At 38.6% G+C, this 72,089-nt stretch overlaps 2 protein-coding genes and 1 non-coding gene across 3 annotated transcripts; 2 read left to right on the top strand and 1 right to left on the bottom strand.

Annotated features, from left to right (window-relative positions):
* Nucleotides 1-3,134: 3,134 nt before the first annotated feature.
* On the top strand, nt 3,135-27,155 carry LOC130934481 (uncharacterized). The gene is made up of 5 exons (XM_057864046.1): nt 3,135-3,183; nt 5,090-5,232; nt 5,324-5,447; nt 26,594-26,710; nt 27,076-27,155. Exons 1-5 carry the CDS (start codon nt 3,135-3,137, stop codon nt 27,153-27,155), a joined length of 513 nt encoding a protein of 170 aa, XP_057720029.1.
* Nucleotides 22,504-22,611, top strand: LOC130938461 (small nucleolar RNA R71). The gene has a single exon (XR_009069625.1). It is a non-coding gene; the product is annotated as a small nucleolar RNA R71 (small nucleolar RNA).
* An 11,043-nt stretch (nt 27,156-38,198) lies between the features above and the next one.
* Nucleotides 38,199-40,531, bottom strand: LOC130934482 (uncharacterized). Its single transcript, XM_057864047.1, has 5 exons — nt 40,209-40,531; nt 39,943-40,142; nt 38,783-39,300; nt 38,310-38,682; nt 38,199-38,224 (listed from the first exon to the last, which is right to left on the bottom strand). The coding sequence occupies exons 1-5, from the start codon at nt 40,529-40,531 to the stop codon at nt 38,199-38,201; spliced, it is 1,440 nt and encodes a 479-aa protein (XP_057720030.1).
* Nucleotides 40,532-72,089: the final 31,558 nt, after the last annotated feature.

A 72,089-nucleotide genomic window follows, 5' to 3' on the forward strand; every position in this document is an offset into this window, starting at 1 on the left:
CTTGTAACCTAAGAAGGTACTATAGCTAGGGATGATAAAAGATCTTGGATAAGGCACACTCTTTTTCCTTAAAAAGGTTTTTTAACGAGGTGCCCCGCCAAGACCTACAAATCACCCGACTTAGGACATTAACTCTTCATGTATATTTGCATTTTCTTTTAATAAAATTTATTCAGATTCTCTACAAACGCTCAAGTCATATTATTCTGAAAACATTTATCGCCCGATTGTAAAGCTACAGATCGAATGAAAGTGAAAACCAAATTCACTGCGCGATCACGATAAAAACGAGGGCTAAAAACCTAAATTCTACAAAATCGGCAAAGATGAAAATAGAATAATGCAAGAAGTTATAGAAAGTGATCCATAGAAAGGACCTGACGAGGTCCTAATAAAATGGATTGCTATAAAATAACTTAAAGACTGGCCGACACAAAAAGTCAGACCAGCCACAACAACCCAAGTTATAAGTAAAGCCCTGGAAAGAGGTCTGGCCAACCCTATAAAAGAGGATTACTATAACTTCGAAGAGCCCGACATGAGGAAGTCGGACTCCTACAAAAAAGTTACAAAAGATAATCCCTGAAAGAGACCTGAACAAGGTTCAAGAAAGAGGATTATCAAGTAACTCGACATGGCCCGATGTGACAAAGTCGGCCCGGAAAGATAAAGTTACAAAAAGATAAATCCCTGAAAGAGAACTGAACAAGGTCCAAGAAAGAGGATTATCAAGTAACTCGACAGGGCCTGACGTGACAAAGTCGGCCCGGAAAGATAAAGTTACAAAAGATAAATCCCTGAAAGAGACCTAAACAAGGTCCAAGAAAGAGGATTATCAAGTAACTCGACAGGGCTCCGTGACAAAGTCGGCCCGGAAAGATAAAGTTACAAAAGATAAATCCCTGAAAGAGACCTGAACAAGGTCCAAAAAAGAGGATTATCAAGTAACTCGACAGGGCCCGACGTGACATAGTCGGCCCGGAAAGATAAAGTTACAAAAGATAAATCCCTGAAAGAGACCTGAACAAGGTCCAAGAAAGAAGATTATCAAGTAACTCGACAAAGCCCGACATGACGAAGTCGGTCCAAGATACAAAGCTACAAAGGTAATCCCTGAAAGAGCCCTGAACAAAGTCCAAGAAAGAGGATTACCGAGTAAATTGACAGGAACCGACACGATAAAGCTAACCTTGGAAGAGACCTTAAGTAAGGTCCAAAAAAGAAGCGCTACAAACAAAAACCAAGTTGAAAAATCGGCAATCTCAGTATCACGATAAACAACAGTTTACGATTGATGAGAGCAGCGTCAGGCCAAAGAATTAAGTTGACAAAAACCTACGAAAGTGCCAAGATGAGTGCAAAGCAGACAGGATATAAAAACTACTAAGTTATGATAATAGCAAGCTTCAGAGGCCACCCAAATCAGCCCAGGAAGCTCGAAAGCCACTTTGTTTTTCAAAACAAAGTTGCTAAACAAGCAACAGAAGTATCAACAGTCAAACAAAACACCATTTATAAAGTAAAAGAGTTCAAAGCCCACAGGCCGGGCTATACACAAATACATCAGAAATAATCAAGGAGAGTCCAAAGGTTTCCCAGTAGTAGCATCCCGGGGTGAAGGAGGACGAGTCTGAAGAGGCACTGCATCTACTGTCCCATCATCCCGGTTCAGGATCGGACTTAGACTGAACGACTTCAGCTGCCTGAGAAGAAGAGGGCGGCACAATGGAGACTTTGGTAGAAGGAACAGGAGGAGGCTCAACATCATCGTCATCAGGGTCCTCGGGAACGATTTTACCATCCTTCACAACATTATCCAAGCTAAACAAGGCAAGGTCAGCCTCTGGGGCAATAACCCGAACCTGTTCCTTCAGGTTCTCATAGGCAGCAGTTACGCTGCCCACAAGATGACCCTGGAGCTCGGAATAATCAACCCAGACCGACTCTAGCTCCCCCCGAAGATGCATCACTTCTCGGTAGGACGTGACATAGCTTTCTTTGTGCTTCAAAGCCACATCCTCAGCCAATCGCACAGAGGCCACCAGGGCAAGAGAGCTGGCATTCTCCCCTTCCAGCTCCTTCTTCAGTTTAGTCACCTCCGCTTCAAACTCCTCCTTGAGACCCTTCATCCGATCAAATTCTCGCTTAACTTCCTCCATAAAAGCTTTGGTAGCATGCAGAGGTAGATTTTGGGCAGTACGATACAAAGCAGCTCCCATATGAGCCATCTTGACACTACTCCGAGTTATAAAATCCAAGTGATGAAGGAGAGATACATCATCCATTGAAAGAGCACCATAAGGTGCGATCTGCTGGTCCACAAAACCAATAGGATCAAAATCTGGGGCATCTAGATTGAAAGGTTCAACAGTTCAAGGTCTTTTTGGAGGAGGAGCGGCTGAAGAAGAAACCACAGCAGTAGTAGAAGATTGAGGGGGATCCACTAAACGGACCCGAGGTGTAGGGATCATTCTCCTCGAGCCAGGAGAGCTCGGCACGGATGGCTTCAAAGGAGATTGGGAAGTTCCTTCCCCATCAGCCCAGGCCGAGATGTTTTAAGCCGCAGTAGCTTTCCTCGCCTTCTTGAAGGCCTTCATTGCATCATTATTCTTGGCCATCTCTGCAAAATGAAAAACAATAATTTATCACGCCAGGAAGTAAGTAGGAGAAAAACAAGATAACAAGATATATCAAGGCAGTACCCAAAGCAGTTCGAATAAGGGACGGATCTCCCAAAGACTTTTTAGTATCCAAGTGAGGAGGTTCTCCCCAAATATCCTCCAAAACACTCACAAAGGACTGCTCGACCTCGCTCAACATCTCCCAAGTATATCGGGATACCACTACGTTTTTCTGCCACTCTAAGGGAAAGCAGAGCTCATTATTTTCATCCAGAAAGAAAGGTCGGGCTCCTTCAACAGCCCGGACCTTAAAGAAGTAGTTCTTAAAATCCCGGAAAGATTCATCATACATGAAAAAAATCATGTGCCCCTAGGCAGACCTAAAAGAAATCCAAGAAGCTTTCTTCTTGGTAGTCCCAGGTTTGGTCAACACAAAAAGATATAGAAAAAGAGTTTGAGAAGGCGTAACACCAAATTCTTGACAAACAAGCTGAAAAATCTTGATGAAGCCCCATGAATTCGGATGGAGCTGCGAAGGGGCTACATTACAAGACCATAACAGGTCAGTTTCAAAAGAAGTAAAAGGAAAGGTGATGTTCATTTGGCTAAAAAAGAAGTCATAAGCATAGAAGAAGTGACGCTCCCCCTGGATCAAGACTGGAAAGCAGACTCTATCGCCAGAATCAGGTGCTACCAACTCATAATTGCCCTCCTGATCTGCACTGCTACAGACATGATAATGCTTTTTAAGCGTCGCACAAAATTCTAAATCAATTAAAGAAACACACAGCAAGACAAGAGAGTCCAGCCAATCGGACATCCCTTCGGGAAGCTCAGAAGAGGCCTCGACAATATTTTTTCGGGAAGACATGGCCAACTAATCCTACAAAGCAAGAAAAAAGATTGGGTTACTAAAAAGGTAAAGACATCCCAGACGAAATCAAAACAACTCGGACAGCACATTCCAGCGCGGTACAGACAAAAAGGAAAATCCAGGACACAACCCAGAGTCCAGGGGTATCCTTTGGAGGTAATCAGGGAATAAAGATTCAGGAAAATCCACATGACTAATGTCTCAGCAAAAACCCTTTCCAAGAAAAAACTAACGTCTCAGCAGAAACCCTTTCCAAGAAAAATAAACCCAAAGACGATCAAAAAAGCCATCAAAAGGAGCAAACTCTCTCAAAACAAACAAAGTTCAGCAAAACAGGAGTGGCATACGAAGCCCTAAAAAGCAAAATCAGGAGAAAACACCCAGAAGCATACATAAAGGCAATAAGAAGACCAGAAGGCATGCATCACAGTGATAAACCGAGCGTGATAATATACAAAGATCCAAGCTTTCCAACATGCACTTAGTCAGAACTTCAAAAAAAAGATACGGAGCAGCAAAATAGACGACAGAAGAAAAAGAAAAACCAACCTGAAAAAGGAGAAGAATGCGGAAGAGGGTTGAAGACGAAGAGGCCAGAAGCTGCCGTCGGAAGCACTCACGATCGCCGAAACCACGTTGAGACACCAAGAAACATAAGCTTTCAGGGGAAAACAAAAGTGAGAAAGAAAAGGGGAAGTTACAGAAAGGAGAAAAAACCGTCTCCATGTGTGAAGTTCAAAATAAAAGAAGCAAGAGAAACGGGGCATTGAAAACCAATTAATGGGGCATTAAAAACCCTCGCGCATTCCCAAGGCCAGGGTACCAAATGCAAAAGCGCGCGCTTTCAGAGGAAACGGAACAAAAACGTTCCGTATTCAAAAAAGGAGAACTCTACAAAAAGAAATCGACAAAATGCTCGAGTTCGGCTTCACCAAAGAAGGATCAAAGTCCTAAAACTAAACACTCAACCTCAAAAAGGAAGACCGAGCTCGAGCAAGGGCACTGTTCATATCCTGGGTCGAACTATCTGACCCGGGATGTTCTACAGACAAAGCGACTGACCTCTTCAGGTCAGGACAACCCGACCTCTTCTCAAAGAGCTCGGCCAAGTCACAGGAAGGCCCAAACAAAGGGCCCAAATAGAGGAACACGTCCCAAATCCAAGGGCAGCCCAAGCCCGTAGAGATAAAGGCGGTTCCCTTGAAGATAAGAGGACCCCAGTCAAAGATAAGATAAAGATAAGATAAGATAACTAACTTATCTCATCTAAAGAGGTCACTCTACACCATTATAAATACACTGGAGCACCCAGGTATAACTCATACTCTGATTCTACTCAATACCTGCTTAATACCCTTACTAACTTAAGCATCGGAGTCCCTTGCAGGTACCCTCCACCCTCCGGGGACGAAGGATCAGCATCATCACCAAGTCGGACACAACACCCCCGACCCGCACAGAAGATCTCGTCCGAGATCGACCTACAGTTTCAGGTAACCCCTAGAACAGGTACCGAGGTACATATGGTGACCACTTGCATCTGTCAGATCTCGAACCGCAACATAATCAGCACGGTGATCTTATGCATTATCAGAAGAATCAACAAGTACAACCACCGCCACCACTATTGCCACCGCAACCACCACCGTCCCCTCACAAACACAGGTACAGGAAGAGGCTGAGCCATTCACTCCATACATTCCTGACACGTATTCTGTAGATTACTTCACACTACCAGTACATCAACAGTATTAAAGTGTCCCGCACCAAGAATCAGGTGAATAAGGTTTGTCTAGCCAGCTGCTTGGATTCATGGCTCCTGTGCCAGGTTACTCACATCCAGCTTACGGAGACATTCCCACCGACCAGAGGGCCCAATCGAGTGGGATTGCTCCAGGTAGATTGTCATTGGATGAGGCCTCGACAGCTCACTTCCTCTGATACCTTTGAAGGTAGACTTTCTGTTGACTCAAGTAGGAGTGATGATGCCACGAGGGGGATCATACAGAGCAGAAATTCACATCCTTTTCTGATGGGTCTATGGTGCACGAAATTGTGATCATCAATGGCGCCATCAACATGGTACGCTCAATTGCAATCTCAATTCTTTATCACAACTTCGCACAACTAACCAGCAAGTGCACTGGGTCGTCCAAGTAATAAACCTTACGCGAGTAAGGGTCGATCCCACGGAGATTGTTGGTATGAAGCAAGCTATGGTCATCTTGTAAATCTCAGTCAGGCAGATTCAAATGGTTATGGAGGATTAATGATTAAAAGATGAATAAGACATAAAATAAAGATAGAGATACTTATGTAATTCATTGGTGAGAATTTCAGATAAGCGTATGGAGATGCTTTGTCCCTTCCGTCTCTCTGCTTTCCTACTGTCTTCATCCAATCCTTCTTACTCCTTTCCATGGCAAGCTGTATGTTGGGCATCACCGTTGTCAATGGCTACAGTCCCGTCCTCTCAGTGAAAATGTTCAACGTACTCTGTCACAGCACGGCTATTCATCTGTCGGTTTTCGATCATGTCGGAATAGAATCCAGTGATTCTTTTGCGTCTGTCACTAACGCCCCACAATCGCGAGTTTGAAGCTTGTCACAGTCATTCAATCCCTGAATCCTACTCAGAATACCACAGACAATGTTTAGACCTTCCGGATTCTCAAGAATGTCCGCCAATGGATTCTAGCTTATACCACGAAGATTCTGATTAAGGAATCCAAGAGATATCCACTCAATCTAAGGTAGAACGGAGGTGGTTGTCAGGCACACGTTCATAGGTGAGAATGATGATGAGTGTCACAGATCATCACATTCATCAAGTTGAGGAACAAGTGATATCTTAGAACAAGAATAAGCTGAATTGAATAGAAGAACAATAGTAATTGCATTAATATTCGAGGTACAGCAGAGCTCTACACCTTAATCTATGGTGTGTAGAAACTCTACCGTTGAAAATACATAAGAATAAGATTTAGGCATGGTCGAATGGCCAGCCTCCCAAAGAGGGTTCAATCATAAAAACATGATCAAAAGATGATCCGAAGATTGAAAGATTTCCCCTAATACAATAGCAAAAGGTCCTATTTATAGAGAACTAGTAGCCTAGGGTTTACAGAAATGAGTAAATGACGTAAAAATCCACTTCCGGGTCCACTTGGTGCGTGCTTGGGCTGAGCATTGAAGCTTCCATGTGTAGAGACTTTTCTTGGAGTTAAACGCCAGCTTTTGTGCCAGTTTGGGCGTTTAACTCCCACTTTTGTGCCAATTCCGGCGTTTAACGCCGGGAATTCTGAAGCTGACTTGGAACGCCTGTTTGGGCCATTAAATCTCGGGCAAAGTATAGACTATTATATATTGCTGGAAAGCCCTAGATGTCTACTTTCTAACGCAATTAAGAGCGCGCCAATTGGGCTTCTGTAGCTCCATAAAATCTACTTCGAGTGCAGGAAGGTCAGAATCCAACAGCATCTGCAGCCCTTTTCAGCCTCTGAATCATATTTTTGCTCAGGTCCCTCAATTTCGGCCAGAAAATACCTGAAATCACAGAAAAACACACAAACTCATAGTAAAGTCCAGAAAAGTGGATTTTAAATAAAAACTAATAAAAATATAATAAAAACTAACTAAAACATACTAAAAGCATACTAAAAACAATGCCAAAAAGCGTATAAATTATCTGCTCATCACAACACCAAACTTAAATTGTTGCTTGTCCCCAAGCAACTGAAATTCAATAGGATAAAAAGAAGAGAATATACAATGAATTCCAAAAATATCTATGAAGATCAGTATTAATTAAATGAGCGGGGCTTTTAGCTTTTTGCCTCTGAACAGTTTTGGCATCTGGTGGACGAAATTGTGATCAACAATATTGGCTCTTTGGTATGTGCATTTATTAACTCAGCACTTTCTTTCCACAACTCTGTTCAACTAACCAGCAAGTGTACTGGGTCGTCCAAGTAATAAACCTTACGTGAGTAAGGGTCGATCCTACAGAGATTGTTGGTATGAAGCAAGCTATGGTCACCTTGTAAATCTCAGTTAGGCAGAATAAATTGATTCATGATAGGTTCGAAAATTAATAATAAACAGAAAATAAAATAGGATAGAAATACTTATGTAAATCAATAGTGGGAATTTCAGATAGGCGTATGGGGATGCTGTGCTCCTCTTGAATCTCTACTTTCTTATTACGTTCATCCAATCCTTCTTACTCCTTTCCATGGCAAGCTGTATGTAGGGCATCACCGTCGTCAATGGCTACTTTTCATCCTCTCGGGAAAATGGTCCTTTGCGCTGTCACTGCATGGCTAATCGTCTGGAGGCATCACCCTTGCCGATGGCTACATCCCATCCTCTCAGTGAAAATGGTCCAAATGCTCTGTCACAGCACGGCTAATCATCTGTCGGTTCTCAATCAGGTTGGAATAGAATCCCTTGATTCTTTTGCGTCTGTCACTAACGCCCAGCCTTCAAGAGTTTAAGCTCGTCACAGTCATTCAATACCGGAATCCTACTCGGAATACCACAGACAAGGTTAGACTTTCCGGATTCCCGGGATCCTACTCGGAATACCACAGACAAGGTTAGACTTTTCGGATCCCCATGAATGCCGCCATCTATCTAGCTTATACCACGAAGATTCTGTTGGGAAATCTAAGAGATATGCGCCCGGCCTAAAGTAGAACGGAAGTAGTTGTCAGTCACGTGCGTTCATAGGTGAGAATGATGATGAGTGTCACGGATCATCACATTCATCAAGTTGAAGTGCAATGTATATCTTGGAATAAGAATAAAAGAGAATTGAATAGAAAGTAATGGTAATTGTATTGAAACTTGAGGTACAGCAGAGCTCCACACCCTTAATCTATGGTGTGCAGAAACTCCACCGTTGAAAATACATAAGTGAAAGGTTCAGGCATGGCCGAATGGCCAGCCCCCATGGTCTAAGGACTAGGCATCTAGAGAGATGTTCCTCAGATCTAAAGTGATCAAAAGATGTCTAATACAATAGTAAATTATCCTATTTATACTAGACTAGCTACTAGGGTTTACATGAGTAAGTAATTGATGCATAAATCTACTTCTGGGGCCCACTTGGTGTTTGCTTGGGCTGAGCTTGATCTATCCACGAGCTGAGGCTTTTCTTGGAGTTGAATGCCGAGTTATAGCGTGTTTCTGGCGTTCAACTCCGGGTTATGACGTGTTTCTGGCGTTTAACTCCAGACAGCAGCATGTCTTTGGCGTTGAGCGCCACTTTACATCGTCAATTCCCGAACAAAGCATGGACTATTATATATTTCTGGAAAGCTCTGGATGTCTACTTTCCAACGCCGTTGAGTGCGCGTCATTTGGAGTTCTGTAGCTCCAGAAAATCTATTTCGAGTGCAGAGAGGTCAGAATCCAACAACATCAGCAGTCCTTTTGTCAGCCTTTTTCAGAGATTTGCTCAAGTCCCTCAATTTCAGCCAGAAATTACCTGAAATTAAAGAAAAACACACAAACTTATAGTAAAGTCCAGAAATGTGAATTTAACATAAAAACTAATGAAAATATTCCTAAAAGTAGCTTGAACTTACTAAAAACTACCTAAAAACAATGCCAAAAAGCGTATAAATTATCCGCTCATCACAACACCAAACTTAAATTGTTGCTTGTCCCCAAGCAACTGAAAATCAATTAGGATAAAAAGAAGAGAATATACTATAAATCCTAAAATATCAATGAATATTAATTCTAATTAGATGAGCGGGACTTGTAGCTTTTTGCTTCTAAACAGTTTTGGCATCTCACTTTTTCCTTTGAAGTTTAGAATGATTGGCTTCTCTAGGAACTTAGATTTTCGGATAGTGTTATTGAATTTCCTAGTTAAGCATGTTGATTCTTGAACACAGCTACTTATGAGTATTGGCCGTGGCCCTAAGCACTTTGTTTTCCAGTATTACCACCGGATACATAAATGCCACAGACACATGACTGGGTGAACCTTTTCAGATTGTGACTCAGCTTTGCTAGAGTCCCCAGTTAGTGGTGTCCAGAGCTCTTAAGCACACTCTTTTGCTTTGGATCCTTTTTACCCTTGCCTTTTGGTTTTAAGGGCTATTGGTTTTTTCTGCTTGCTTTTTCTTTTTCTTTTTTTTTTTCTTTTTCTTTCTAATTTTTTTTCGCAACTTTTTGCTTTTTCACTGCTTTTTCTTGCTTCAAGAATCAATTTTATGATTTTTCAGATCATCAATAACATTTCTCTTTGTTCATCATTCTTTCAAGAGCCAACCGTTTTAACATTCATAAACAACAAGATCAAAAATATGCACTGTTCAAGCATTCATTCAGAAAACAAAAAGTATTGTCACCACATCAATATAATTAAACTAAATTCAAGGATAAATTCGAAATTCATGTACTTCTTGTTCTTTTGAATTAAAGCATATTTCATTTAAGAGAGGTGAAGGATTAATGGATTTTATTCATAGCTTTAAGACATGGTTACTACATACTAATGATCATGAAGTAGAGACACAAAACATAGATAAACATAACATAGAAACCGAAAAACAGAAAGAAATAAGAACAAGGAATGAGTCCACCTTAGTGGCGTCTTCTTCTTGAAGGACCAACAATGTCCTTAAGCTCTTCTATGTCCCTTCCTTGCCTTTGTTGCTCCTCCCTCATTGCTCTTTGATCTTCTCTTATTTCATGGAGAATGATGGAGTGCTCATGATGTTCCACCCTTAATTGTTCCACATTGTGGCTTAAATCTTCTAAGGAAGTGTTAAGTTGTTCCCAATAGTTGTTGGGAGGAAAGTGCATCCCTTGAGGCATCTCAGGGATTTCTTGATGGTGAGCTTCCTCATGCATCTCTTGAGAACCGTGGAGGGTCTCTCTTGCTTGCTCCATCCTCTTCTTGGTGATGGGCTTATCCTCTTCAATGGAGATGTCTCCTTCTATGATAACTCCAGCTGAGTAACATAGATGGCAAATAAGGTGAGGAAAAGCTAGCCTTACCATGGTGGAGGGCTTTTCGGCTATTTTGTAGAATTCATTGGAGATGATTTCATGAACTTCTACTTCCTCTCCAATCATGATGCTATGAATCATGATGGCCCGATCCACAGTAACTTCAGATCGGTTGCTAGTGGGAATGATGGAGCGTTGAATGAAATCCAACCATCCTCTAGCCACAGGCTTGAGGTCCAGTTTTCTTAGTTGAACTGGCTTGCCTTTGGAGTCTCTTTTCCATTGAGCTCCTTCCACACATATGTCCATAAGGACTTGATCCAACCTTTGATTAAAGTTGACCCTTCTAGTGTAGGGGCGTACATCTTCTTGCATCATGGGCAAGTGGAACGCCAACCTTACATTTTCCGGACTAAAATCTAAGTATTTCCCCCGAACCATTGTGAGATAATTCTTTGGACTCGGGTTCATACTTTGATCATGGTTCCTAGTGATCCATGCATTGGCATAGAACTCTTGAACCATTAAGATTCCGACTTGTTGCATGGGGTTGGTTAGGACTTCCCAACCTCTTCTTCGGATCTCATGTCGGATTTCCAGATACTCATTTTTCTTGAGCTTGAAAAGGACCTCAGGGATCACCTTCTTCTTTGCCACAACATCATAGAAGTGGTCTTGATGGCTTTTGGAGATGAATCTTTCCATCTCCCATGACTCGGAGGTGGAAGCTTTTGTCTTCCCTTTTCCTTTTCTAGAGGATTCTCCGGCCTTAGGTGCCATTGATGGTAATGGAAAAACAAAAAGCTTATGCTTTTACCACACCAAACTTAGAATATTGCTCGCCCTCGAGCAAGAGAAGAAAGAAGAGAAGAAGAAGAAGAAAAAAATATTGAGGAGAAGGGGGAGGGTGGGTTTCGGCCAAGGTATAGAAGAGGGTGTTGTGTTGTGTGAAAATGAAGTGGAATGGAGGGGTTTATATAGGGAAAGGGGAGAGGGTAGGTTCAGCCATTTTAGGGTGGGTTTGGGTGGGAAAGTGTTTTTGAATTTTGAGGGTAGGTGGGGTTTATGGGAAAAAGTGGATGGATGTGAGTGGTGAAGAGGTGATGAGGAAGAGAGATTGAGGTGATTGGTGAAGTTGTTGGGAAGTGTGACATGGGGGAGAGTGTAATAGGATTAGGAGGTAAGGTGAGAATATGTTAGGTGGGGATCCTGTGGGGTCCACAGATCCTGAGGTGATCCTGTGGGGTCCACAGATCCTGAGGTGTCAAGGAATTCCATCCCTGCACCAAATAGGCATGTAAAATGCCTTTGCATACCATTCTGGCGTTTAAACTCCGAGGTGATGCACGTTCTGGGCGTTCAACGCCCATGTAAAGCATGTTCTGGGCGTTCAACGCCCATATGTAGCATGTTTCTGGCGTTGAACGCCAGTTCCATGCTTGTTACTGGCGTTCAGCGCCAGCTTTTCTCAAGGCACATTCCTGGCGTTCAAATGCCAGAATGTTGCTTGTTTCTGGCGTTCAGCGCCAGATTCATGCTCTGTTCTGGCGTTGAACACCAGCCAGATGCTACTTACTGGCGTTGAACGCCAGTCTGCCCTTCCTCCAGGGTGTGATTTTTCTTCTGCTGTTTTTGCTTCTGTTTTTAATTTTTTATATTTTTTTTCGTGACTCCACATGATCATGTACCTAATAAAACACAAAATAACAATAAAATAAAATAAAATAAAAATTAGATAAATAAAATTGGGTTGCCTCCCAACAAGCGCTTCTTTAATGTCAATTGCTTGACAGTGGGCTCTCATGGAGCCATAAGGTGATCAGGTCAATGTTGTATAGTCCCAACACCAAACTTAGATTTTGGATATGGGGTTTTAACACCAAACTTAGAGTTTGGTTGTGGCCTCCCAACACCAAACTTAGAGTTTGACTGTGGGGGCTCTTCTTGACTCTGAACTGAGAGAAGCTCTTCATGCTTACTCTCTTTTGTCACAGAGGGATGGCCATGTGCCTTAAACACAAGGTAGTCCCCATTCAATTGAAGGACTAATTCACCTCTGTTGACATCTATCACAGCTCCTGCTGTGGCTAGAAAAGGTCTTCCAAGGATGATGCATTCATCCTCTTCCTTCCTAGTGTCTAAGATTATGAAATCAGCAGGGATGTAAAGGCCTTCAACCTTTACTAACACGTCCTCTACTATTCCATAAGCTTGTCTCAATGACTTGTCTGCCAGTTGTAATGAGAACAAGGCAGGTTGTACCTCAATGATCCCCAGCTTCTCCATTACAGAGAGTGGCATAAGATTTATCCCTGACCCCAGATCACATAGAGCTTTTTCAAAGGTCATGGTGCTTATGGTACAAGGTATTAAGAACTTGCCAGGATCTTGTCTCTTTTGAGGTAAAATTTGCTGAATCCAGTTATCTAGTTCACCAATGAGCAAGGGAGGTTCACTTTCCCCAGTCTCATTACCAAACAACTTGGCATTCAGCTTCATGATAGCTCCTAAATATTGAGCAACTTGCTCTCCAGTCACATCTTCATTCTCTTCAGAGGAAGAATAGTCTTCAGAGCTCATGAATGGCAGAAGGAGATTTAATGGAATCTCTATGGTCTCTATATGAGCCTCAGATTCCGTTGGATCCTTAATAGGAAACTCCTTCTTGCTTGAGGGACGTCCCAGGAGGTCTTCCTCACTAGGATTTTCGTCCTTCTCCTCCCTTGTACATTCGGCCATATTGATCACTTCAATGGCCTTGCACACTCCTTTTGGATTTTCTTCTGTATTGCTTGGGAGAATACTGGGAGGAGTTTCAATGACTTTCTTACTCAGCTGGCCTACTTGTGCCTCCAGATTTCTGATGGAGGATCTTGTTTCACTCATGAAACTGAAAGTGGCCTTTGACAGATCAGAGACTAGATTGGCTAAATTAGAAGTGTTTTGTTCAGAATTCTCTGTCTGTTGCTGAGAAGATGATGGAAAAGGCTTGCTATTGCTCAGCCTACTGCGTCCACCATTGTTAAAGCCTTGTTGAGGCTTCTGTTGATCCTTCCATGAGAAATTTAGATGATTTCTCCATGATGAATTATAGGTGTTTCCATAAGGTTCACCCATGTAATTTACCTCTGCTATTGCAGGGTTTTCAGGATCATAAGCTTCTTCAGAAGCTGCCTCTTTAGTACTGTTGGATGCATTTTGCCATCCATTCAGACTTTGAGAAATCATGTTGACTTGCTGAGTCAACACTTTGTTCTGAGCCAATATGACATTCAGAGCATCAATTTCAAGAACTCCCTTCCTCTGAGGCGTCCCATTATTCATGGAATTCCTTTCAGAAGTGTACATGAATTGGTTATTTGCAACCATGTCAATGAGTTCTTGAGCTTCTGCAGGCGTTTTTTTTAGGTGAATGGATCCACCTGCAGAATGGTCCAATGACATTTTCGAAATTCAGATAGACCATAATAGAATATATCTAATATGGTCCATTCTGAAAACATGTCAGATGGACACCTTTTGGTTAGCTGCTTGTATCTTTCCCAAGCTTCATAGAGGGATTCACCATCTTTTTGCTTGAAGGTTTGAACATCCACTCTAAGCTTGCTCAGATTTTGAGGAGGAAAGAATTTATCCAAGAAAGCCGTGACCAGCTTATCCCAGGAGTCCAGGCTATCTTTAGGTTGTGAGTCTAACCATATTCTAGCTCTGTCTCTTATAGCAAAAGGAAAAAGCATGAGCCTGTAGACTTCAGGATCTACTCCATTTGTCTTAACAGTCTCACAGATCTGCAAGAACTCAGTTAAAAACTGGTAAGGATCTTCAGATGGAAGTACATAGAACTTGCAGTTTTGTTGCATTAAGGCAACTAGCTGAGGCTTTAGCTCAAAATTGTTTGCTCCAATGGCAGGAATGGAGATGCTTCTTCCATCAAATTTGGACGTTGGCTTTGTGAAGTCACCAAGCATTCTCCTTGCATTATTGTTGTTGGGTGCGGCTGCCATCTCCTTCTCTTGTTCTAATGTTTCTGAAAGGTTATCTTTAGATTGTTGTAGTCTAGCTTCTCTGAGTTTTCTCTTCAGAGTCCTTTCAGGTTCAGGATCAATTTCAACAAGAGTGCCTTTTTCTTTGTTCCTGCTCATATGAAAGAGAAGAAAACAAGAAGAGAAGAGGAATCCTCTATGTCACAGTATAGAGATTCCTTTATGTTAGTAGAAGAAGAAAGGGGAGAAGAATGTAGAAGAGTGGGTTCGGATATTTAGATGGAGAGAGGTGAATAGAAGTGTTAGTAATTAAATAATTAAATAGAATAAGTGAGAAGGGATAGAAAATTCAAAAATAATTTTAAAAAGGGGTTAGTGATTTTCGAAAATTAAAGGAAGAATTAAAATTAAAATTAAAATTTGAAATAATTAGCTAATTAAAAGAATTTTGAAAAAGAGGTGAGATATTTTCGAAAATTAAAGAGGGAAAGTAGTTAGGTGGTTTTGAAAAAGATAAGAAACAAACAAAAAGTCAAATAATTGGTTGAAAAAGATATTGAAATCAAATTTGAAAAGATAAGAAGATAAGAAGATAGATAAGATATTTTGAAATCAAATTTTTGAAAAAGATAAAATTTTTGAAAAAGATAAAAAGATTTAATTTTTAAATTTAAAATTACTTACTTCACTAACAAAAAACTACAAGATAAGATTTTAGAACTTAAAGATTGAACTTTTCATAACAAGAAAGTATCAAACTTCAATTTTTTGACTCAATCACATTAATTGTTAGTGAGTTTTCGAAAATATGATATAAAGATAAAAAAAATATTTTGAAAATATTTTGAAAAAGATTTTTGAATTTTTTGAAAAATAGAAAAAAAATGAAAAAGATATAATTTTTGCAAAAGATTTTGAAAAGATAAGATTTTTAAAATTGAAAATTTGACTTGACTTGTAAGAAACAACTAATTTTGAAAATTTTGACTAAGTCAACTCAAATTTTCGAAAATTATGAGAAAAATAAGGAAAAGATATTTTTTGATTTTTTTGAATTTTTAATTATGAGAGAGAAAAACACAAACATGACCCAAAACATAAAAATTTTGGATCAAACACATAATGCATACAAGAACACTATGAATGTCAAGATGAATACCAAGAACACTTTGAAGATTATGATGAACATCAAGAACATATTTTTGAAAAATTTTTGATGCAAAGAAAACATGCAAGACACCAAACTTAGAAATTTTTAATGCATGGACTCTAACAAACAAAAAATGCATATGAAAAATAACAAACAACACAAAATAAGAAAACATCAAGATCAAACAAGAAGACTTTGTCGAGAACAACTTGAAGATCATGAAGGACACTATGAATGCATGGAATTTTCGAAAAAAAATAATGCATAGATTTTAAAAACATGCAATTGACACCAAACTTAAAAATTGACTCAAGACTCAAACAAGAAACACAAAATATTTTTTATTTTTATGATTTTATTAATTTTTTTGGATTTTTATTAATTTTTTCGAAAATAAAGTTTGGAAAAACGAAAAAATAAAAGAAAAATTTTGAAAAAGATTTTTGAAAAGAAAATTACCTAATCTGGGCAACAAGATGAACCGTCAGTTGTCCATACTCGAACAATCCCCGGCAACGGCGCCAAAAACTTGGTGGACGAAATTGTGATCAACAATATTGGCTCTTTGGTATGTGCATTTATTAACTCAGCACTTTCTTTCCACAACTCCGTTCAACTAACCAGCAAGTGTACTGGGTCGTCCAAGTAATAAACCTTACGTGAGTAAGGGTCGATCCCACAAAGATTGTTGGTATGAAGCAAGCTATGGTCACCTTGTAAATCTCAGTTAGGCAGATTAAATTGATTCATGATAGGTTCGAAAATTAATAATAAACAGAAAATAAAATAGGATAGAAATACTTATGTAAATCAATAGTGGGAATTTCAGATAGGCGTATGGGGATGCTGTGCTCCTCTTGAATCTCTACTTTCTTATTACGTTCATCCAATCCTTCTTACTCCTTTCCATGGCAAGCTGTATGTAGGGCATCACCGTCGTCAATGGCTACTTTTCATCCTCTCGGGAAAATGGTCCTATGCGCTGTCACTGCATGGCTAATCGTCTGGAGGCATCACCCTTGCCGATGGCTACATCCCATTCTCTCAGTGAAAATGGTCCAAATGCTCTGTCACAGCACGGCTAATCATCTGTCGGTTCTCAATCAGGATGAAATCGAATTCCTTGATTCTTTTGCGTCTGTCACTAACGCCCAGCCTTCAGGAGTTTGAAGCTCGTCACAGTCATTCAATACCGGAATCCTACTCAGAATACCACAAACAAGGTTAGACTTTCCGGATTCCGGGGATCCTACTCGGAATACCACAGACAAGGTTAGACTTTCCAGATCCCCATGAATGCCGCCATCTATCTAGCTTATACCACGAAGATTCTGTTGGGGAATCTAAGAGATATGTGCCCGGCCTAAAGTAGAATGGAAGTGGTTGTCAGTCACGCGCGTTCATAGGTGAGAATGATGATGAGTGTCACGGATCATCACATTCATCAAGTTGAAGTGCAACGTATATCTTGGAATAAGAATAAAAGAGAATTGAATAGAAAGTAATGGTAATTGTATTGAAACTTGAGGTACAGCGGAGCTCCACACCCTTAATCTATGGTGTGCAGAAACTCCATCGTTGAAAATACATAAGTGAAAGGTTCAGGCATGGCCGAATGGCCAGCCCCCATGGTCTAAGTACTAGGCGTCCAGAGAGATGTTCCTCAGATCTAAAGTGATCAAAAGATGTCTAATACAATAGTAAATTATCCTATTTATACTAGACTAGCTACTAGGGTTTACATGAGTAAGTAATTGATGCATAAATCCACTTCCGGGGCCCACTTGGTGTATGCTTGGGCTGAGCTTGATCTATCCACGAGCTGAGGCTTTTCTTGGAGTTGAACGCCGAGTTATAGCGTGTTTCTGGCGTTCAACTCCGGGTTATGACGTGTTTCTGGCGTTTAACTCCAGACAGCAGCATGTACTTGGCGTTGAGCGCCACTTTACATCGTCAATTCCCGAATAAAGTATGGACTATTATATATTGATGGAAAGCTCTGGATGTCTACTTTCCAACGACGTTGAGAGCGCGCCATTTGGAGTTCTGTAGCTCCAGAAAATCCATTTCGAGTGAAGGGAGGTCAGAATCCAACAGCATCAGCAGTCCTTTTGTCAGCCTTTTTCAGAGTTTTGCTCAAGTCCCTCAATTTCAGCCAGAAATTACCTGAAATTACAGAAAAACACACAAACTCATAGTAAAGTCCAGAAATGTGAATTTAACATAAAAACTAATGAAAATATCCCTAAAAGTAGCTTGAACTTACTAAAAACTACCTTAAAACAATGCCAAAAAGCGTATAAATTATCCGCTCATCAGCATCTCACTTTATCCTTTGAAGTTCAGAATGATTGGCTTCTATAGGAACTCAGAATCCGGATAGTGTTATTGATTCTCCTAGTTAAGTATGATGATTCTTGAACACAGCTACTTTATGAGTCTTGGCCGTGGGCCAAAGCACTCTGTTTTCCAGTATTACCACCAGATACATCCATGCCACAGACACATAACTGGGTGAACCTTTTTAGATTGTGACTCAGCTTTGCTAGAGTCTCCAATTAGAGGTGTCCAGGGTTCTTAAGCACACTCTTTTTGCTTTGGATCATGACTTTAACCGCTCAGTCTCAAGTTTTCACTTGACACCTTCACGCCACAAGCACATGGTTAGGGACAGCTTGATTTAGCCGCTTAGGCCAGGATGTTGTTCCTGTAGGCCCTCCTATCCACTGATGCTCAAAGCCTTGGATCCTTTTTATTATTCTTGCCTTTTGGTTTAAAGGGCTATTGGCTTTTTCTGCTTGCTTTTTTTTTTGAATTCACTGCTTTTTCTTGCTTCAAGAATCATTTTTATGATTTTTCAGATCCTCAGTAACATGTCTCCTTTTTCATCATTCTTTCAAGAGCCAACAATTTTAACATTCATGAACAAAAAATTCAAAAGACATATGCACTGTTCAAGCATACATTCAGAAATTAAAAGTATTGCCACCACATCAAAATAATTAATCTGTTATAAAATTCGAAATTCATGCAATTCTTCTCTTTTTCAATTAAGAACATTTTTCATTTAAGAAAGGTGATGGATTCATAGGACATTCATAACTTTAAGGCATAGACACTAAGACACTAATGATCATAAGACACAAACATAAATAAAACATAAAGCATAATTTTTGAAAAACAGAAAAATAAAGAACAAGGAGATTAAACAACGGGTCCACCTTAGTGATGGCGGCTTGTTCTTCCTCTTGAAGATCTTATGGAGTGCTTGAGCTCCTCAATGTCTCTTCCTTGCCTTTGTTGCTCCTCTCTCATGATTCTTTGATCTTCTCTAATTTCATGGAGGAGGATGGAATGTTCTTGGTGCTCCACCCTTAGTTGTCCCATGTTGGAACTCAATTCTCCTAGGGAGGTGTTAATTTGCTCCCAATAGTTTTGTGGAGAAAAGTGCATCCCTTGAGGCATCTCAGGGATTTCATGAGGAGGAATTTCCTCATGTCCATGAGTGGGATCTCTTGTTTGCTCCATCCTCTTCTTAGTGATGGGCTTGTCCTCATCAATGAGGATGTCTCCCTCTATGTTAATTCCAACTGAATTACAGAGGTGACAAATGAGATGAGGAAAGGCTAACCTTGCCAAGGTAGAGGACTTGTCCGCCACCTTATAAAATTCTTGGGATATAACCTCATGAACTTCTACTTCCTCTCCAATCATGATAGCCCGATCTATAGTAGCTTTGGACCAGTTGCTAGTGGGAATGATTGAGTGTTGGATAAACTCCAACCATCCCCTAGCCACGGGCTTGAGGTCATGCCTTCTCAGTTGAACCGGCTTCCCTCTTGAATCTCTCTTTCATTGAGCGCCCTCTTCACAAATGTTTATGAGGACTTGGTCCAACCTTTGATCAAAGTTGACCCTTCTGGTGTAGGGGTGTTCATCTCCTTGTATCATGGGCAAGTTGAATGCCAACCTTACATTTTTCGAACTAAAATCTAAGCATTTTCCCCGAACCATTGTAAGCCAATTCTTTGGGTCCGGGTTCACACTTTGATCATGGTTCTTAGTGATCCATGCATTGGCATAGAACTCTTAAACCATTAAGATTCTGACTTGTTGAATGGGGTCGGTAAGAACTTCCCAACCTCTTCTTTGGATCTCATGTTGGATCTCCAGATATTCACTCTTTTTGAGTTTGAAAGGGACCTCGGGGATCACCTTCTTCATGGCCACAACTTCATAGAAGTGGTCTTGATGCACCATTGAGATGAATCTCTCCATCTCCCATGACTCGGAGGTGGAAGCTTTTGCCTTTCCTTTCCTCTTTCTAGAGGTTTCTCCGGCCTTAGGTGACATAAATGGTTATGGGAAAACAAAAAGCAACGCTTTTACCACACCAAACTTAGAAGGTTTGCTCGTCCTCGAGCAAAAGAGGAAAGAAAAGAGTAGAAGAAGAAGAAATAGAGGAGATGGAGGGGGCTTTTGTGGTTCGGCTGAGGGGGAGAAGTAGTGTTTAGGTTGTGTGAAAATGAAGGAGTGAAGAAGGGTTTATATAGGGGTGGAGAGAGGGGTAGGATTCGGCCATTATGGTTGGGTTTGGGAGGGAAAGTGGTTTGAATTTGGATGGTGGGGTTTGTGGGGTTTTATGAAGGATGGATGTGAGTGGTGAAGAGAATGGTGGGATTTGATAGGTGAGTGGTTTTTTTTTTGGAAGAGGTATTGAGGTGATTGGTGAATGGGTGAAGAAGAGAGAGAGTGGTGGGTAGGTGGGGATCCTGTGGGGTCCACAGATCCTGAGGTGTCAAGGATAGCTCATCCATGCACCAAGTGGCGTGCAAAATGCCCTTTCTGCCAATCCTGGCGTTAAACGCCGGGCTGCTGCCCTTTTCTGGCGTTAAACGCCAGTTTCTTGCCCATTCCTGGCATTAAACGCCAGTACAGTGCCCCTTTCTGGCGTTAAACACCCAGAATGGTGCCAGACTGGGCGTTAAACGCCCATTTGCTGCCCTTACTGGCGTTTAAATGCCAGCAAGTTTTTCCTCCAGGGTGTGCTGTTTTTCATTCTATTTTTGCTTTTTCAATTGTTTTTGTGACTTTACATGATCATCAACCTATAGAAAACATAAAATAACAATGGAAAATAGATAAATATAACATTGGGTTGCCTCCCAACAAGCGCTTCTTTAATGTCAGTAGCTTGACAGTGGGCTCTCATGGAGCCTCACGGATGTTCAGAGTAATGTTAGAACCTCCCAACACCAAACTTAGAGTTTGAATGTGGGGTTCAACACCAAACTTAGAATTTGGTTGTGGCCTCCCAGCACCAAACTTAGAGTTTGACTGTGGGGGCTCTGTTTGACTCTGTTTTGAGAGAAGCTCTTCATGCTTCCTCTCCATGATTACAGAGGGATATCCTTGAGCCTTAAACACAAAGGATTCTTCATTCACTTGAATGATCAATTCTCCTCTATCAACATCAATCACAGCCTTTGCTGTGGCTAGGAAGGGTCTGCCAAGGATGATGGATTCATCCATGCACTTCCCAGTCTCTAGGACTATGAAATCAGCAGGGATGTAATGGTCTTCAATCTTTACCAGAACATCCTCTACAAGTCCATAAGCTTGTTTTCTTGAATTGTCTGCCATCTCTAGTGAGATTCTTGCAGCTTGTACCTCAAAGATCCCTAGCTTCTCCATTACAGAGAGAGGCATGAGGTTTATGCTTGACCCTAGGTCACACAGAGCCTTCTCGAAGGTCATGGTGCCTAATGTGCAAGGTATTGAGAACTTCCCAGGGTCCTGTCTCTTTTGAGGTAATCTCTGCCTAGTCAAGTTATCCAGTTCTTTGGTGAGCAAAGGGGGTTCGTCCTCCCATGTCTCATTACCAAATAACTTGTCATTTAGCTTCATGATTGCTCCAAGGTACTTAACAACTTGCTCTTTAGTGACATCTTCATCCTCTTCAGAGGAAGAATACTCATCAAAGCTCATGAATGGCAGAAGTAAATTCAATTGGATCTCTATGGTCTCAGTGTGAGCCTCAGATTCCCATAGTTCTTCATTAGGGAACTCATTGGAGGCCAGTGGACGTCCATTGAGGTCTTCCTCAGTGGCGATCACTGCCTCTTCCTCCTCTCCAAATTCGGCCATGTTGATGGCCTTACACTCTCCTTTTGGATTCTCTTCTGTATTGCTTGGAAGAGTACTAGGAGGGAGTTCAGTAACTTTCTTACTCAGCTGACCCACTTGTGCCTCCAAGTTTCTAATGGAGGACCTTGTTTCAGTCATGAAACTTTGAGTGGTTTTGATTAGATCAGAGACCATGGTTGCTAAGTCACAGTGGCTCTGCTTAGAATTCTCTGTCTGTTGGTGAGAAGATGATGGAAAAGGCTTGCCATTGCTAAACCTGTTTCTTCCACCATTATTGTTGTTGAAACCTTGTTGAGGTCTCTGTTGATCCTTCTATAAGAGATTTGGATGATTTCTCCATGAAGGATTATAGGTGTTTCCATAGGGTTCTCCCATGTAATTCACCTCTTCCATTGATGGGTTCTTAGGATCATAAGCTTCTTCTTCAGATGAAGCATCCTTAGTACTGCTTGGTGCAGCTTACATTTCAGACAGACTTTGAGAAATCATATTGACTTGCTGAGTCAATATTTTATTCTGAGCCAATATGGCATTCAGAGTATCAATCTCAAGAACTCTTTTCTTCTGATTCATCCCATTGTTCACAGGATTCCTTTCAGAAGTGTACATGAATTAGTTATTTGTAACCATTTTAATGAGTTCTTGAGCTTCTGCAGGCATCTTCTTCAGATGAAGAGATCCTCCAGCAGAGCTGTCCAATGACATCTTGGACAGTTCAGACAGACCATCATAGAAGATACCTATGATGCTCCATTCAGAAAGCATGTCAGAAGGACACTTTCTGATCAATTGTTTGTATCTTTCCCAAGCTTCATAGAGGGATTCACCTTCCTTCTGTCTGAAGGTTTGGACTTTCACTCTAAGCTTACTCAATTTTTGAGGTGGAAAAAACTTTGCCAAGAAGGCATTGACTAGCTTTTCCCAAGAGTTCAGGCTTTCTTTAGGTTGTGAGTCAAACCATATCCTAGCTCTATCTCTTACAACAAAAGGGAATAGCATAAGTCTGTAGACCTCAGGGTCAACCCCATTGGTCTTGACAGTGTCACAAATTTACAAGAATTCAGCTAAAAACTGATGAGGATCTTCCAATGGAAGTCCATGGAACTTGCAATTCTGTTGCATTAGAGAAACTAATTGAGGCTTAAGCTCAAAGTTGTTTGCTCCAATGGCAGGGATAGAGATGCTTCTCCCATAGAAGTCGGGAGTAGGTGCAGTAAAGTCACCCAGCACCTTCCTTGCATTGTTGGCATTGTTGTTGTTTTCGGCTGCCATGTCTTCTTTTTGTTTGAAGATTTCTGTTAGGTCCTCTACAGAAAGTAGTGCTTTAGCTTCTCTAGCTTTTCGGTCCTTCAGGTTGGGTCAGCCTCAACAAATGCTTTGTCTTTGCTCCTGCTCATATGAAAGATTAGAGAACAAGAAAATATGGAATCCTTTATGTCACAGTATAGAGATTCCTTGAGATGTCAGAGGAAAAGAAGAATAGAAGGAGGAGGTAGAAGAAGAGGAATTCGAACTTATCAAGAGAGATAGAGTTCGAATTGTTGATAGTGGAGGAGTGTTAGTCCTTAAAGAAGGATGTGAATGAGAGAAGGGGGAAGAATTTTCGAAAATAAATTAAAGATTTTGAGGAAATTTGAAAAATTGAAGAATGATTTTCGAAATTTAAAGTTGGGAAGAATAAAGTGATTTTTGAAAATCTTTTGAAATTAGAAATCAAAAAGATTGAAAATTATTTGGAAAAAGATGTGATTAAGAAGATATAATTGAAGAGTTATGGTTTTAAAAAGATATGATTGAAAAGATATGATTGAGAAACAATTTAAAAAGATTTGATTTTTAAAATTAATGACTTGGCTAATAAGACATTTAAAAGATATGATTCAAACATTAAACCTTTCTTAACAGAAAAGGCAACATACTTGAAATGTTGAATCAAATCATTAAATTGTAGGCAAGTATTTTTGAGAATGGAAAGAAATTGATTTTGAAAATATATGATTGAAAAGATATGGTTTGAAAAAGATTTGATTTTGAAAAATTATGAAAACTTGAAAATAAAATTTGGATTAAAAACAAAATCTTCCCTCTTGTATCATCCTGGCGTTAAACGCCCAGAATGGTATCCATTCTGGCGTTTAACGCCCAAAATGCTACCCTTTTGGGCGTTAAACGCCCAGTCAGATACCCTGGCTGGCGTTTAAATGCCAGTTTTCCTTCTTCATTGGGCGTTTTGAACGCTCAGCTTTTTCTGTGTAATTTCTCTGCTGCATATTCTGAATCTTCAATTCTCTGTATTATTGATTTGAAAAGACACAAATTAAAATTTTTTTTGAATTTTTAATGATGAGGAATAATCAAAATGCAAGTAAGATCAAATAAACAATGCATGCAAGACACCAAACTTAGAAGTTTGTATACTATTGACACTAACAAATTGAGAATGCATATGAGAAACAACAAAACACTCAAGACAAGAGAATTTAAAGATCAGAGCAAGGAAATCATCAAGAACAACTTGAAGATTAATGAAGAACATAATGCATGTAATTTTCGAAAATTAGAAGAATAAAGACATGCAATTGACACCAAACTTAAAATTAGACACTAGACTCAAACAAGAAACATAAAAAATATTTTTGATTTTAAGATTTTATAAATTTTTTTTTGTGCTTTTTCGAAAATTGAGTGGAAAAGAAAAACAAGGGTTCAAAATTCTTAATGAGAATTCCAGGAATCATTGCAATGCTAGTCTAAGACTCCGGTCCAGGAATTAGACATGACTTCACAGCCAGCCAAGCTTTCAGTGAAAGCTCCGGTCCAAAACACTAGACATGGCCAATGGCCAGCCAAGCTTTAGCAGATCATTGCTCACAACAGCAAAATTGATAGAAATCAAACAAGCTCTTATGATAATAAGTTGAAACCTCGGTCCAAAAGATTAGACATGGCTTCACAGCCAGCCATACTTCAACAAATCATCATGAAACTCTAGAATCCATTCTTAAAAACTCTGAAGAACAAAATAGAAAAAAGCTTAGACATAAAATAAAATTACCTAATCTAAGCAACAAGATGAACCGTCAGTTGTCCAAACTCAAACAATCCTCGGCAACGGAGCCAAAAACTTGGTGCACGAAATTGTGATCATCAATGATGCCATCAACATGGTACGCTCAATTGCAATCTCAACTCTTTATCACAACTTCCCACAACTAACCAGCAAGTGCATTAGGTCGTCCAAGTAATAAACCTTACGCGAGTAAGGGTCGATCCCACGGAGATTGTTGGTATGAAGCAAGCTATGGTCATCTTGTAAATCTCAGTCAGGCGGATTCAAATGGTTATGGAGGATTAATGATTAAAAGATGAATAAGACATAAAATAAAGATAGAGATACTTATGTAATTTATTGGTGAGAATTTCAGATAAGCGTATGGAGATGCTTTGTCCCTTCCGTCTCTCTGCTTTCCTACTGTCTTCATCCAATCCTTCTTACTCCTTTCCATGGCAAGCTGTATGTTGGGCATCACCATTGTCAATGGCTACAGTCCCGTCCTCTCAGTGAAAATGTTCAACGCGCTCTATCACAGCACAGCTATTCATCTGTCGGTTCTCGATCATGTCGGAATAGAATCCAGTGATTCTTTTGCGTCTGTCACTAACGCCCCACAATCGCGAGTTTGAAGCTCGTCACAGTCATTCAATCCCTGAATCCTACTCAGAATACCATAGACAATGTTTAGACCTTTCGGATTCTCAAGAATGGCCGCCAATGGATTCTAGCTTATACCACAAAGATTCTTATTAAGGAATCCAAGAGATATCCATTCAATCTAAGGTGGAACGGAGGTGGTTGTCAGGCACACGTTCATAGGTGAGAATGATGATGAGTGTCACAGATCATCACATTCATCAAGTTGAGGAACAAGTGATATCTTAGAACAAGAATAAGCTGAATTGAATAGAAGAACAATAGTAATTTCATTAATACTCGAGGTACACCAGAGCTCCACACCTTAATCTATAGTGTGTAGAAACTCTACCGTTGAAAATACATAAGAACAAGGTCTAGGCATGGCCGAATGGCCAGCCTCCCAAAAAGGGTTCAATCATAAAAACATGATCAAAAGATGATCCGAAGATTGAAAGATTCCCCCTAATACAATAGCAAAAGGTCCTATTTATAGAGAACTAGTAGCCTAGGGTTTACAGAAATGAGTAAATGACGTAAAAATCCACTTCCGGGCCCACTTGGTGTGTTCTTGGGCTGAGCATTGAAGCTTCCATGTGTAGAGACTTTTCTTGGAGTTAAACGCCAGCTTTTGTGCCAGTTTGGGCGTTTAACTCCCACTTTTGTGCCAGTTTCGGCGTTTAACGCCGGGAATTCTGAAGCTGAATTGGAACGCCTGTTTGGGCCATCAAATCTCGGGCAAAGTATGGATTATAATATATTGCTGGAAAGCCCTGGATGTCTACTTTTCAACGCAATTAAGAGTGCGCCAATTGGGCTTCTGTAGCTCCAGAAAATCCACTTCGAGTGCAGGGAGGTCAGAATCCAACAGCATCTGTAGCCCTTTTCAGCCTCTGAATCAGATTTTTGCTCAGGTCCCTCAATTTCAGCCAGAAAATACCTGAAATCACAGAAAAACACACAAAATCATAGTAAAGTCCAGAAAAGTGAATTTTAAATAAAAACTAATAAAAATATAATAAACACTAACTAAAACATACTAAAAGCATACTAAAAACAATGCCAAAAAGCGTATAAATTATCTGCTCATCAGTCTAATTCAAGAGAGATACCAGGCAGTTGATGAGGACGATGATGACTTTTTGGTTGACCATCCAGATGGGGATGAGGATGCGGATGAGGACGAGGATGAGGACGATGATGAGGATGAAGAGGATGATGAGGATGATGATGATAGGGGTAATGGTCTAGATGATGGTTCAGCGCCTAGTGCAGGTAAAACAATTTATTAGTTAGACTAGTTTGATTTGATTTGATTAGTTGGTTATGGAATTAGTTGGTTTGATAAGATTTGATTATTTTATTTGATTAGTTGGTTATTGAATTAGTCGGTTATCGAATTAGTTGATTTGATTAGTTGGTTACTGAATTGGTTAGTTATTGATTATTTGATTTGATTACTTGATTTGATTAGTTGGTTATCGAATTAGTTGAAATGATTATTTGGTTATTGATAATTTGATTTGATTAGTTGATTTGATTAGTTGGTTATCAAATTAGTTGATTTGATTAGTTGGTTATTGAATTATTTAGTTATTGATTATTTTATTTGATTAGTTGGTTATTGAATGTTTTCATAGGTACAACCACTAGCGAAAAAGGAAAAGGATACAACCTTAGAGTTGATCCCCCACGTCGGAGCACTAGTCGATATACCTGATGAGCGGATAATTTATACGCTTTTTGGCATTGTTTTTATGTAGTTTTTAGTAAGTTCAATCTACTTTTAGGGATGTTTTCATTAGTTTTTATGTTAAATTCACATTTCTGGACTTTACTATGAGTTTGTGTGTTTTTCTGTGATTTCAGGTAATTTCTGGCTGAAATTGAGGGACTTGAGCAAAACTCTGAAAGAAGGCTGACAAAAGGACTGCTGATGCTGTTGGAATCTGACCTCCCTGCACTCGAAATGGATTTTCTGGAGCTACAGAACTCCAAATGGCGCCCACTCAACGGAGTTGGAAAGTAGACATCCAGAGCTTTCCAGCAATATATAATAGTTCATACTTTATTCGGTAATTGATGATGTAACTTGGCGTTGAACGCCAAGTACATGCTGCTGTCTGGAGTTAAACGCCAGAAACACGTCATGATCCGAAGTTGAACGCCCAAAACACGTTATAACTTGGAGTTCAACTCCAAGAAAAGCCTCAGCTCGTGGATAGATCAAGCTCAGCCCAAGCATACACCAAGTGGGCCCCAGAAGTGGATTTATGCATCAATTACTTACTCATGTAAACCCTAGTAGCTAGTTTAGTATAAATAAGACTTTTTACTAATGTATTAGTCGTCTTTTGACCACGTTTCATCTTTGGTCTCAGTTTTGTTTTATTCTTCATCTTAGGAGGCCATTGATCACGTTTTGGGGGCTGGCCATTCGGCCATGCCTGAACCTTTCACTTATGTATTTTCAACGGTGGAGTTTCTGCACACCATAGATTAAGGGTGTGGAGCTCTGCTGTACCTCAAGTTTCAATACAATCACTATTACTTTCTATTCAATTCTCTTTTATTCTTATTCCAAGATATAAGTTGCACAACACTTTGATGAATATGATAATCCGTGACACTCATCATCATTCTCACTTATGAACGCGCGTGACTGACGACCACTTCCATTCTACCTTAGGCAGGGCGCATATCTCTTAGATTCCCCAACAGAATCTTCGTGGTATAAGCTAGATAGATGGCGGCATTCATGGGGATCCGGAAAGTCTAACCTTGTCTGTGGTATTTCGAGTAGGATCCCGGGAATCCAGAAAGTCTAACCTTGTCTGTGGTATTCTGAGTAGGATTCCGGTATTGAATGACTGTGACGAGCTTCAAACTCCTGAAGGCTGGGCGTGATGACAAACACAAAAGAATCAAGGGATTCTACTCCAACTTGATTGAGAACCGACAGATGATTAGCCGTGCTGTGACAGAGCATTTGGACCATTTTCACTGAGAGGATGGGATGTAGCTATCAACAAGGGTGATGCCTCCAGACGATTAGCCGTGCAGTGACAGCGCATAGGACCATTTTCCCGAGAGGATTAAAAGTAGCCATTGATGATGGTGATGCCCTACATACAGCTTGCCATGGAAAGGAGTAAGAAGGATTGGATGAAAGCAATAAGAAAGTAGAGATTCGAAAGGATTCCAGCATCTCCACCCGCCTATCTGAAATTCCCACTATTGATTTACATAAGTATTTCTATCCCTTTTTATTTTCTATTTATTATTAATTATTCGAAAATCCATAAACCAATTTAATCTGCCTAACTGAGATTTACAAGGTGACCATAGTTTGCTTCATACCAACAATCTCTGTGGGATCGACCCTTACTCGCGTAAGGTATTACTTGGACGACCCAGTATACTTGCTGGTTAGTTGAACGGAGTTGTGTCCACACATAAGTGCCATAATAATGATTCCATACAACAACAAAGAATACTACATTGATGTGATCACAATTTCGTCCACCAAGTTTTTGGCGCCGTTGCCAGGCATTGTTCGAGTATGGACAACTGACGGTTCATCTTGTTGCTCAGATTAGGTAATTTTCTTTTCAAAAATCTTTTTCAAAATTTTTCTTTTATTTTTCGTTTTTCTAAACTTTATTTTCGAAAAAATTAATAAAAATCCAAAAAAATTAGAAAATCATAAAAATAAAAAATACTTTGTGTTTCTTGTTTGAGTCTTGAGTCAACTTTTAAGTTTGGTGTCAATTGCATGCTTTAAAAAAATTTTTTTTCTTTCTTGCATTTTTCGAAAATTTCATGCATTCATAGTGTTCTTCATGATCTTCAAGTTGTTCTTGATAAGTCCTCTTGTTTGATCTTGATGTTTTCTTGTTTTGTGTTGTTTGTTGTTTTTCATGTGCATTTTTCGTTTGTTAGAATCCATACATTAAAGATTTCTAAGTTTGGTGTCTTGCATATTTTCTTTGCATCAAAAATTTTTCAAAATTATGTTCTTGATGTTCATCATGATCTTCAAAGTGTTCTTGGTGTTCATCTTGACATTCATAGTGTTCTTGCATGCATTCTTTGTTTTGATCCATAAAGAAAAGAGAAAAACACAAAAATGACATTTTTATTTTTTTTCTCTCTCATAATTAAAAATTAAAAAATCAAAAATATATCTTTTCCTTTTTTCTCTCCAAATTCTCAAAATTTTGGGTTGACTTGGTCAAAAATTTTCAAAATTAGTTGTTTCTTACAAGTCAAGTCAAATTTTCAATTTTAAAAATCTTATCTTTTCAAAATCTTTTTCAAAAATTATATCCTTTTCATTTTTTTTCTATTTTTCGAAAATTTCAAAAATCTTTTTCAAAATATTTTCAAAATCTTTTTCTTATCTTTATATCAAATTTTCGAAAATTAGCTAACAATTAATGTGATTGATTCAAAAATTTGAAGTTTGTTACTTGCTTGTTAAGAAAGGTTCAATCTTTAAGTTCTAGAATCTTATCTTTTAGTTTCTTGTTAGTAATTAATTTTAATTTAAAAATTAAATCTTTTTCAAACATATCTTATCATATCTTTTATATCTTATCTTTTTCAAAATTTTATCTTTTTCAAAATTTGATTTCAAAATATCTTATCTAACTTCTTATCTTCTAATCTTTTCAAATTTTGATTTTAATATCTTTTTCAACTAACTATTTGACTTTTTGTTTGTTTCTTATCTTTTTCAAAACCACCTAACTACTTTTCCCTCTTTAATTTTCGAAAATATCTCACCTCTTTTTCAAAAATTCTTTTTATTCTAAATTTTAATTTTAATTATATCTTATATTTAATTTTCGAAAATTACTAACCCCTTTTTCAAAATTATTTTCGAAATTCTCCCTCTCTTTTCTTATTCTATTTAATTATTTATTTACTAACACTTCTCTTCACCTCTCTTCATCTAAAAAATCCAAACCATTCTTCTTCATTCTTCTTCTCTTTCTTTTTCTACTAACATAAAGGAATCTCTATACTGTGACATAGAGGATTCCTCTTCTTTTCTTGTTTTCTTCTCTTTCATATGAGCAGGAACAGGGAAAAAGGTACTCTTGTTGAAATTGATCCTGAAGCTGAAAGGACTCTGAAAAGGAAACTAAGAGAAACTAAATTACAACAATCCAGAAACAACCTTTCAGAAATTTTCGAACAAGAGAAGGAGATGGCAGCCGAAAATAATAATAATGCAAGGAGAATGCTTGGTGACTTCACAAAGCCAACGTCCAAATTTGATGGAAGAAGCATCTCCATTCCTGCCATTGGAGCCAATAATTTTGAGCTTAAGCCTCAACTAGTTGCTTTAATGCAACAAAACTGCAAGTTTTATGGACTTCCATCTGAAGATCCTTATCAGTTTTTAACTGAGTTCTTGCAGATCTGTGAGACTGTAAAGACGAATGGAGTTGATCCTGAAGTCTACAGACTCGTGCTTTTCCCTTTTGCTGTAAGAGACAGAGCTAGAATATGGTTGGATTCACAACCCAAGGATAGCCTGAACTCCTGGGATAAGCTGGTCACTGCCTTCTTGGATAAATTCTTTCCTCCTCAAAAGCTGAGCAAGCTGAGAGTGGATGTTCAAACCTTCAAACAAAAAGATGGTGAATCCCTCTATGAAGCTTGGTAAAGATACAAGCAGCTGACCAAAAGATGTCCATTTGACATGTTTTCAGAATGGACCATATTAGATATATTCTATTATGGTCTATCTAAATTTTCGAAAATGTCATTGGACCATTCTGCAGGTGGATCTATTCACCTAAAGAAAACGCCTGAAGAGGCTCAAGAACTCATTGATATGGTTGCAAACAACCAATTCATGTACACTTCTGAAAGGAATTCCGTGAATAATGGGATACCTCAGAAGAAAGGAGTTCTTGAAATTGATGCTCTGAATGCCATATTGGCTCAGAACAAAGTGTTGACTCAACAGGTCAACATGATCTCTCAAAATCTGAATGGATGGCAACATGCATCCAACAGTACTAAAGAGGCAGCTTCTGAAGAAGCTTATGATCCTGAGAACCCTGCCATGGCAGAGGTTAATTACATGGGTGAACCTTATGGAAACACCTATAACTCATCATGGAGAAATCATCCAAATTTCTCATGGAAGGATCAACAAAAGCCTCAACAAGGCTTTAACAATGGTGGACGCAATAGGCTGAGCAATAGCAAGCCTTTCCCATCATCTTCTCAGCAATAGATAGAGAATTCTGAACAAAACACTTCTAATTTAGCCAATCTAGTCTCTGATCTGTCAAAGGCCACTTTCAGTTTCATGAGTGAAACAAGATCTTCCATCAGAAATCTGGAGGCACAAGTGGGCCAGCTAAGTAAGAAAATCATTGAAACTCCTCCCAGTATTCTCCCAAGCAATACAGAAGAAAATCCAAAAGGAGAGTGCAAGGCCATTGATATAATCAATATGGCCGAATGCACAAGGAAGGAGGAGGACGAAAATCCTAGTGAGGAAGACCTCCTGGGACGTCCCTCAATCAAGAAGGAGTTTCCTATTAAGGATCCAAAGGAATCTGAGGCTCATATAGAGACCATAGAGATTCCATTAAATCTCCTTCTGCCATTCATGAGCTCTGAAGACTATTCTTCCTCTGAAGAGGATGAAGATGTGACTAGAGAGCAAGTTGCTCAATATTTAGGAGCTATCATGAAGCTGAATGCCAAGTTGTTTGGTAATGAGACTTGGGAAAGTGAACCTCCTTTGCTCATTAGTGAATTGGATACCTGGATTCAGCAAATTCTACCTCAAAAGAAACAAGATCCTGGCAAGTTCTTATTACCTTGTACCATAGGCACCATGACCTTTGAAAAAGCTCTATGTGATCTGGGATCAGGGATAAATCTTATGCCACTCTCTGTAATGGAGAAGCTGGGGATCATTGAGGTACAACCTGCCTTGTTCTCATTACAACTGGCAGACAAGTCATTGAGACAAGCTTATGGAATAGTGGAGGACGTGTTAGTAAAGGTTGAAGGCCTTTACATCCCTGCTGATTTCATAATCTTAGACACTAGGAAGGAAGAGGATGAATGCATCATCCTTGGAAGACCTTTCCTAGCCACAGCAGGATCTGTGATAGATATCAACAGAGGTGAATTAGTCCTTCAATTGAATGGGAACTACCTCGTGTTTAAGGCACATGGCCATCCTTCTGTGATAAAAGAGAGTAAGCATGAAAAGCTTCTCTCAGTTCAGAGTCAAGAAGAGCCCCCACAGTCAAACTGTAAGTTTGGTGTTGGGAGGCCACAACCAAACTCTAAGTTTGGTGTTAAGACCCCATATCCAAACTCTAAGTTTGGTGTTGGGACTATACAACATTGACCTGATCACCTTTTTGGCTCCATGAGAGCCACTGTCAAGCTATTGACATTAAAGAAGCGCTTGTTGGGAGGCAACCCAATTTTATTTATCTAATTTTTATTTTATTTTATTCTATTGTTATTTTGTATTTTATTAGGTACATGATCATGTGGAGTCACGAAAAAATTATAAAAATTAAAAACAGAATCAAAAACAGCAGAAGAAAAATCACACCCTCGAGGAAGCACAGGCTGGCGTTCAACGCCAGTAAGGAGCATCTGGCTGGCGCTCAACACCAGAACAGAGCATGAAACTGGCACTGAACGCCAGAAACAAGCAACATTCTGGCGCTGAACGCCAGGAATGTGCCTAGAGGAAAAGCTGGCGCTGAACGCCAGTAACAAGCATGAAACTGGCGTTCAACGCCAGAAACATGTTACATGTGGGCGTTGAACGCCCAGAATGTGCACCACTCAGTGTTTAAACGCCAGAATGGTGTGCAATGGCATTTTACATGCCTATTTGGTGCAGGGATGGAATTTCTTGACACCTCAGGATCTGTGGACCCCACAGGATCCCCACCTTACCTCCTAATCCTATTTTACTCTTCCCAATAAACACTCCTTCCCAAAACCCTACACCAATCACCTCAATCTCTCTTCCCAATTACCATCTTCACCATTCACATCCATCCACTCTTCCCCATAAACCCCACCTACCTTCCAAATTCAAATTTTCTTTCCCACCCAATCCCACCCTATATGGCCGAATCTTCACTCTCCCCTTTCCCTATATAAACTCCTCCATCCCACTTCATTTTCACACAACACAACCCTCTCTTCTCCCCCTTGGCCGAATACACATTCACCCTTCTCCTCCATATTTTCTTCTTCTTCTTCTTCTCTTCTTTCTTCTCTTGCTCGAGGGCGAGCAATATTCTAAGTTTGGTGTGGTAAAAGCATAAGCTTTTTGTTTTTCCATTACCATCAATGGCACCTAAGGCTAGAGACATCCAAAAAAAAAAGAAGAAGAGATTAAAAGGGAAGACAAAAGCTTCCACCTCTAAGTCATGGGAGATGGAAAGACTCATGTAAAGGGTTTATAACTCAGTGGTAGAACATTTGACTGCAAATCAAGAGATCCCTGAGATACCTCAGGGGATAAATTGTCTCCACACAATTATTGGGAGCAACTAAGGATAGGAACACCAAAATTACTAGGAATCATGCAACAGAAGCAAGGAAGAGACATAAAGGAGCTCAAAAAGCACCATTGGACCTTCAAGAAGGCGCCACCCTCACTCAGGTGGATTCATTCCTTGTTCTTATTTCTTTCTGCTTTTCGATTTCTATGTTGTGTTTATCTATATTTTGTGTCTCTACTTCATGATCATTAGTATGTAGTAACCATGTCTTAAAGCTATGAATAAATTCCATTAATCCTTCACCTCTCTTAAAAGAAAAATGTTTTAATTCAAAAGAACAAGAAGTACATGAATTTCGAATTTATCCTTGAATTTAGTTTAATTATATTGATGTGGTGACAATACTTTTTGTTTTCTGAATGAATGCTTGAACAGTGCATATTTTTTATCTTGTTGTTTATGAATGTTAAAATTGTTGGCTCTTGAAAGAATGATGAACAAAGAGAAATATTATTGATGATCTGAAAAATCATGAAATTGATTCTTGAAGCAAGAAAAAGCAGTGAAAAAGAAGAAGCTTGCGAAAAAAAGAGAGAAAGAAAAAGCAAGCAGAAAAAGCCAATAGCCCTTAAAACCAAAATGCAAGGGTAAAAAGGATCCAAGAATTTGAGCATCAATGGATAGGAGGGCCCAAGGAAATAAAATCCAGGCCTAAGCGGCTAAATCAAGCTGTCCCTAACCATGTGCTTGTGTCATGAAGGTCCAAGTGAAAAGCTTGAGACTGAGTGGTTAAAGTCGTGATCCAAAGCAAAAAGAGTGTGCTTAAGAGCTCTGGACACCACTAACTGGGGACTCTAGCAAAGCTGAGTCACAATCTGAAAAGGTTCACCCAGTCATGTGTCTGTGGCATTTATGTATCCGGTGGTAATACTGGAAAACAAGATGCTTAGGGCCACGACCAAGACTCATAAGTAGCTGTGTTCAAGAATCAACATGCTTAACTAGGAAAGTCAATAACACTATCCAAAATTCTAAGTTCCTAGAGACGCCAATTACTCTAAACTTCAAAGGAAAAAGTGAGATGCCAAAACTATTCAGAAGCAAAAAGCTACAAGTCCCGCTCATTAATTATAATTAATATTCATTGATATTCTGGAATTTATAGTATATTCTCTTCTTTTTATCCTATTTTATTTTCAGTTGCTTGGGGACAAACAACAATTTAAGTTTGGTGTTGTGATGAGCGGATAATTTATACGCTTTTTGGCATTGTTTTTAGGTAGTTTTTAGTAAGTTCAAGCTACTTTTAGGGATGTTTTCATTAGTTTTTATGTTAAATTCACATTTCTAGACTTTACTATGAGTTTGTGTGTTTTTCTGTGATTTCAGGTAATTTCTGGCTGAAATTGAAGGACATGAGCAAAACTCTGAAAGAAGGCTGACAAAAGGACTGCTGATGCTGTTGGAATCTAACCTCCCTGCACTCGAAATGGATTTTCTGGAGCTACAGAACTTCAAATGGCGCGCTCTCAACGGCGTTGGAAAGTAGACATCCAGAGCTTTCCAGAAATATATAATAGTCCATACTTTATTCGGTAATTGACGACGTAACTTGGCGTTGAACGCCAAGTACATGCTGCTGTCTGGAGTTAAACGCCAGAAACACGTCATGATCCGGAGTTGAACGCCCAAAACACGTTATAACTTGGAGTTCAACTCCAAGAAAAGCCTCAGCTCATGGATAGATCAAGCTCAGCCCAAGCATACACCAAGTGGGCCCCGAAAGTGGATTTATGCATCAATTACTTACTCATGTAAACCCTAGTAGCTAGTTTAGTATAAATAAGACTTTTACTAATGTATTAGTCGTCTTTTGACCACGTTTCATCTTTGGTCTCAGTTTTGTTTTATTCTTCATCTTAGGAGGCCATTGATCACGTTTTGGGGGCTGGCCATTCGGCCATGCCTGAACCTTTCACTTATGTATTTTCAACGGTGGAGTTTCTGCACACCATAGATTAAGGGTGTGGAGCTCTGCTGTACCTCAAGTTTCAATACAATCACTATTACTTTCTATTCAATTCTCTTTTATTCTTATTCCAAGATATACGTTGCACAACACTTTGATGAATATGATGATCCGTGACACTCATCATCATTCTCACTTATGAACGCGCGTGACTGACAACCACTTCCGTTCTACCTTAAGCCGGGCGCATATCTCTTAGATTCCCCAACAGAATCTTCGTGGTATAAGCTAGATAGATGGCGGAATTCATGGGGATCCGGAAAGTCTAACCTTGTCTGTGGTATTCCGAGTAGGATCCCGGGAATCCGAAAAGTCTAACCTTGTCTGTGGTATTCCGAGTAGGATTCCGGTATTGAATGACTGTGACGAGCTTCAAACTCCTGAAAGCTGGGCGTGATGACAAACGCAAAAGAATCAAGGGATTCTACTCCAACCTGATTGAGAACCGACAGATGATTAGCCGTGCTGTGACAGAGCATTTGGACCATTTTCACTGAGAGGATGGGATGTAGCTATCAACAAGGGTGATGCCTCCAGACGATTAGCCGTGCAGTGACAGCGCATAGGACCATTTTCCCGAGAGGATTAAAAGTAGCCATTGATGATGGTGATGCCCTACATACAGCTTGCCATGGAAAGGAGTAAGAAGGATTGGATGAAAGCTATAAGAAAGTAGAGATTCGAAAGGATTCCAGCATCTCCACACGCCTATCTGAAATTCCTACTATTGATTTACATAAGTATTTCTATCCCTTTTTATTTTCTATTTATTATTAATTATTCAAAAATCCATAAACCAATTTAATCTGTCTATCTGAGATTTACAAGGTGACCATAGCTTGCTTCATACCAACAATCTCTGTGGGATCGACCCTTACTCGCGTAAGGTATTACTTGGACGACCCAGTACACTTGCTGGTTAGTTGAACGGAGTTGTGTCCACACATAAGTGCCATAATAATGATTCCATACAATAATAAAGAATACTACATTGATGTGATCACAATTTCGTCCACCAATACCCCATCTGCTTTTAACCGGGTTGCAAGGAAATGCAAGAAATTATACAAAAATGTAAAATGGACGATGAGAAAATAATGTCTATATCGAACCATGCTATTTAGAATGTGTTTGTTGCTTATTGTTTCTGATTTGTTGAACTTATTTATGTAGAATGTGTTGGACTTATTTATTTAGAATGTATTTGACTTATTTATGTATAATGTGTTGGACTTATGTATTTAATGGACTTATTTATGTGATCAACTATGCTACTTTACTTTTCATCAGCACTCACATTAAATTTTCAGTATATGAAAATCCCAAAGTCATACAATAACATCATACATGAAAGTCATACAATATATAAAAATATTGAAAGTCATACACTAACTCGAGTGAGCAATATGGCTGGAGCTCTATTGGGTGGTCGCACCCGAATTACTTGCACCCCCACATTGACGACATCTACTACGGTTGTGGCCCACGGCCCTGCATTGCTTACATCGCCTAGTTCCACGCAACATCCGAGTGTCCATCTCATTCAAGAAATGGGTCATCCTTGGCCGACCTTTGGATACCGTCTAAGGAATGGATTACCTACGAATCGAGGTCCATGATAAACAGGCCATGTTGTGGGATTTTCGAGTGGCCTAAACCTAGCCATGTATACTCATCAAACTTGGTCCATCTTGTAGACATCGTGTACATACAATTGCCAATCCAGCCGCTGGTTTACACAACAAGCAAACACATGTCAACACGGAAGTCAGTCAACTTCGAATTCACCATAGTCACACCGTTGTCGATGGAGGTCCACTGCATACTCCACACCACTGGGACACTCACGCACTTCAAATACCTCATTCTGTCAGTCAAAGCAACTAACTTGGATGTTACCCGCTACCCGCTGATTTATATGCAGTTTGAAGGTTACAAGCTCAGAGAATACATGTCCTGCATTAATTCGAGCCTCAGCCTCGACTCTTTTTTGGGTGAACAATTCATTAAGCCTATAAAACGTTGCCTTAACAAGTGCAATGACTGGAAGATTGCGAGCCCCTTTTAGTACCGAGTTGATGTATTCCACTAGATTGGTGGTCATATGACCCCATCGATATCCCCCATCAAATGCTAAAGCATACTACTCACGTGGAATCCGATCCAACCAGTTGGTATAAGCCTCACCCCGCTAGCGTAAACGCTGATAACGTGTCTCTTACTCGCGAACTGTTCGTGAGTATCCTGTCAATAAAAAAGAAGACCCACGATAAACAACATTCATCATAATAACTGAGTTCAAGACTAAATGTAATCGTAACTATCATACCTATATTGACGATAAGCTTCTGCAGATACGATGCCTTGAACTTTCTCAAAAAGTTGGACTCTATATGTCTGATGCAGAACATGTGGAATGCTCTGGGAGGAGACCAAGCTCCGTTACTACGAGCAATTGCTGACCTAATGGAATCTTGCCGATCGGAGATAAGGCCCACACCATTACATGTCATAACATGCTGTTGCAAGTTAATAAGAAAAAAGTGCCAAGCCTCAGATGTATCTCCCTCAACTATCGCAAATGCAATAGGAACGATATTGTTGTTGCCATCCTGTGAGACTGCAACCAACAAAAAACCCTTGTATTTCCATACAAATGAGTTCCGTCTACCTGCACTATTGGCTTGCAATGTCTGAATATTCTAATACAAGGGTAATAACTCCAGAAGACTCGGTGTAGTACACGAATATTAGGAACTAAATCATCTCCTGATACGCAGGCATTATTTCAAAGTGAACAACTGCGGATGGCTCCTTGTGACACATGGCCTCAAACGATATCGGCAAGGCTTCGTACGAAGCTTCCCGCCCTCTGAAAATTGACTCCACTGCCTTCTGTTTTGCCAACCATGCTTTGCGATAACTTATGGTGTAGTTAAACTTTGCCTGTACTTCCGCAATCACTGATTTCACCTTTATAGACAGGTCAACTTCTACCAATGGCTTTATTGCTTCTGCAACTGTGTTGGAATCCAGCTTCGAATGATCTTGAGAAATGGTGGCCCTAGTACAGGTGTAACTAACATTGTACCTCCTTATCTCCCAACAGAACTTTTTGGACATTTTGCTCACCCTGATCAGCAAATCACATCCTGCACCATACTGGGTGCATTTAGTATAGAATGTCGTCGGTTCTGACTCATGTACCCGATAATCTACATCTCTGCGGATTGTATAATCTTTCATCGCCTTAATTACTACCTCCCTAGAACTGAATTCCATTTCCACGGTAAATTCACCATCTGGCATAACGGGAAGCTCTATTGCAATCACATCACAAATTTTAGAGTTGTCAGAACTAATAATCTAATAAACTAATAATTATAGAACAATGGAAAATGTAGTTGTCAAAATCGAGTCGGTAATCGAACCAGTCAGGTCACTGGGTCATTGGGTCACTGGTTCAACCAGTGGATCACTAGTTGAACCGATTGACCTGGTCCTATGTAAATAAAAAATAAAACATAGTAAAAAATTTTTACTAATATTTTAAAAATATCTAGCTATTCTAAAACAATATGGAATAGGAACAATAGTATTTTGTTAATTTCAAGGAGTTTGACCATCTTTGACCGGTTCACTTCGGATTTGACCAGGTTGCACCGCTTCGTTGCCTTATGTGGTCTCATCATGGGACCGGACCGGTCTAAGATCCGGTTCAACAGTTTTTTGGCCGAACCGGTCAGTCCGATCGAACTGGCTATTTCGGTTCGGTTTTATTAAAAATGATGGGACATACTACATCTCTCAGCATACATGTTTACTTCATAATTAAACATTTCACAATTACTAACTACATGCTATATTTTGCCTATTTACCGTTGTCTTAACTATTTGTCCTAAACTCAAAACCCATGCACAAATCATACTTTAATAAATCTTAATTTAAATTGATGGCGCACCTGCATTTACATATTGAGGAAACTCCGGTGCATGCATGGTTTCCAAATCCAACGACCGCATGAAACTCGGCTCTACAAATGGCTGTTGGTTTGCTAGTGCATTTGCCACATCCGCCACATCTGCCACCATAGCCTCGTCAGCTTGATCTTCGTCTACACCTGGATCAACGACCTCGTAGTTACTTTCGAACTCTTCCTCACTATCATTGTTGTAATCTTCCAATTCAATATTTCAGTCCGCTGCAGATTGTTCAAACTCGATATACAGTTCGATGAACGATATTCGCGACCGACTTTCAAGATACACTGAAAATATTTCTTGCATGCTCGCTTCGTCGGTCACGTATTTCGTTTGAAATTGCACGAACCCACCAAAGACAGATATAGGATATCTGTACAAAATACACGACACTCTCCTAGATATTTGAGAATCATTCTTCTCACAAATAACACCTTTCAATTCTTCATAAGACAGTGTGAAAGGAATTATAATATCTAATGGATTTTCACACACAAATTTCACTCCTTCAGATGTTTGTAACAATATTTGGCCATCATAATACACTTTTAATCTCACTCTATCATCCATGATAGTAGAGAAGAAGAGAGGAAAGAGTAAGACGGTCTGCAGCAATTTGAAGAACGAGAGAGGAGGAAGAATATGAAGTGGATGCTCAATCTGGGTTTGGAAATATATATACATCAGAAATCGGACTTTCCGACCGCTTCCTTGGGCATTCGAAATTTTTGAACATTAAAATCGGACTGTCTGATTAGGGAACAGCCTGCTAAAAAAAAATTGGACTACCTCAAATCGCTAGGTCCGATTTAGGCTCCTTTCACATTTATTCTCAGAAGCCTTGAAATCGGTGGGTCCGATTTCCTTGGCCCAAACCACATACATCCTCCGTGCATGAAATCATTGGGTCCGATTTCTTTGCACCCAGCCATCCTTGAACCACAAATCGGACGATCCGATTTGTGTCACCTCTTTCCCTGCAAGAAATCGGACCGTCCAATTTTTCTCTGTCACTTAACAACCGTCACAGCAATGTAAATTCCCCTACGATCCATAATCCGGCGTAACACCAATGTATATGTCATATCCAAAAAAAATTAGCCGTCAAGGACTACTATGTTATATTTTTGTCGATTTCAGGGAGATAATTGATGCAATTAGAATTTTGTGATTACTTTAGTGTACGTAAGACTACTTTAAAACTTAACTCTAAGAAGAGAAAAATTTAAGTAATTTAAGTACCCAATATCCATTTTCAAGAGGAAAAATAGTTTCTCTAAATCTACCTCGTTATAATATAAAACATAGATCATTTTTGTTGAAAATCATAACTCAAATATCTCACACATGCATACTAAAATGTTTTTAAAGTAAAGATTTTATTAAAAACTATCCTAAACGTTTTAAATATGATGAATGTCATAAATAGAACAAAGAATTGATTTCATACTTCTTAAAATTATCATACTGTTTTATCGAAACAAGGCATATCTCAGTAAAAGAATTGATTTCCTTAATAAAGGAACTGATTCCCTCAATGAAGGAATCAATTCTATGTTAAACGGAATGGTTGTTTGTTTCTTCCAAAAATAAAATCGACTCCACAATGCTATAATCGATTCTTTGGTTAAAAATCCAAATTATTTGTGTATCGACCAATAAAAAATCGATTGGTTGGCAAAAGATCAATTTCTTCTTCTGCATAAAGTCTTCAATGGTTAATTTTAAGAAAAATGATCATTCTCGCCAACCCTGTAATATCTTTTAAGGTTCGAGATGCCTATAAATAGAGGTATCAAAATCATTTTCAATAACCAAGCACCATTCTAAGCTATCATATTGGTTCATATCAACTTCTATATATTTACGAAGTAATTTTTTATAAATTTAAAGAGATATAAAAAGTTTGGTTCATAAAACTTCCATTATATTCGTCTACTTTTTTTTAGAGTTTTTTATTTTTGACTTTGTGTATAACAAATTATAAAGAAAGAATTATGTAGCTCTTTCTTGATTCTTGAAGTTGAGATTGCTTCAAGGTCCTTTAAAGCCGGTGTCTCTAATAGTTGACACCTAATAAAATATCGATTAGAAGTCTATAAATATATAAAGTACTCATTATTGTAATGGTTTGTCAAATACTCATTGTAAACTTAATAAATAGTAAATAAATTTTCGATATATTTATAAAAAAACTAGATATAAGTAAAAATATGTGACGCAAGATGAATAAAATTTATGTTTATAATCTCTCTTTTCTTATCTCTTTTTTAAATCAAAAATGTTATTTGTATATTAAAATTAACTACTAAAATCAGCCACTAATATATTTATATATAAATACATGTGTAGTTTAATTTATTTTCAATATGTATTTTATATTTATAGCTAACTTTAATTGCTGATTTTAGTGTACACGTAACATAATTCTATTTAAATATTGACCAAACATCTTAAAAATTGTTTGTGGTGTTTTGTCAAGCATCTTGAATGCACTATAGGATAAAATTCTAAGCTTATATTCAAAAGGGATGTATTTACATCGTTTGTGGTGTTTTCTCTAAATTACATCGTTTTGCTCTTTAGTCTTCGGGAAAGTATAGAGAGCCAATGGAATATTTGTATAATGTGTACAATGAAAATTTAGGGAGTATTAGAGATATAACCATTAGTGTTACATTTTTCCATCAGCGTAAACTTTTGGGATGAGTAGTATCATAATATGGTATCAGAATTCTAAATTCGAAAGATATTCATAGCCCATTGTACACATTGTACAAATATTCTATTGGCTTCCTAGCAGGACTCTTAGTCTTCAGATAAAAAAAGGGGAAAGAATTAGAAGGTCATCATAACTACTAGTCGGCCATCTCCGTCTTCTTTGTCGCACTCATCTGTGGTCATCGCCGACGCAGTCATTGTCCCAGACATCGTCATAGTTGTCCTCCTCCTCTTGATTTAATTTTCTAGCTCCTTTCGCTTCCAATCTGCTTCTCAGTTTCTCTATTTACAAGTCTTTCTTTGCTTTCGTCTTTCTGCTCTAACTCTTCCATCAATGAAGACAATGAATGTGCACATGGCGAAGGTTGAAAAAAAAAAGAAGAAAAGAAAACAAGCAGCACCTAATGAAGAATAGCATGCAACTTGGAGGATGAAAAGGACAAGGTTATCGATTTGGCCATTAGGGAAACTTTTTGTTCCTGTTAGGAACTGCCTTCCGAAGATATTATTAGGTCATTATCGGGGATTAGGCAAGGGAATCCGATATCTTCTTACTTGTTTGTGATTACAATGAAAAAGTTAACACATCTCATAGAAGAAAATACTCATTTTGATAAATGGATCCCTATGAGAACAGGTAGGGATGTGCCCTTGATATCACATATGCTTTTTGCAGATGACCTATTGTTGTTTGTGGAGGCATCCACAAAATAAATTGAGAGAATTCTAAATACTCTAAAATATTTTTTGTGATGTATCTGGTCTTAAGATTAGTGTTGCAAAAACTTCAATTATTTTCTCAGAGTGTACAGAAAAAGAATTGTCCGAAAAAATGGATATAAGAAGGAAAACTGCATTAGGAGGTACCTGGGCACTATGATAACGAATTCTGACAAAAAGAAGAAAAATTTTAAGGGGACAATAGGTAGAATCAGAGAAAAACTTCAGGGCTAGAAAGCTAACTGTCTCTCATGAAAAATAAGTAATTTGCCCACCGAGGTAAATACTAAATCGGTACCCGAAAGATTCTAATGCTGACAAAATGGTACTTGACTTTTGTTAGTGACAAAATAGTCCTTAAAAGATTTTAAAATTTGACAAACGTACCCACGAGTTTGTCAGAGCATATCTCCGGCAAACACAATGCTGACATGGCCACTACGTTTTGATGACATGGCAAAAATTCTCCCCCCACCCTAATCCTTCCTCTACAACGCACTTCCCCTTCCTCCTCCCCAATGCACTCTCCCCTTCCGCTTCCTGAATGCACTCTCCCTCCCCCCTCCCCAATCCTAATCCTTTCCTCTCCCTCCCTAATCCTAATCCCCCATCCCTAACACACTTCCCCCTCCTTAATCCAAAATCTTCCTTCTGAACCCTAATCCCTTTCCTTTTTCTCTTTGAGCTCTAATTCTCTTTCCAACACACTGTCTCATACTCTCAATTTACTCTTCCCTAAAACAGCAGTGGAGCTCAACCTTCTCTGTCTTAGAGTGTCACCGACACCGTACTGTCGCCATCTCGTCGTCGGGTCTTCTGCGTCCGCCAGCGTCGTCTGTCTCCTTCGTCGAGTCGTCTGTGTGCCTTCACTGCTATCGCCTTCACTACTTGTATCTGCTTGCTGCTCGCCCCCAGTCACTGTCCTGCCTCCTCTGTTTATGTTCCATCTTGGCTCCATCGTGTCGTGCCTCCTCTGTCTCTGGTATTCTTCTTCTGGCCTTCTCTAAATCTGTTTCTTATTTTGGTGGTGTCTGTAGTAAGTTTTATTTTATTTTATTTTATTTTATTTTGATTATTGTATATGAATTTATTTGTTTTCTCTGAGTTTTATTGTTATTAATCTTTTTGAATGGTAAATTAACCTAAATATTTTGGACAATTCATGATTTGGGGCAATTTTGTTGATGTTGAGGTTGTTGTTGCTGTGAGTGGTGGTGTTGAGGGAGGGAGAGAGGAGTGTGCATTGGGAAAGAAAGAGTGGAAATTGTTGTTGTTGATATTGAGGTTGTTGTTGCTGCGAGTGGTAGAGTTGAGGGAGGGAGAGGTAGTGTGCGTTGGGGAGGGAGAGTGGCGGAGGTTGTTGTTGATGTTGATGTTAAGGTTGTTGTTGCTGCGAATGGTGGTGTTGAAGGAGGAAGAGGGGAGTATACATTGGGGAGGGGGTTATGATGGGGCGGGAACTGCGATGCGGGGAGAAGTGTGCGCTGAGGATGGGGCTACAACGGGGAGGGAGAGGGAAGGTGAGGGAGTGCATGTTGGGGAGGGGGCTTTGGAGGTGGTTTGCCAAGTCGCCAAAACACGGTGGCCATGTCAGCATTGTACTTGCCGGAAATTTGCTCCGGCGAGCTCAGGGGCACGCTTATCAAATTTTAAAATCTTTTAGAGACTATTTTGTCAATAACAAAAGTCAAGTATCATTTTGTCGGCGTCAGAATTTTTCGAAAACCGATTTGGTATTTATCTCTTTGCCCACCTCTAACTTCAATATGATCCATGGCAAGTGGTGGACGAAATTGTGATTCTTGATTAGTGGCTCCTTGGCATGTGCCAAAAAGTTAAACTAACTCAACTAACTGATTACTTTCTTTTCACAATTCCGTCCAACTAACCAGCAAGTGCACTGGGTCGTCCAAGTAATACCTTACGTGAGTAAGGGTCGATCCCACGGAGATTATTGGCTTGAAGCAATCAATGTTATTTTATTAATCTTAGTCAGGAGGCTAATGAAGTTATTGGGATTTATTTGTAAAAGGTCAAACTACAAACTACTTAAAATTGTAAGTTAAAATAATGGGGAATGATAGAGTTACTTGTTTATAAAGGATTGTGGAATATGTTGGGGTTTTGGAGATGCTTTGTCCCTTGACTTCAACTCTTCCTTGAAATCCTCTTCTCACACGCAGGTTCCTTCCATGGCAAGCTCTCTGTAGGGTCTCACCGTTGTCAATGGCTACCTCCCATCCTCTCAGTGAAAACGTTCCTATGCTCTGTCACCGCACGGCTAATCATCTGTCGGTTCTCAATCAGGTTGGAATAGAATCCCTTGATTCTTTTGCATCTGTCACTAACGCCCAGCCCTCAGGAGTTTGAAGCACGTCACAGTCATTCAATCCCAGAATCCTACTCGGAATACCACGGACAAGGTTTAGACTTTCCGGATTCTCATGAATGCCGCCATCAATCCAGCTTATACCACGAAGATTCTGATTAGGGAAGCTAAGAGACATTCATTCAATCTGATGTAGAACGGAGGTGGTTGTCAGGCACACGTTCATGGGTTGAGGAAGGTGATGAGTGTCACGGATCATCACCTTCTTCACAATTAAGCGCGAATAAACATCTTAGATAAGAACAAGCGTGTTTGAATGGAAAACAAAGGAATTGTATTAAATCATCGAAACACTGCAGAGCTCCTCACCCCCAACAATGGAGTTTAGAGACTCATGCCGTCACAAAGTATGTAATTCAGATCTAAAATTGTCATGAGGTACAAGATATGTCTGTAAAAGTTGTTTAAATAGTAAACTAGTAACCTAGGTTTACAGAAAATGAATAAACTAAGATAATTGGTGTAGAAATCCACTTCTGGGGCCCACTTGGTGTGTGCTGGGGCTGAGACTAAAGCTTTCCACGTGTAAAGGCCTTTCTTGGCGTCAAACTCCAGGTTATGACGTGTTTTGGGCGTTCAACTCCGGATCATGACGTTTTTCTGGCGTTTAACTCCAGACAGCAGCATGTACTTGGCGTTCAACGCCAAGTTACGTCGCCTATCTTCGCGCAAAGTATGGACTATTATATATTTCTGGAAAGCCCTGGATGTCTACTTTCCAACGCCGTTGAGAGCGCGCCAATTGGACTCCTGTAGCTCCAGAAAATCCATTTCGAGTGCAGGGAGGTCAGGATCCAACAGCATCAGCAGTCCTTTTTCAGCCTAAGTCAGATTTTTGCTCAGCTCCCTCAATTTCAGCCAGAAAATACCTGAAATCACAGAAAAATACACACACTCATAGTAAAGTCCAGAAATATGATTTTTGCCTAAAAACTAATATTATTCTACTAAAAACTAACTGAAACATGCTAAAATCTACATGAAATTACCCCCAAAAAGCATATAAAATATCCGCTCATCACAACACCAAACTTAAACTGTTGCTTGTCCTCAAGCAACTAGATAAATAAAATAGGTTTTAACAGAAATAAAGAAGTAATAATATTTTAGAGTTTTAAATGAAGCTCAGATTCTTATTAGATGAGCGGGGCTTATAGCTTTTTGTTTCTGAACAGTTTTGGCATCTCCCTGTATCTTTTGAATTTCAGAATGATTGGCATCCTTAGGAACTCAGAATTCAGATAGTATTATTGACTCTCCTAGTGTAGTATGTTAATTCTTGAACACAGCTACTTATGAGTCTTGGCCGTGGCCCTAAGCACTTTGTCTTCCAGTATTACCACCGGATACATAAATGCCACAGACACATAACTGGGTGAACCTTTTCAGATTGTGACTCAGCTTTGCTAGAGTCCCCAGTCAGTGGTGTCCAGAGCTCTTAAGCACACTCTTTTGCTTTGGATCACGACTTTAACCACTCAGTCTCAAGCTTTTCACTTGGACCTTCATGACACAAGCACATGGTTAGGGACAGCTTGGTTTAGCCGCTTAGGCCTGGATTTTATTTCCTTGGGCCCTCCTATCCATTGATGCTCAAAGCCTTGGATCCTTTTTACCCTTACCTAGGGCTCATGGCTTGTGAATATTTCTTCTCTCTTCTTTTTTTTTTTTTTTGAACTGCTTTTTCTTGCTTCAAGAATCAATTTCATGATTTTTCAGATCATCAATAATATTTTTCGTGTTCCTCATCCTTTCAGGAGCCAATATTCATCAAATTCAAAGTACATATTATGCACTGTTCAAGCATTCATTCAGAGAACAAAAAGTATTGCCACCACATATAATTAATTATACTTTTTATTATTAAGAACTCGAAAAATATAGATTACTTCTTTATTCTAAAAAAATCTACTACTTTATTCATGCCTGATGATGATGAGAAAAATAAATTATAGCTTAATTGGAAATAAAATCAAAATAGACATACTAATTACTACTACTCCTATATAACTTCTAAGGTAAAATTCTATAATAATACTATCACAGAGTTAAAGCTAGAATTAGAACTTAACAACCTGTATTTTGGGAAGTGGATGTTCCTCTAGTCTGTGGGGTGCCTTCAAGAATTAATTTCTGACGCTTCAGCTCCTTTAAGTTCACATCCTTGCTCTTCCTGTTCTCTTAGGCGCCATGATCTTAATGAGTTTTAGCTCAGTGATCATGGCAAATCACACCAAACTTAGAGGTTTGCTTGTCCTCAAGCAAAATGAAGGACAGAAGAGGAATAGAGGGAAAGGCAATTTCGAAATCAAAAGATATGATGAGTTGAAAAAGATTTGAAAAAGAAATTAAAAAGATTTGAAAAAGAATTGGATTGGAAAAAGATTTGTGTTTATAAATTAGGATACATTTGATACTTTTGAGAAAGGGATTTTAGAAATTAGGATTTTTAGAAAACCAATTTGATTTTGAAGGATGACATTTTGAAACATGTTTATGCAAGAAATCATGAATTGAAACATAAAAATTTAGAAAAATTGTAAAGAAAAACGAATTTTACCTCCTCCCCACCATCCTGGCGTTAAACGCCCACATGGTGCATGTTTTGGGCGTTTAACGCCCACATGTTGCTTCTCCTGGGCGTTCAACGCCCATTTGGTGCTTCTTTCTGGCGTTGAACGCCAGGAAGTCCTTTGTCACTGGGCGTTTTCCTGAACGCCCAGGATGCTAGCAGACTGGCGTTAAACGCCCAGAAGCTGCATCTTTCTGGCGTTTAACGCCCAGAAGGTGCTCCTTTCTGGCGTTTAACGCCCATATGGCTACCCTTACTGGCGTTAAACGCCCAGTGGGAGCTTCTTTTGGGCGTTTAACGCCCAAAGTATTTCTTACTGGCTTTTTCATGCCAGTGAGCTTCCAAATTTCCTTATAACTATGTGACTTCAACCAATTGCTATTTCACCTTTGAAGATACTTGACATATACCTGAAACAAAATTAATTAATGAATGAATACGAATAAAATTAAATTTTGTGATTGGCTGGGTTGCCTCCCAGCAAGCGCTTCTTTAATGTCATTAGCTGGACTATTACTGAGTTTTAATCAAGTCTCAGTTTTGAGCATTCTTGCTCAAAATTGCCTTCAAGATAATGTTTGACTCTTTGTCCATTAACAATGAACTTTTTGTTAGAGTCACTATCCTGAAGTTCTATGTATCCATATGGTGATACGCTTGTAATTACATATGGACCTCTCCACCGGGATTTTAATTTCCCAGGGAATAATTTGAGCCTTGAATTAAATAACAGAACTTTCTGTCTTGGCTCAAAGACTCTGGATGACAATTTCTTATCATGCCATCTTTTTGCTTTCTCTTTGTAAATTTTTGCATTTTCGAAAGCATTGAGTCTAAATTCCTCTAGCTCATTTAACTGGAGCAATCGTCTTTCTCCAGCTAACTTGGCATCAAGGTTCAGGAATCTGGTTGCCCAGTAGGCCTTGTGTTCCAGTTCCACTGGCAAGTGACACGCCTTTCCATACACAAGCTGGTATGGAGAGGTCCCTATAGGGGTCTTAAATGCTGTTCTGTATGCCCACAGAGCATCATCCAAGCTTCTTGCCCAATCCTTTCTACGGTTAATTACAGTCCGTTCCAGGATTCTTTTGAGTTCTCTATTTGAGACTTCAGCTTGCCCATTAGTTTGTGGATGATATGGAGTAGCCACCCTGTGGTTAACTCCATAACGTACCAGAGCAGAGTAAAGCTGTTTATTGCAGAAATGAGTGCCCCCATCACTGATTAACACTCTAGGGATACCAAATCTGCTGAAGATATGTTTCTGGAGGAATTTCAACACTGTTTTAGTGTCATTAGTGGGTGTTGCAATAGCCTCCACCCATTTGGATACATAATCCACTGTCACCAGAATATAAGTGTTTGAGTATGATGGTGGGAAAGGTCCCATGAAGTCAATGCCCCATACATCAAACAACTCAATCTCCAAGATCCCTTGTTGAGGCATGGCATAACTGTGAGGTAGGTTGCCTGATCTTTGGCAACTGTCACAATTAAGCACAAATGCTCGGGAGTCTTTATAGAGAGTAGGCCAATAGAAGCCACTTTGGAGGACTCTTGTGGCTGTTCGCTCACTTCCAAAATGTCCTCCATACTGTGATCCATGGCAATGCCAAAGGATCTTCTGTGCTTCCTCTTTAGGCACACATCTACGGATTACTCCGTCTGCACATCTCTTGAAGAGATATGGTTCATCCTAAAGATAGTACTTTGCATCTGTGATTAATTTCTTTGATTGCACCCTACTGTACTCTTTGGGTATGAATCTCACTGCCTTGTAGTTTGCAATGTCTGCAAACCATGGCACTTCCTGGATGGCAAACAGTTGCTCATCCGGAAAGGTTTCAGAGATCTCAGTGAGAGGGAGGGACGCCCCTTCTACTGGTTCTATTCGGGACAGGTGATCTGCTACTTGATTTTCTGTCCCTTTTCTGTCTCTTATTTCTATATCAAACTCCTGCAGAAGCAGCACCCATCTGATAAGTCTGGGTTTTGAATCCTGCTTTGTGAGTAGATATTTAAGAGCAGCATGATCAGTGTACACAATCACTTTTGATCATACTAAATAGGATCTGAATTTATCAATGGCGTAAACCACTGCAAGTAGCTCTTTTTCTGTGGTTGTATAATTCTTCTGTGCGTCATTTAAGACACGGCTGGCATAGTAAATGACGTGCAGAAGCTTGTCATGCCTTTGTCCCAACACTGCACCAATGGCATGGTCACTGGCATCACACATCAGTTCAAATGGTAATGTCCAGTCTGGTGCAGAGATGATTGGTGCTGAGACCAATTTAGCTTTCAGGGTCTCAAATGCCTGCAGACACTCTTTATCAAAGATAAATGGCGTGTATGCAGCTAGCAGGTTGCTCAGAGGTTTGGCAATTTTTGAAAAATCCTTTATAAACCTCCTATAGAATCCTGCATGCCCCAGAAAGCTTCTGATTGCCTTAACATTAGCAGGTGGTGGTAATTTTTCAATTACCTCTACTTTAGCTTGGTCCACCTCTATCCCCTTGTTCGAAATTTTGTGCCCAAGGACAATTCCTTCAGTCACCATAAAGTGACATTTTTCTCAGTTTAAAACCAGGTTAGTCTCTTGGCATCTTTTCAGAACAAGTGCTAAATGGTTAAGGCAGGAGCTGAATGAGTCTCCAAATACTGAAAAGTCATCCATGAAGACTTCCAGGAATTTTTCCACCATGTCAGAGAAAATTGAGAGCATGCACCTCTGAAAAGTTGCAGGTGCATTGCACAGGCCAAATGGCATCCTTCTGTATGCAAATACTCCAGATGGGCATGTGAATGCCGTTTTCTCCTGATCCTGGGGATCTACTGCAATTTGATTATAACCTGAATATCCATCCAGGAAGCAGTAGTATTCATGACCTGCTAGTCTTTCTAGCATCTGGTCTATGAATGGTAAAGGAAAATGATCCTTTCTGGTGGCTGTATTGAGTCTTCTATAATCAATGCACATACGCCACCCTGTAACTGTTCTTGTAGGAACCAGTTCATTTTTTTCATTGTGAATCACTGTCATGCCACCTTTCTTAGGGATAACTTGGACAGGGCTCACCCAGGGGCTGTCAGAAATTGGATAGATAATCCCAGCCTCTAGTAATTTAGTGACCTCCTTCTGCACCACTTCCTTCATGGCTGGGTTCAGCCGCCTCTGTGGTTGGACTACAGGCTTGGCGTCACCTTCCAATAGGATCTTATGCATGCATCTGGCTGGGCTGATGCCCTTAAGATCACTGATGGACCACCCAAGAGCTGTCTTGTGTGTCCTTAGCACTTGAATTAGTGCTTCCTCTTCCTGTGGCTCTAAGGTAGAGCTTATAATTACAGGAAAGGTATCACCTTCTCCCAGAAATGCATATTTTAGGGATGGTGGTAATGGTTTGAGTTCGGGTTTTGGAGGTTTCTCCTCTTCTTGAGGGATTTTCAGAGGTTCTATTATCTTCTCTGACTCCTCCAAATCAGGCTGAACATCTTTAAAAATGTCCTCTAGCTCTAATTCCCAACTCTCAACCATATTGACCTCTCTTACCAGAGAATCAATAATATCAACACTCATGCAGTCATTTGGGGTGTCTGGATGTTGCATTGCTTTGACAACATTCAATTTGAACTCCTCCTCATTGACTCTCAAGGTTACTTCCCCTTTTTGGACATCAATGAGGGTTCGGCCAGTTGCTAGGAAAGGTCTTCCTAGAATGAGAGTTGCACTCTTGTGCTCCTCCATTTTCAGCACCACAAAGTCAGTAGGAAAGGCGAATGGCCCAACCTTGACAATCATGTCTTCAATCACGCCTGATGGGTACTTAATGGAGCCATCAGCAAGTTGAAGACATATCCTGGTTGGTTTAATTTCTTCAGTTAAACCAAGCTTTCTGATAGTAGATGCAGGTATTAGGTTGATACTTGCCCCAAGATCACATAAAGCTTGCTTGGTACAATTACCCTCTAATGTGCATGGTATCATAAAGCTCCCAGGATCTTTAAGCTTCTCAGGTAAGCTTTTCAGAATGACTGCACTGCATTCTTCAGTGAGGTAGACTTTTTCAGTTTCCCTCCAATCCTTCTTATGACTTAAGATCTCTTTCATGAACTTAGCATAAGAGGGTATTTGCTCAAGTGCTTCTGCAAACGGAATCTTTATTTCAAGAGTCCTGAGATAGTCTGCAAAGCGGGCAAACTGCTTATCCTGTTCCGCTTGGCGGAGTTTTTGAGGATAAGGCATTTTGGCTTTGTATTCCTCAACCTTAGTTGCTGCAGGTTTATTGCCTACAGAAGTGGGTTGGGAAGCCTTTTTAGAAGGGTTATCATCAGCACTCGTAGGTGACTTATCCCCCACTGGCAATTGAGTGCCAGAGGTGGGAGATGGAGTGGCGTTAGACGCCATCTCCTTGTTGGTTACTGGCGTTTGAACGCCAGAACCATGTCCCTTTTGGGCGTTCAACGCCAGATCCATGCTTGTTTCTGGCGTTGAACGCCAGGAATTAGCATGGTCTGGGCGTTCAGCGCCAGCTTTATTCCTTTCTGGGCTCTGATTGTCCTCAGAGGGATTTTGAGTATCCTCTTGTTCATTTCTTGGTTTCCTGCTGCTTTGAAGTGAGGTATTTAATGTTTTCCCACTTCTTAATTGAATTGCTTGGCATTCTTCTGCTATTTGTTTTGACAGTTGTTTTTCTGTCTGCTTTAATTGTACTTCCATGTTCCTGTTAGCCATTCTTGTTTCCTGTAATATTTCCTTGAATTCGGCTAGTTGCTGAGTTAGAAAATCTAATTGCTGATTGAATTCATTAGCCTGATCCACTGGACTGAGTTCTGCAGTTACTGTTTTAGCTTCTTCTTTCATAGAGGATTCACTGCTTAGGTACAGATGCTGATTTCTGGCAACTGTATCAATAAGCTCTTGAGCTTCTTCAATTGTTTTTCTCATATGTATAGATCCACCAGCTGAGTGGTCTAGAGAAATCTGAGCTTTTTCTGTAAGCCCATAGTAGAAGATGTCTAATTGCACCCATTCTGAAAACATTTCAGAGGGGCATTTTCTTAGCATCTCTCTGTATCTCTCCCAGGCATCATAAAGGGATTCATTATCTCCTTGCTTGAAGCCTTGGATGTTTAGCCTTAGCTGTGTCATCCGTTTGGGAGGGAAATAGTGATTCAGGAATTTTTCTGACAGCTGTTTCCATGTTTTTATGCTGTTCTTAGGCTGGTTATTTAACCACCTCTTAGCTTGATCTTTTACAGCAAATGGAAACAGTAATAGTCTGTAGACATCCTGATCTACTTCCTTATCATGTACTGTATCAGCAATTTGCAGAAATTGTGCCAGAAACTCTGTAGGTTCTTCATGTGGAAGACCAGAATATTGGCAGTTTTGCTGCACCATGATAATGAGCTGAGGATTCAGCTCAAAGCTACTAACTCCAATGGAGGGTATACAGATACTACTCCCATATGAAGCAGTAGTGGGGTTAGCATATGACCCCAGGGTCCTCTTGGACTGTTCATTCCCACTTGCTTCCATATTGAATACAAGTTGAGAATTTATATGTTGAGTATTATTTATTTTATAGTAATGGAATAACAAAAAATGGAATAAGTAAAAACAATATAAATTTTTTTTTATCAAATAAAAACGAAATAAATAAATGAAAGTGAAAATATTTTGAAATTGAAAATTGAATTTTTAATATAAAATTTTTCGAAAAATGTAGTTCAAAATTAGTTAGAAAATAAATTTTTTTTGAATTTTGAATTTTATGATGAAAGAGAAAAACACACAAAAGACACAAGATTTAAAATTTTTAGATCTAATGTTCCTTGTTTTCGAAATTTTTTTTTTTTTTTGAGGGAAAACACCAAGGAACACCAAACTTAAAAATTTTAAGATCAAGACACAAGAAAAACCCAAGAATACCTTGAAGGTTCACAAGAACACCAAGAACAAAAGGAAGAACACCAAACTTAAAATTTTAGAAAACTTTAATAAAATTTTCGAAAATTGTAAAGAAGATCAACAATAAAACACCAAACTTAGAGTTTGGCACAGGATTAAATCAAGAAAAATTATTTTTGAAAAAGATTTTCAAAAGTACTGGTGCTCCCTTATCAAGAATATAAACCAATGCTTTAGCCAATTGGGAATAAATATGACACTTGATGCAGATATTCCAATTAGTGCTTTAAAAGGAACACAAGTGAAACAAAAAAAAAGACACAAAGCAAGAAAAACTCAAGATCAAACAAGAAAAATAAGCAAGAACAACTTGAAGATTAATAAAGAACAAAAATCACAAGTCGAAATTTTTAAAGAAAAATATGAGATATGCAATTGACACCAAACTTAGAACAAGACACTAAAACTCACGAAAATTAGCAATTAATTAAGAGAAAAATAATAAATTTTGAAAAGAAATTTTTGAAAAGAAACTATCCTATCAAGATTTAATGACTCTATAACAATAAAAACAAGAATAAAAATAAAAACAAATTATTCCTAATCTAAGAAATAAAATAAGCTTTTAATTGTCCAAACTCAATAATCCCCGGCAACGGCGCCAAAAACTTGGTGGACGAAATTGTGATTCTTGATTAGTGGCTCCTTGGCATGTGCCAAAAAGTTAAACTAACTCAACTAACTGATTACTTTCTTTTCACAATTCCGTCCAACTAACCAGCAAGTGCACTGGGTCGTCCAAGTAATACCTTACGTGAGTAAGGGTCGATCCCACGGAGATTATTGGCTTGAAGCAATCAATGTTATTTATTAATTAGTCAGGAGGCTAATGAAGTTATTGGGATTTATTTGTAAAAGGTCAAACTACAAACTACTTAAAATTGTAAGTTAAAATAATGGGGAATGATAGAGTTACTTGTTTATAAAGGATTGTGGAATATGTTGGGGTTTTGGAGATGCTTTGTCCCTTGACTTCAACTCTTCCTTGAAATCCTCTTCTCACACGCAGGTTCCTTCCATGGCAAGCTCTCTGTAGGGTCTCACCGTTGTCAATGGCTACCTCCCATCCTCTCAGTGAAAACGTTCCTATGCTCTGTCACCGCACGGCTAATCATCTGTCGGTTCTCAATCAGGTTGGAATAGAATCCCTTGATTCTTTTGCATCTGTCACTAACGCCCAGCCCTCAGGAGTTTGAAGCACGTCACAGTCATTCAATCCCAGAATCCTACTCGGAATACCACGGACAAGGTTTAGACTTTCCGGATTCTCATGAATGCCGCCATCAATCCAGCTTATACCACGAAGATTCTGATTAGGGAAGCTAAGAGACATTCATTCAATCTGATGTAGAACGGAGGTGGTTGTCAGGCACACGTTCATGGGTTGAGGAAGGTGATGAGTGTCACGGATCATCACCTTCTTCACAATTAAGCGCGAATAAACATCTTAGATAAGAACAAGCGTGTTTGAATGGAAAACAAAGGTTGTATTAAATCATCGAAACACTGCAGAGCTCCTCACCCCAACAATGGAGTTTAGAGACTCATGCCGTCACAAAGTATGTAATTCAGATCTGAAATTGTCATGAGGTACAAGATATGTCTGTAAAAGTTGTTTAAATAGTAAACTAGTAACCTAGGTTTACAGAAAATGAAACTAAGATAATTGGTGCAGAAATCCACTTCTGGGCCCACTTGGTGTGTGCTGGGGCTGAGACTAAAGCTTTCCACGTGTAAAGGCCTTTCTTGGCGTCAAACTCCAGGTTAGACGTGTTTGGGCGTTCAACCGGATCATGACGTTTTTCTGGCGTTTAACTCCAGACAGCAGCATGACTTGCGTTCAACGCCAAGTTACGTCGTCTATCTTCGCGCAAAGTATGGACTATTATATTGCTGGAAAGCCCTGGATGTCTACTTTCCAACGCCGTTGAGAGCGCGCCAATTGGACTCTGTAGCTCCAGAAAATCCATTTCGAGTGCAGGGAGGTCAGGATCAACAGCATCAGCAGTCCTTTTTCAGCCTAAGTCAGATTTTTGCTCAGCTCCCTCAATTTCAGCCAAAAACCTGAATCACAGAAAATACACACTCATAGTAAAGTCCAGAAATAGATTTTTGCCTAAAAACTAATATTATTCTACTAAAAACTAACTGAAACATGCTAAAATCTACATGAAATTACCCCCAAAAAGCGTATAAAATATCCGCTCATCAGCAAGGTTCCAAACGGCATTTGTGATAAGGAGAGAAGCAAAATAGCAAGAAGCTTCATGCTATAAGCTGGGAGGTTGTGTGCATTTCAGGCCATGAACGAGGCATTTCTGTTAAAGATCCTCTAGAGATTGGTAAATGAAAAAGACAGTTAAGCAGGCATGGCATCAGCAAGGTTCCAAACGGCATTTGTGATAAGGAGAGAAGCAAAATAGCAAGAAGCTTCATGCTATAAGCTGGGAGGTTGTGTGCATTTCAGGCCATGAACGAGGCATTTCTGTTAAAGATCCTCTAGAGATTGGTAAATGAAAAAGACAGTTAAGCAGGCATGGTAGGAAGCAAGATCTAAGGCAGAACTTAATTAGTGTTAACTCTTATTCAAAACTATGAAAAATCCTAAGCGGAGTCTAGATCATTTTCAACCAAAATATAGGCAGCGGCAATAAAACAAACTTTTTGAAGAATCGATGGGCTAGCAACAAATTCTCTCTAAACAAAAATACCAATCGAACTACAAAGTCTCACTGTGGCTGACACGAAAGATCAAACAGACAATTGGAATTTCAATTTCATGAAGGATTTTCTTACACCAGATATAGTTGATCAAATGACAGCAATACACCCACCAGCAACAAATTTAGGGGAAGATAGAATTACCTGAGCTCCTTCAAAGACCACGAACTTTCAGGAAGGCATGGACCAGATGTGAAATTTACAATTTTGTCTCCAATTATTTGTCACTGTTTAAGTTGTTAATTACTATTTTTGATGATTAAAAAATTGTATTGTGTCGTGTTTATTTGAGTCAAACTAGCATTTATTAAAGTCCATTTGCAATGTGTTTAGTTCAGTTTTGTTAATGAATCTTAATCATCTTAGTAATCTATCTCTTTACAACCGTCAGAGATTTTTTTTATATACTATTATATTATAAATTGATTATTTTAATTAAATTATCATTAAACTCACTAAACTTGTACATCAATAATGGTTCGATGACCGATTTGGTTTCTCAAACCTTGAAGGTAACATAGGGAGGGAAGAAGGGACTAACAAGTAACAACAACTTTGATGAGAGGGAGACATGACAAGTGGTAAAGAGAGACATGGATCCACAATGGGAAGAGAAGGAGTTGAGCTTTGCGAGCTTGCAAAAGCGACCATGGCATCAATCAAAGGGAAAAGAATTAGGGATTTACTCAAAATGGAAGAAATATGAATTTCAGTTATTAAGACGAAGAAGAATGGAGTGAAAATAAGCAATTGTAACAGCCTTTGGAACTTCCTCATTGACCAGCAAACTTCCAAGGTAGCCTAAGTAGCATAAACCTAGGTATAATATGCCTATGTCCAAGCCCATTACAATAAAGACCAACGAAACGTCATTGTTCACTACCAAACAAAAAACCCATCATTGGTAACCCAGAAAAAGTCTTTGTTAAATGTGACAGTTCTTCGTTTTACTCTATCTGAACTGATATCATCAATATCATTCAATTCACTTTCAATAATTTAATTACTCATCCAATTTCTGAGTTCTGACCCACCACAAGGTTCATCATGCACATATGGGTGGTGGATTTACGTTTTTGTTATTAATTCTCAAGTTGTCAGGCAATCAGAAACCATTATCGCATGTGGGGTCACCACCAATTCAAACATGATGCGTTCATTCATCAGTTTGTAAAATTAATTCGAAAATTTCAATTATGATGCCTTGAATTGAAATTTCTTTGTACTTGTATTTTTTCTTATGAAGTTAGTTTCCACTTTCTAAAGTACCTCAAGATTGCAGCTCTTGTTAAACAATAAATACTATTACACTCCTTTCAACATCGTCACATGATCGCCATTTTTTAGGTCATCACTCTAATCTGGATCTTTTTATTTAAATTAAATAAATTCAGAAATTATAAAAATGCATAAAATATGAAGTAATTACCTAAATACACAATGCATCATATTTCGGATACTGAAGAATGAAGTAGAAAATAGACATATTGCGGGTACTGAGACCCCGTTCTATACGATGTCGTGATGTATCCAAAGTATAAAAGGGATAAATGTTAAGTGGAAGAACGGATACTGAGCATCCGAGATACGCGTAAACTCGGAATAGGGTCTCAGTATCCGAGATAGTGTAAAATACGTAACTCGGGTCTCAGCATCCGACATACACTCAAACGTGTAATGTCGATCTCAACACCTGAAATATGTATATTATAGAGTAGGTATCTCTGCACCCTAAATATCTTAGAGAAAAAACTCTATATATATCCTCCCATCCTCAACCATCTCCTCACAATTCACAACTCAATCTTTTCTTTCTCCTCTTTCTGTTTTGTTCTTATGAAGAATAATCAATTCTTTTTTGTTGTAATTTATCCCAATAGGATAGTAAAAAACAGTGATGAATTAGTAATTTTTTAATCTAATTCAACTCTGTTATTGTGCACTAATCGTGTTGATACCCTACATGCGCTAAAGACGGTCATAGTGAGAAACATGGGGGGAATAGATAGCAAGGAGGTTGGGCGGGTTGCATATAGATTTCTATATGCACTTTCGAGCGGTGGATTTATCAACAGGTTATTCTGGATTGAGGGGGATCAGCATGTGAGGCTAATGTTCGACGTACACGCAAGGCTAATGCTACAACATGTGATGGAGTGGTATGCTTCGGTTCGTGACATGATTGTTAGTGGTGGGTCGTCCTCTTCGAGTCCTCAAGTAGCCCCGCTGGATGCAAGACCAATCCACTATGCCCAGCCTCGTGATAGTGCCGAAGAAGACAACAACGAGGGCGGTTAAGATTATGTTACCGGATCCAGGTCGTCCAACAAGACTTCTTCCTTGATGAATATGTGCCAAAGACTCCCACCAACGGTGGTGCTCGGTTTCTCCTGCCTCTCCCTTTGCCCATTTCTCAATTGTTAAAAGTTCCAAGTCATTATCACACTTTAAGTTTGGACGCAATGCAGCTAGACGATCCTTTCAATGCCGGCCAAGGAGAAGATTACAACACCAATGGCGGGCTGGAATTCCAGATTGGCCATAGGTTCAGAAACCGTGATGCTATTCCGATGACAGTGAAGAACTATAGTATTCGAAGGAATATGGAATACAGAGTTTTGGAGTTAGATAGGTTTAAATACCGCTGTCATTGCAAGCAATTCACCAACGGTTGTCCATGGAGTTTTCATTTGGCACTACATCAAAACTTGAACTACTAGTATATTTTACGTGTTAGTTTCGATGAAATTAAAGGCTATTATGTTAATTATGTCTTGTACTGAATGTTGACATGCACGAGTAATTTTGTAAGGAGGCGCGTAGGTTTGGTAAAGCACACTCCTGTTTGACACCAATCATGTCTCAAGACCATGCTCCATTGGATAGTGGTTTGATTTGCAAGGTCATCCTACCTATAATAAATACTGACTTGTCTGTGTCTATCCTGGTGTTGCAAAGTGCGATGCATCAGAGTTACCATTTCAAGTCATTATATCGAAAGGTGTGGATGGCGAAGCAGAAAATAATTGCTCAGATTTATGGTGATTGGAAAGAGTCATACAACAAGATACCCGGTCTCTTATAAGCTTTGTAGGAATAATGCTCCTAGGTGCGATTCATGATTGCATTGTTGTTCCTTACTATGATGAAAACATGGTTGACAGAGATTGAAGCCAGCCTAATAAGGTCTTTTGGGCATTCCTTCCTTGCATTGATCCCCCGGGAAGGGAATCTCTGCATGTGTAATTGCCATATGATCTTCCGGTATATCCTCCTGCTATGCATACTCAGCCTCCTCGTCTGACAGCTGATCATCTCCCTCAGCTTGATAATCATCTCCCCCAAGACAACTGACTACAACGATGAAAATCCACCAGTAACGGCAGCCATCTCAAAAGAACAAGTGTAGCAGCCTTGTCCGTGAAAAGAAATCCCCGATAAACATAATCAAGTAGCACTTGGCATACTTACAGAATGTATGCGAATATGACTCAACTAGAATGTGTGGAACTCTGTGCAAATCTTGCCTCCCTAATATAAGGCATTAAGTTGTCTGGCGGGGGGGAGATCCAAGGTCACACGGCGTGACAACAGTAACCGAAGCCTCTGCAATAGTCACAACTTTTATTCTTATATATTAATCTCATATGAACCATTAATTATGTTTAATAATTATTAAATATTATAAACCAAATAGATAAACATCGTTAATAAGACATTATATTCCGTATAAATATAATTTTTATTGCTAATATTTACATTATTAAGTAAAGAAAGGAAAATCAAGCAAGATTTAAAAAATAAATTATTCATGTTACACTATTCTAACCTGACTAGTAATATTCTAGATGACTTCAATCCAACGATAAATTTTAGCAAAAAAATATGATCGAATAAATATTTTATTTAATTTAACTAATATATTAATTTATGTTTAACTATTTTATTTATTTAACTTAAATTAAAATTAATTATAAAAATATTAAAACATACTATACCTAACTAAATTAACATAGAACTTCTAACATACCCTACTCAAAATACCTAGCGCATTAACTAAATTAATAAAGCTTAAGCATCTAAACTAATTATTTACTAAAAATAAAAGAGGAAAAAAAACTAACCTTAAAATCCAAAGCTTCAGCTATGTGCAAAGTCGCATTTAGTCTGTTGATGTCTCAATCGCGAACATATTATCGGGGGGCTATATGTAATTATGTACTTCAGGAACTAGAACTTAAGCTATTATAAAGTCACTAAATTCTTAAAAACTATTCAAATGAACGAAAATCTCAGTTGTTGTGGCCTTATATATGCCTCAGAGCATATCCCGGATACTGAGACCCTGTTCCAACTTTACGTCTCTCTCGGATGTTCAGTATTCATTGTCCCACTTAACATGTATTGCAAGTGCACCCTAGATACGTTATGGCATCGTATAGTTACAGAATGGGATCTTAGTATCCAAGATATGCCTATTTTATACTTCACCCATCAGTATCTAAGATGTGATACATTGTGCATTTAAGTAACTATTTTATATTTTATGTATATTTGTAATTTCTATATTTATTTAATTTATATAAAAAAATCCCTCTAATCTCTTTTCAAGTTCATGGTATCGTACTAAAATAATATTTTTTTATTTGAAAAAATATGTACGATTTTCTTTTAGATTGAGTTAACAGTTAAATTTATCCTTAAAAAATTAGTTATTTTTTAAAATTATCTTTAAAATATTTTATTAATTAAATTAATCCTTCAAAAATTAAAAATAAATTATATTTATTTTTTCGTCACTTCTTTAATACTTGCCATTAATAATTGATAACATAAAATATTAATTGACAACATACATGACATCTGACATGTTTTAATGGATATCAAATAAATATATTTATAAAAATCAATTAATTTAATTCCTATATCTAATTTCAGTTATTAGGATTAATTAGGATTTAGGTAACTAAAAAAACTAAATTGATAGATTTTTATAAACATATATGATCAGTATTTAATAAGACAAGTCAAGTGTCATGTATGCAAATTAGCATTTCATATCAATGATTCGTTAACAACAAGTATTAAATAAAGAACGAAAGGACAAATATAATTTATTTTTAATATTTTTAAGATCTAATTTAATTGATAAAATTTTTTAAAAATAATTTTAAAAATGTTTAATTTTTTAGGGATAAATTTAACTTTTAACTTGATGACATACTATGTTTATCTTTATAATTTTAAAAATATGAATTTATTTATTTTATAAATATAAGGTATCTTACAAAAGTTGATGAAAGCATGATAAATAATTAAGAGGTGACTATCTATATTATATATCAATCAGGAACAAGGTTTTAAAAACTGAACCAATCATTAAACCACTGTAATTATTAGTTCATTAGTTTAAAAATTTAACTAATCAATTATAATTTAATCAAAATAACTAAATTCTTATAAAATAATATATTATATTATTAATAAACATAAAAAAATAAATCTATTTAATACAAATCTAAAAATATATTAATAATTAAAATTGTAATACAAACCAAAATTTTATAACCTCATTTAAGCATATAAATTGATAGTATAAAGAACAAACACAAAAAAGTATTTGTTCGAATAAATTTATCTTAATTATTAATTTGCTAATTAAAAAAAAGTGTATTTTATATCTTTTAATTTTTAATATATATATATATATATATATTAAATTAAATGAATTATATTAGTATTTTAAAGAGTGACTAAACCAACAAAAGTAACCATGAAAGATTGATTCGTTGACAAAAGTAACCATAGAAGATCAAAACTCTTCAAATATCCACAGTGTGATTTGCTCCGTTTGTCGAAAATAGCCAAGTTTGATGTAGCTTTAGTAGAGTGGCATATGTGGACTGTTTACGTTGACGATTACACGTGATGGTAGGCATATGTGTACTCAGTATCATTTAGGGTCAATTTGAACCCTAATTCTTCGTTCTTCTTAGTTGGAACCCAATTTTCGCAGGGTAACCCGAGCACAGGCATCCAAAGTAACTACAAGCGAAGAACCCTAATTCCTGAATTAATTTATGCTCAGAATTTGAGCAATGTCAAATAGAAAGGTAACTACAAGCGAAGAAGTAGATTTTTAGGAATTACCACAAATCCAAACCTTATCAGAAATTACCACAACAATAGAATTACTTTTTTCACATTGAACAAACAACTGTTATAACTTAGAGGCTACAATCATCGAATGACTTAGTTCATAAAAGTATTACCTCATAAAGCCTTCAAATGTGACGGAGTTCGCCTCTAAACACGGTCCGTTGGAGAAGTAGCAACCTCCTTCTCCAATGTCGTCGCAGGAGTGGAATCAGAGCACAATGGGATTACGCTAGAGAAGAAGAAGATGAAAAACTGCTCTGTTAGGGCATGATTGATTTCGCGCTCAAAAAGGAAGGGTAACACCTCTTTCTGTTCTTCTAATTTCAATGCTTAAAAGAATAACGTTTTTTTAATAAACTAAATAAATACAATTTTAACAAAAAAAAATTAATCCACGTAAGGCATCTTTTTGCCACGTTGCAATGGATGTGGACACATTGTACAATTTAACAACATTCTATTAACGTTTGGTCACATTTGACAAACGGAGCAAATCAATTGTGGGTATCTGAAGAGTTTTGATCTTCCATAGTTACTTTTGTCAGGGAATCAATCTTTCATGGTTACTTTTGGTGGTTTAGTCTTTAAAGAGTAGTATAATGTAAAATAAAAAATTAATAAATCTTAGCAAAAGGGAAAAACAACTCATCAATATAGAAAAAAAATTGTTGGGCATAAAAATTTTTGGCCCAAAAATCAAGTACATCTAATTAGAACAGAAGCCTTGTGCGTTGTAAATCAACAAAATTAGAAGACTGAATATTCAACCACAATTATCTCGAAGGGACTACGAGATCTCTAAACAAAAAAATATCTAACTCGACTCCTGATTTTTATTTTTATTTTTATGGAACTGATTAGCCCCTGCACTCCAAAAAAATACAGGGGCTAATCAGTCCCAAACACGTAAAATTTAGGGATGAAAAGAGTTTTTTTTGTTAAGGGTCTCGTTTCTTTTGAGGTAATTGTCAGGGGCCATTTAGAATTTTTCTCAAATTGGAATAGAATTATAGGGAACAATTTTATTTCAATGTCAACCAACGATGAAGGTGGGGTTAAAACAAAAATCAAATTACAAAAAAGTAGTGATGAGCAAGGTTCTGAAAACCGGTTCGGACCGGCGGGTCGAACCAGTTGAACTATGAACCGAACAGAAAAACGATTTGGTTAAACAAAAAAAACTGCAGAATTTGAAAATTGGAATTGAACCGGCAAACCAGCCAGTAACCGGTCGGTCGAATCGAACCATGATCCCGGCCAGTTTTTTGGTTGGGCAGCAAAACGTTGCCATTTCAGCCTCTAGAGCCCTAAATCCCTAATTCGATCCTGATTCCTAAATGAGTCATGAGTGAATCCCCCTTCTCATCGAGCTTCAGAAGTGAGAACGCCTCTCTGACTCTCACACGACAGGGGTTCTAATCGAGCTCGTCGTCCAGTCGTCCCTCACCTCCGTCCAGCCAGCGCGTCGTGCTGCCGCCGTCGTTCCTTCAAACAACCACCTAATCCCGCAACAGCCGTCGTTCCTTCAAACAGCCACCTCCATCACGCAGCAGCCGTCGTTCCTTCAAAGGTGCTCCACCACTGCTTGGTCACTCGGCATCGCTGTCCCACTCTTCCTATTGCATGTTCTGTTGAAGGCGCCTTCGAGCTTCTAGAGTTTCAGGTAATTTTTTTAAGATATGATTTTTTGATTGAATAACTGTTGCATATCTCTATTCCCTGATGAGTGTGATTGAGTAGTTGTTTGATTTTGTGAAGCTCTGTGAACTGAAGTCACTGGAGTGTGACATGATAAACTCTGAAACTGTGAACTCTGTCTTCCTATTTTATTTTCTCTTTGAACAGTGTAGTGTGAAACCATGACCTGATTCAACTGATCCTGCTAAACTGAACTGTGAACTTTGGTTTATAATTGTTGTTTACTGAACTGATTTTACTTTGTTTATTGAACTGGATTTTGTTGTTTGTTGAATAATTTTGAATAATTTTGGATGTTATTTGTTGTGAACTGAGAGTTGAGATTATTGGGTTGGATTGCCGGTAATGTTTAGGTATGGATGATAAATCACTATTTCATGGTTTATCTTGTACTCAATTGAGTAGTTTTTATCAACTCTTTACCCACTTATTCATACTATTCGCATGTTTTACTTTTTCCTTCCAGATTTTGTGCTATGATTAAAAACATGCTTCTTTGGGCCTTAAATTGCTAATTAATAATCCTCACTTATTACCATTAGATGTCGTGATATGTGTGTTAAGTATTTTCAGATATTACAGGGCAGGAATGGCTCAGAGGATGAAAAGGAAGCATGCAAAAGTGGAAGAAATACAAGAAGTTGAAGAAATTGCTAAGCTGTCTAGCCTGACCTCTTCGCACTCAAACGATCCTAACTTGAGCTACAGAGATCCAAATGAGATGGTTTCAGTTGCGTTGGAAAGCTAACATCCGGGGCTTCATAATGATGTATAATTTTCCATAGCTGTTCCAAATTTAGGAGATGCAAACGTGTGGAAGACGCGCCCGCATCGCATTTGCAAAATCTCAATCCACGCAAACGCGTGGACGACGCCTCCGCATCACTTTCCCGCGACCTGTACGTACCAGAAACCGCTGGGGGCAATTTTTGGACTGTTTCTAACCCAGTTTTCGGCCCAGAAAGCACAGTTAGAGGCTATAAAGTGGGGAAGTCCATCCATACACAACAGAGATGACTCATAATTCACTTTTCATAATTTATATGTAGTTTTAGAGAGAGAGAGAGAGAGAGAGAGAGGCTATCTCCTCTCTCTTAGGATTTAAGATTAGGATTCCTCTTAAAAGATTTAGGATTTCTTATTATTTTAACTTATAATTTCTTCTGAGTTCCAGGTTCAATGTTCCTTTTATTTATTTTCTCAATTTAGTTTGTGAACTCTTTATGTTTAGATTGATTTTCTAAAATAATATAATTTGAGGTATTTCAGACTCATGATCGCTTTCTTCTATTTATTATTTAAATAATTTAGATTTTTCTCTTTTGGCTTTGGTTGATTAATTGGTGACTCTTGAGTTGTCAAACTCATCGTGATTGATAATTGTTACCTTTGCTGATTAATTTAGATTCCTATAACTCTAATCTTTCCTTAAGGAGTTGACTAGGACTTTAGGTGTTAAATTGATTTGTCCACTTAAATTACCTTCATAGTTAGAGGTTGACTTAGTGGGAGCAAAAGTATAATTCTCATCACCATTGATAATGATAACTAGGATAGGACTTCCAGTTTTCATACCTTGCCAAGAGCTTTTCTAGTCATTTAATTTTTATTACCATTTACTACTCTTGTTTTTTTATCTTATACATTAAAACCCAAAATAAAATATATCTTTTTCCATAACCAATAATAAATCATACTTCCCTGCAATTCCTTGAGAAGACGACCCGAGGTTTGAATACTTCGATTTATAAATTTTATTAGGTTTATTACTTGTTACAACCAAACGTTTGTACGAAAGGATTTTCTGTTGGTTTAGAAGCTATACTTACAACGCGATTATATTTTTATATTTCTTTACCGATAGGAAATCCGTTCTTCAAAATGGCGCCATTGTCGGGGAATTGCAAACGTGTGCCTTATTATTGGTTATTGTAAATATTTTTCTTTTACTTGTTTATTTGTTTTTGTTTTCCCTTCTTAATTCTAACAACTACTATGAATTCTCACTCCTCTCGTTTTGAGTTTGGTTCTAATTTAGTTGAAAGGAATGGAAGCTATAACAGGAATATGCATCACGGTCTAAGCAATCAAAGATGGATGGAGCCAAGAGGATTTGATAAACCCTTTAGGCAACAACACCTCCCTGGATATCACAAACAAAGACCATTCTACAATGCCTACTAAGCTGACAGATATGGTGGACCCCCTTGTAGTTACCAACAAGCCTCACCCTGTGCTCATAGACCATCCTCTCAACATAGCTTCGAACCACCACACTCACAAGCTCCTTTTCACCATTCACCACCGTATGATCCTTATCCGCCCCAATTTAAATCCAATTACTCCCAAGAACCACCACTTCCCTATGTACCATGTCCATATCCATCACCTCAAGAATCACAGGCTCGCTTCGAAGAATCAGTAGATCAATTTCATGCAACCCTTCATCAATTGGAGCAAGCAATAAATCAATTAGCTTCCCGACGTTCGGACACTCAAGGAACCCCCATGGCTTCATGTGGACAATCTAATGAAGAACGTAGCATGAAGGAGACATTAGAAACTCCGGTGGATAGTAAGGAGCATGAATTTGTACTGGAACAAGTGGAGGAAGCCAGAATTATTGAAAAAGAAGAAGTGATTGAAAACTTAGAAGATGCTAAACCTCTATTGGAAAGTCCATTCATAAAGCCTCCTTCCAAGATGCTTGAATGATGAGCGGATAATTTATACGCTTTTTGGCATTGTTTTTAGGTAGTTTTTAGTAAGTTCAAGCTACTTTTAGGGATGTTTTCATTAGTTTTTATGTTAAATTCACATTTCTGGACTTTACTATGAGTTTGTGTGTTTTTCTGTGATTTCAGGTAATTTCTGACTGAAATTGAGGGACTTGAGCAAAACTCTGAAAAAAGGCTGACAAAAGGACTGCTGATGCTGTTGGAATCTGACCTCCCTGCACTCGAAATATATTTTCTGGAGCTACAGAACTCCAAATGGCGCGCTCTTAACGGCGTTGGAAAGTAGACATCTAGAGCTTTCCAGCAATATATAATAGTCCATACTTATACTTTATTCGGAAATTGATGACGTAACTTGGCGTTGAACGCCAAGTACATGCTGCTGTCTGGAGTTAAACGCCAGAAACACGTCATGATCCGGAGTTGAATGCCCAAAATACGTTATAACTTAGAGTTCAACTCCAAGAGAAGCCTCAGCTCGTGGATAGATCAAGCTCAGCCCAAGCATACACCAAGTGGGCCCCGGAAGTGGATTTATGCATCAATTACTTACTCATGTAAACCCTAGTAGCTAGTCTAGTATAAATAGGATAATTTACTATTGTATTAGACATCTTTTGACAGTTTAATCTTTTGACTGTTTAGTCTTTGATCATTTGGTCTTTTGATCATTCAGGGGGCTGGCCATTCGGTCATGCCTGAACCATTCACTTATGTATTTTCAACGGTGGAGTTTCTACACACCATAGATTAAGGGTGTGGAGCTCTACTGTACCTCAAGTTTCAATACAATTACTATTACTTTCTATTCAATTCTCTTTTATCCTTATTCCAAGATATACGTTGCACAACACTTTGATGAATGTGATGATCCGTGACACTCATCATCATTTTCACCTATGAACGCGCGTGACTGACAACCACTTCCGTTCTACCTTAGGCCGGGCGCATATCTCTTAGATTCCCCAACAGAATCTTCGTGGTATAAGCTAGATAGATGGCGGCATTCATGGGGATCCGAAAAGTCTAACCTTGTCTGTGGTATTTTGAGTAGGATCCTGGGAATCCGAAAAGTCTAACCTTGTCTGTGGTATTGCGAGTAGGATTCCGGTATTGAATGACTGTGACGAGCTTCAAACTCCTGAAGGCTGGGCGTTAGTGACAAATGCAAAAGAATCAATGGATTCTACTCCAACCTGATTGAGAACCGATAGATGATTAGTCGTGCTGTGATAGAGCATTTGGACAATTTTCACTGAGAGGATGGGATGTAGCTATCAACAAGGGTGATGCCTCCAGACGATTAGCCGTGCAGTGACAGCGCATAGGACCATTTTCCCGAGAGGATTAAAAGTAGTCATTGATGATGGTGATGCCCTACATACAGCTTGCCATGGAAAGGAGTAAGAAGGATTGGATGAAAGCAATAAGAAAGTAGAGATTCGAAAGGATTCTAGCATCTCCACACGCCTATCTGAAATCCCACTATTAATTTACATAAGTATTTCTATCCCTTTTTATTTTATTTATCTTTTAAATATCTAATCCAATTACATTTGACCCTATGAATCCACTTAACTGAGAATTACAAGGTGACCATAGCTTGCTTCATACCAACAATCTCTGTGGGATAAACCCTTACTCACGTAAGGTATTACTTGGATGACCCAGTACACTTGCTGGTTAAGTTGAACGGAGTTGTGTCCACACATAGTTGAAAAAGCAATGAATTTTACAAAATACAATAACAAAGGAATCACAATTTCATCCACCATTGAAATTAATGTTGAAGAGGGTGTACAACCTCCAAGGCATATCAGGGTTGAAGACTTGGAAGAGATTGATCAAGAGATGAAGACTAAAGAAGCAGAAGCACAGCCTCCCATGCCCTTGGTAAGCAATGAAGAAGAGATTAAATTGGAAGAAAGCTACCAAGAAGAAGAGGTTGATATTGAAGAAGCTTGCAAAAAGATGGAAAGTGTCAAGAAAGCACTCACGGGAGTAAAGTCTGTAATTACGTTGCCAAAGTTGTTGGAGACCCCTCCCCCTAAGTTGCCATCATCTTTCACAACATTCAAGTGGGTAAAATTCATATCATTTAGCTTTCTAATTCCACTTGAATATGGGCTATTGGAGACAGATGGTCAACTTAGAGCTCTTTGTGGCATTAAGAGTAAGAGGAAGGTGGTCAGTGGTAAGAATTGCCCTGCAAGGTTCATTATGGTTGGAAGCTTTAAGTTTAAACGCAAAGGTTGGTGTAGAGCTCAATTGAATGGATCTAGGAAGTTGTTTGGCCGCTTTAGTGAGAATTCAGATTGCTTGCTACTCGGATGGAATCATGATAATCAACAAGAAGACGGGTGCAAAAGCAAGGTTTGGGACCCCGGAATTCATTCTGGCAATCAACACTCTTGGGGCCTAGTCATCTGCTTTAACTTGCTTGAAGGCTTTATGTACCTAGTTTGGGATCCCGGAGGATATTAGATTTGCAAACATTGGTGGAGATTCCTAGATGAGTTCAAGCACAAGCCACCATAACAAAGGACTCACCAAATGTCCAACTTAAGGACTTTAACTAAAAGTGCTAGGTGGGAGACAACCCACCATGGTATGATCGTTCCTTTTTAAGTTTTAATTTTTGTCTGTTTTTGAGTTTTGATTGAATCTGGAATCATGCATAGCATTCATATTAAGCATTTCATTCTGCATACTGCATTATATAAAAAAAAATGCACGCGACGCGACAGCGTCGCCGACACGTCCGCGTCACAAGTGCATTGGGAAGAAAAGAAAAAGAAGCAGTGAGTTGCGCTGGAGCTAGGCTGAACCTGTGCTAGCCGCACAAGCCCTGCCACGCGTACGCGTGCCCCACGCATCCGCACCGTTTTCAAATTTAGGCCATCCACGCGATCGCGTCAACCACGCGACCGTGTCACCCAAAGATTTGGCAATATGAGTTTCAAACAGAGAGTTGCGCGACCGCGAGGCTGCCCTCGCACTAATGGCACAACTCGATCCACGCGACCGCGTGGATGACGCGTCCGCATCATTTCATAGAAGCGCTATCCGCGCGAACGCGTCACTCACGCATCCGCGTCACAAGCGGCGCATAACTTATCTAAATCAGCCAAATATCTTATCTTTTTCTTCCCCGTATCTAAATCTTTTCTTTCCTTCTTATTTCTTTCCTCCTTCTTTCTTACTTTCTTTTTCTTTTCCATTGGTGTTAAAATTCTCTTCTTCAACTATTGCATCTTTTCTTGAATTATTCTGGTGCTTCATGACTTGTTTTATTCTGATTAGGTATTACTATTCATAAGTCAATGCTAATTTTTATAATACTGATATTCTTTTTGCATTGATATACACTTACACTATCTTGTATTACCCACACTCTCTTCCCCTTTGTTGTAACTTTTGTACTATTGATATGCCATTTACTTCCACTATTTTCTCACTTGCATGTTGTAGCTACCATGTAATTGAGACCTTTATTATTTAGCATTAACACCCATATTTTATTTATGTTCTTATCTTTATTTTTGGGTTACTTTCCTTCTTTTTTCTCTTCTTTCAGGATGGCCACCGAGGAAGAAAAAGAGAAAGCTTCTAACTGGGGAGACAGGCAAGTCAATCTGCACAATCTATAGAGAAAGACATCAGTTGGAGCAGCCCGTCCACTTCTACATTTTAGCATGCACCGAGGACGGTGCAATCTTTAAGTGTGGGGAGGTCGATACCGACTTCCATGGGTTAGTTACCTTCTTTTCAACACCAATACTATATTTTCTTTGTTTGTTCATTGTTGCATTTGCATATTTAATTACATGTTTGTTTGATTTTATGCATTTAGTCACTACTTGGTTGAAGTAATATTTTCTTTTTCAAGAAATTTTTATAGTATTTCACTAATTTAAATTGAAAATTTGTGTTAAACTTGTTTGGAAATTGTATTTGGAACATGGTTTTTGAGCCAAAGAACACACAACCTGTGAGATTTTGAGCTTATTTACATGGTTACATTATTTAACCATAAATATTTTATTCTTGTGTGTTCTCTTCTTTGTAATTGTAATCTTTGCTTTGTTCTATTCTATATGTCCATTATTTAGTGTATTTACATGCTTGCATATGATTGAGGCCATTAATTATTTTTGCTCACTTATCCCAAATAGCCTACCCTTTCAATCACTCTTGTTAACCCCCTTGAGCTTTTTGACCCCCTCTTCTATTTCATAACCACATTACTAGGCTTAAGCAGAAAAAATAAAATAAAAATCCCAAGTTGAATCCTTGGTTAGCTTAAGATAGATATTGTGTATAATTTAAGTGTGGGGAATTTTATGGGAACATGGGATGATAGAAAAAAAAGTAGGAAATTAAATTGAATAAGTTATTTGAAAATTTGGGAAGCATGTTCATTTGAAATCAAAATA

The sequence above is a fragment of the Arachis stenosperma genome, chromosome 6 (assembly GCF_014773155.1).
Source record: "Arachis stenosperma cultivar V10309 chromosome 6, arast.V10309.gnm1.PFL2, whole genome shotgun sequence".
NCBI classification, from domain to species: domain Eukaryota; kingdom Viridiplantae; phylum Streptophyta; class Magnoliopsida; order Fabales; family Fabaceae; genus Arachis; species Arachis stenosperma.

What these genes read in the sequence shown, in the direction of transcription:
- LOC130934481 (XM_057864046.1), top strand. Translation starts at nt 3,135, where the DNA reads ATGAATTCGGATGGAGCTGCGAAGGGGCTACATTACAAGACCATAACA. An exon ending in ACATTACAAGACCATAACAG is followed by an intron (nt 3,184 to 5,089) that starts GTCAGTTTCAAA and finishes ATGCATTATCAG; the next exon opens with AAGAATCAACAAGTACAACC. An exon ending in TTCCTCTGATACCTTTGAAG is followed by an intron (nt 5,448 to 26,593) that starts GTAGACTTTCTG and finishes TTGACCATCCAG; the next exon opens with ATGGGGATGAGGATGCGGAT.
- LOC130934482 (XM_057864047.1), bottom strand. Translation starts at nt 40,531, where the DNA reads ATGGATGATAGAGTGAGATTAAAAGTGTATTATGATGGCCAAATATTG. An exon ending in CGAATATCGTTCATCGAACT is followed by an intron (nt 40,143 to 40,208) that starts GTATATCGAGTT and finishes CAACAATGATAG; the next exon opens with TGAGGAAGAGTTCGAAAGTA. An exon ending in TCCTCAATATGTAAATGCAG is followed by an intron (nt 39,301 to 39,942) that starts GTGCGCCATCAA and finishes TGATTGCAATAG; the next exon opens with AGCTTCCCGTTATGCCAGAT.